The 72,089-nt window shown below is 42.7% G+C and overlaps 1 protein-coding gene across 1 annotated transcript; it reads left to right on the plus strand.

Annotated features, from left to right (window-relative positions):
* Positions 1-49,431: 49,431 nt before the first annotated feature.
* Positions 49,432-54,665, plus strand: sox4b (SRY-box transcription factor 4b). The gene has a single exon (XM_015949111.3). It carries the CDS (start codon positions 50,847-50,849, stop codon positions 52,074-52,076), a length of 1,230 nt encoding a protein of 409 aa, XP_015804597.3. The 5' UTR covers positions 49,432-50,846; the 3' UTR covers positions 52,077-54,665.
* Positions 54,666-72,089: the final 17,424 nt, after the last annotated feature.

The following is a 72,089-nucleotide window of genomic DNA, read 5'->3' on the forward strand; positions in this document are numbered from 1 at the left end:
GCTCCCTGTTCTTTCTGTCCTCTCTCCTCTTTATGTCGGTATCCTAAGTTCAACTGAACTGCCGCTGTGAGCTTCCGCTGCAGGCAGTGGACCTGACTGGGGTGCTGAAGTCCTAGCAACTCAAGGAATGAGGTGGTGGTATTGGTGAACTTTTGATTTTCCTGTATTTGGCTGGGGTTCATTGGAGTATGTTGCGCTGGAACAGTGGTTTCTAGAGTGACAGGACGATCCAGGTTAGGGTGGGTTCTGTGTTGTTACCTGTGGGGGTGGAAAACTAGGTCCCGCAGGGGAGTTTGATTAGCCCTGTTACTTTTTATGTCTTGGGCGATGGTCTGTTACACTCCTTGGGTGGCGATGTGGGGACGACGGGGCATTCTGGAAGCAGGGCAGAAACCTTTCGTCTCTGTTCTGTAGGATGCAGGACAGCTTGGACAGTGTGGTGGCCTGAACGAGGCATTGGGTTTTCAAGTTGTTCCCGACCAAGTCAAAGTTCATGGTTTTTTGTTTTAAGAGAAACATCCCAACGGAGTGTTTGCTATTGGGTGGGCTGAAGCTGGAGTGCACGTCTGCTTATGAGTACTTGGTCTTGTTTTTGGATGAACAAATTAACCGGGGTGTAAATGTTCGGTGCCTGGTGGCCTACTGTGGTAATGTCTTGAATGTGATGCGATGTCTGGCCGGCACCAACTGGGTGGGCGAGCCGATGCACCTTGCTGATGGTGTATAGGGGTGTGATCAGGTCAGCCCTGGATTATGGGTGTTTTCTTTATAGCTCAACTGCCCCAATACCCTGAAACAGTTGGATGTGTTACAGGCGGCAGCTTTAAAGGTGTGCAGTAGGGTGTTTCGTTAAAATGCTGTTGCTGCTCTTCTAATCAAAGTGGGTGAAATGCCTTTGAAGTTTCGTCAGGCCAAGCTGGGTCTCCATTACTTGATGAGGGTCAGGGGTATGGGTGCGTCTTCCCCTGTGTCGGGCTTGTTTAACCACCATTGGGAGTTTGAAGGACAGGTTCGGTCAGGGGAAAGTGGGTTTTCTGATCGGTTGAAGGACAGAGCTGATGCCTTGGGGTTTCTCGGTGGGCCTGTATGTTCAATCATGATCCGGCCTGATGTTCCACCCTGGCTTCTGCGCATACCTGAGGTGGATTTTACCGTTTTGGGACATGGCAGTGGTGATGGGAGTGGCTAGTGGTTTTCTGGATTTTATGGGGTTTGAGTGGGGTTCTTGTCTACAGCTGTATACGGATGGTTCTAAGGAACCTGACAGTTGTGGAGTGGCGATGTGTTTGGTGATCCCACGCCTGGGCTATACCTATGGGTGTAGGATTCGGGACCATAGCTGTGTGTTTTTGGCTGAATTGGTGACTATCATGTACGCCTTGCGTTGGGTGGAGAAGCATGTCCTGGTGCATGCCGTTATCTGCTCTGATCAGAAAAGTTATCTTTTCTTTAGCACCTCTCAAGATAAAAATCATGAAGCACATCTCAGAAACAAAAAATTCAAAATCCTAAAAATCTTGAAAAATTAATAAAAATATGGTTAAAATTAGAAAAAAAAAATTGGTCTGTTTTGTTTGGGTTCCTTCTCATGTGGGGGTGGTGAGTAATTAGAGGGTGGACTCTGTGCTCAAGGCAGCCCTGAGGAGCAGTACAGTGGCACTGGACAATGGGCTCCCCAGAGTATTGCTCTGAAATAGGCAGGGTGGCAATGGGGCTGTGGCAGGCTTCCTGGGATGGTGGTGTGGTGTTAGGGTATTTTATGGGCTGCGATGGCTGATGGGTAGTCGTGGGCTGGTCCTCGCTTTTGGGAGGAGAGACTCGGTGGTCCTGACTTGGCTGAGATTGGGCCATTATGGTCTTCGAGGCTGACTGCTTTTGGAGGAGAAGTATCAGGATAGGAAATGTGACTGCGAGGAACGTTAAACTGCGAGTCATGTTCTTCTGCACTGTGGGCACTATGCTCGTGAGAGGAGTGACTATTTTAGGAAGTTGGGGGCTACTGGTCTGTTGGTGTTCTGCTTACGGACCTCGTTGGAGGTGAAGGACCGGTGTAGACTGGGCTCTGTTGAGCTTCCTGCATGGAATTGGGGCTTATGTGATGATGTGACATCACGGTCTTTGGCTGTGTGTTGGTTTAGCTGTGGCAGCAATATGCCTCTTGGGCATCTAGCCTGCCTGCGCCAAAGAATAAGAAGAACCTCATGGAATGGAGCTGTTCTGGGTCCTAAACTGTTCCTTCTCCCAGGAACCAGAGCTTAACCATGTTACAGCCCCAAAGGCTGGTGGGCTAACAGTTGTACTTACCAGTACAATAGCATGGTTTGGTTGTTAGGTCTGCATCCATTTTGAATCCTTATTCATTTCTGAGCTCTCGTGATTCAAAAGCTCCCGATGTTGACTTTTGTTTGACTCCTATTGTGGTTGGACATTTTGGTTTTCTCAGACAGATGTTTTCTTTGTCTTTTCTGAGGCTCCGCTATGATAAACACATTACAATAAATGCTAACCAGGTATAACTCGTCTGTTCTGAGGCTGTTTATGGATTACCGTGAAGCATGACTTTGTGAGACTTCAGGGGTTCAGTCTGGGTACTCTGAAGTTGCAAGTGCGATATTCTGACCACAAGGGGAAGAAGGGGCAGTGACTTTTCATTTATACTGTTAAGGGTCATTTTAGCACATTTTGGTGAAATAGTTTTCAAAACACAAGTGCATAGTGAGGGGGGCGGAGAAAACAGTTTGTTTCCTTGAGAGTGGTTTAAAACGGACACTAGGGGGTGTCAAAGCAAGCCAAAACTGCAAAGTGTCCTTTTAATTCATTCACTGCCATTGACAACTAAAGTCGTCATTTTAAATCCAACCGCTCGCTGCCATTGCATTTTTTTTAACAGGAATGGCATGGGAACGAGCCACCACACCTTGAGAGTAGGCATCACAAGTCTAAAGCTGATCTTCACCCATGTGTTTCCCAAGTCACATAGTCTGAAAGCAGAAAATTCATGAATTAGGAGATCGTTTTGGGACGCTGCTGTCGAAAAAGTGAGGTGCTAACCAGAAAAGCTTTTGCAGCTCACCTTCGACAACGAATTATGAAAGAATGGAAAAAGCTAGAAACACACTGATTCTCCCAGATGAAATAACTGAGTCTATTCTTTATTTTGGTTGTTTTGGTGTTTACATGGTCAGAGAGCACAATATTCTGTGACTCTTCCAAAAACAGTAAAAAAAACTCAAAAACGCTTGCAGTCAGGGGCTTCCTTATCAGAAAACAGCTGGCAGTTAATGAGTTAAAGTTTTCAGTTTGCCAGTGTGATTGATTATGCATGTATGATGCTCAAAGGTTCTTAGTATCTCTATCAAGGGGAAAGTTGCATAGTGGCCCTGAGGCAGATACAAACAATGTTATGAGTACAGGAGACCATTTTAAAAAGCATCAGAAATGAAACTGATCAGGTTGTTCATCTAGTTGACAAACGATAGCAGAACGTTTAGCTGATCCAGGGTCTAACTGTGCATCTAGCATACATCTAGTGCCTTTACCAAGTGTGATTATCTCCTTATATCTCATGAAGAACTTAATTTTTGAGCTGGATTTCATTGAGTTTTCTGATTTGTGTAAAAGGGTGAAGCAAAGCTAACAAATAAAAGCAAGTTTTGGAAGACAACAAAGGAGAGAGAGAAAAGTTAGAAACGAGAGGTCTTTCACCTTGCTTCAACATGATGAAATATCCCGAGACACAAGTAGCCGATCCAGAATAAAGGTTAGGCTATTGTTGTGCTTTGTGCGTGCACGAGTGAACACACCACAGCGTGTATATGTGAAAGGTTAGGATTTGTACCTTGGCAGGGGTAGGATGGTACAACCCTGTGTAATACAGAAGGGAACAGTGTGGCTGTGACCCACTGTGATGAAGTATGAATGCTACGCCCCCTGAGAAGTGTAGAAACGTGGAGAAATGGCTCAAAGTAGAGCATGGCTTTGGCAGGTCATTAACAACATGGAGGTGTGTGTTCATGCTGCTAGGAAACTTGGTTGAAGGGTCATTTTATTCTGACTGGTTGTGTGCAGGAGTCTCTGGACAGTCCAGCAGGATCCTGTGTGTCTGTGAGTGGTGGAACGTCAATCACTTAAATCAGAGGCTACTGACAGAGAAGTATTTCTGATTTAAATTTGGATTTACAACTGGGAGAAATGCAGGCAAGTAAGAGGGCATGCGCTTGACAAAACAATAATATTGTCAAATAATTCAAGAAGGCTTGGTTTCCAGGTTTCCATTTACATTGAACAGGGACAACATTGCATTACATTAGGAACTTTTGAACGTTTTGTCTCTGGTTAAAGTAGTACTTTACTTACAATTTTAATACATTTGCAGTGGTCTCTTGTAGGAATGAATGCCTTGTAAGTCATACTGGGGAAATAAAAAAGATCTGGTGCGCCTATTTAACGAACTAGAAGTGAGCCAGATCAGAGTTGAGCTGAATATGACAGGATTTGGAGTCTTATTTCTTGATATTTGGACATCTCGCCTCTGACTGGGGGAATTGCTAATTTTAATGGTTAGCTTCTACTTGTCAAGACAGTATTTGCTGTTTTTTGGATGCTGAACCAACGACAGCTTTGTTGTGAGTCAAGATGAATGTTAAGTGACAGTGTGACGTAGGTCTGTCAGGCTTTTCAAATCCTAGAGTTTCACCCTCTTTTTTACAGAGATGGGGAATTGCTGCATCAACAAGTGCCATCTTAGTGTTTTCAGTAACATCCTTCCTACCAAGTGCTGCGATTGGCCCACCAAAACAATAAAGTTCTGTGATTGGACTGTTATGGATGTCAGTCAATGGGGCATTCTGCCACATTGTGGAAGAACTACATGAAACATAAAAAAAACATAAAACAATACATTGTTTTTCTAAATAAATGCGCTGTGATTGGTCAGCAGCAATATTGGCCGGGCTTATGGAAGTCCCAATGGAGCATGCCAAGTCGGACATGCAAAGCAAAAATGATTTTGCTTCGGCAAAGGGCGGTCTAGACTCTAGACTTCTAGTCTTCTTGGCTGGATGAACACTGAACAATGTGTTATGTCTCTTTCAAAGCATTCATTTTATCAATTTGATATTTTCCTCCAGGATTAGTGCGATGTCATGTCTGGGGGCAGCTTCTTTTCAGGGTCTTCAAAGTGCACCACTACCAGCCAACCATTGACCTACAAATGAAGTTACAACGATCACATTTACTGCTGGCAATAGCTGCACACCGGCATGCTAATTTGGTATTTGCCACACGTATAAACCTTTATTCAAACCAGTCACATCTGTGCAGAACCATCCCTTGATCACCAGGAGGACAGTACTGGGGCCTCACCTCAAAAACAACAGGGCCCAGTGCCTACTCCATAATGCAGGACAACTGTCAGAACAAATCAAACGAAAGAACCAATTTCTAGGTTGGTAAAGCTCTAAAAACATCAGAGTGAAGGGAGTTGTGAATGTAAAGAAATAAGACAGAAGGAAGGTGAGTTTTTTCCTCTTTTTTGAATTGAAGTCATGTTTTTTGGGAAATTGTATTTAGTCAAAAGTGTGAGAGGAGCTGTATTATTCTAAAGACAAACAAGGTGGGATAGCAGAATGCTCTGTCGCTTTACCAGAGACACCACAATGCACACGAATTGTCTTTGCCCATCTATCCTCTCTTTGTCTAAGAGACTACTGGTTAACGCTCCCAGAAAAGTAGACAAATCTAACATCGGTCGGTCTGACAAAGCCTTTGTCCATGCTACATTTTTCCTTAGCCAGAGCACAATGCACATTAAAATGAAATCCCCGTGGCATTTATGTATTTATTTGAACACATTCACCTCTTTTGAATCTAAAAGTGCTGCCTCATTGCTAAAAATGAACCACGATACTGAGGAAGCTATAAATAATAATTTAGCCTCATGAGGGAGGGGTTGTGTTGGTGGGAGTCACATGGATGCTGGTAAGTAAGCTGGTAACCATGCAGCTGGTGAGTGTCATTGAGTATTAAAAAGTCTGCCTGAATAAATTAAGTTTTTTAAACTTTAATTAAAGTAACGTCCTACAAAAAAGATGGTGGCAGCAGTAACGCTCAGATAAATGTGATGGTGTTACAGGAGCACTTAAAAGATAAAATACCAAGAGGGAAGATAGATGCTCTTTTTTCATCAATTTCAAGGTTAATGCGGAAATTTTGAGACAAAAGTTAACAAAGTATAAGAGAAGCCTGAAGAAGAGACCCCTGAAAATGACTTATTTTAAAGAATTATTGGAGTTAACAACAAGAGGTGAGCCTTTAACGCTTAAACCACAAAATAACAACAAATTAAGAGCCTCAAACTAAAGCAAAACTCATTATTCATTAAAGAAATGATGAAAGTAAATTTAGCATTTCCTATGGTTTGGGGTGCCATGTCATCTGCTGGTGTTGCTCGTGTTTCCAGAGGTCCAAGGTCAACACAGCCGTCAACCAGGAAGTTTTAGAGCACTGGTGGACCCTGGGTTGTGTTTGTATTCGAACTGATCCACTCTGATTAGTACCTACATGGTCTTGTGTATAGTTGCAGTTTCTCTAATTATTCTCACTTTATGCTATTATTTTATCATGATCATATTCATACTTCCTATATTTGCTTATCTCTTTTTTTTTTTTTTTTTTTTGCACCAAGTACAGCAGCAATTTCCTAATGTTGTGAGTTCTCGCACACATGGCTATAAAAATCTTGTGATTCTGATTCTAAGATACTGAATTTGGGATTTTTATTGGTTGTCAGTTATAATCATCAAAATTAAAGAAATAAACATTGGAAATATATCAGTCTGTGTGTAATGAATTAATCTAGTTACACTTTTTGAATGGAATTACTGAAATGAATCAACTTTGTCATGGTGTTCTAATTTCATGACCAGCACCTGTGGTTGTGTGTTCAGATATGAGTGTTTCAGCTGTAAATAGTAATTTGATGTTTAGAAACAAGCTGCATCATTAGGCAGGATCGTTAAATGAGATATTTCGGCTGAACAACAGATGTTCTACTTCTTACGTACACAATGTCTCCAGGTATCAGCCCCGTTTATGGAAGTCAAACCAGCCCACACAGAAGTCATTGTGTTGATGCGTAGCCATTGCATACTGTAAACTGAATATTCCATCTTGCCCCAGTCTTGAAAAGGCTTTCAGTTTGCCCACAGTCGCTGGTTAAATAGCAGTTTGAGAGCCAACCTTTCTAAAAGCGAGTAAACGGCCCAAAAGGGAATTATCTACAGAGGGATGTTTGTAAAGTCAGTGGGTGAGGTCTTGTTGTACCGTAAAGCCGGTGTACACCGAGCCCCCGAGCTGTCCCTGCCTGCTACTGACAATGGGTGTGTTCCTTTCCCTGAGCTGTGTATACACACTCCTGTGCATCCTAACACCCCGTGAGCACAACAGTCTGCACCTGTGTGTGTGTGTGTGTGTGTGTGTGTGTGTGTGTGTGTGTGTGTGTGTGTGTGTGTGTGTGTGTGTGTGTGTGTGTGTGTGTGTGTGTAATCCCCACATGGCTTCCTGTCCACTGTCGGAGTCAGAACTGGTCCACTGGGCCTTTTGGTGCACAGGTGGCGAAAGACCGGCCCCTAATGAGCCCATATGGGACCGTCTGGGAGCGGTGTGTGCTTATGTGTGTTTTACAGTCTTAGTGTGTGTCTTTGACTGGGTAGAGTCAGCGTGCAGTGTAAATATTGCTGCTCCTGTTGTGTCCATTTGTGTTGAAATCATAAAGCCCTGCTGTTTGCGAGAGAGGACGGACCAGAGTCGAGTTAAGATCAAACTCGCCTCGGAGAATGAACTTAACAACACGGCAGTCCACAATCAGGCCACGTTTTGTGTGTTTTTGTCAGGAAGAGCCAGGAAATTTGCTTCGCACCTCACCTGACATAATACAGTGTGTCTGCATTCTCACAGGAATACACCATGGCATGTTTACCGGTGTGCACGCCCTATTTATGTGTCTGTGCGCATGTTTGATGGGTGTGATGATAAATTTGTGTTGGTAATGTGCCAGCAGCTCCAGAATGTGTCATGTCGAGGTTTCCTGGTCGTCAGGATTATTAGGAAAGGGGATTTTTGAGTTCTTGTAACTAAAAATACACCATCAAAAATGTCATCCATAAAATTCAACAGCAGAATTTTACCTGCAAGATTCAACATCAGAAATTCAACAACAATGAGGAGACCTCCTGGTGAGCCAAGCCACCAGTGAGTCAACACCTCACCTGGTGTCACGTGATAAGTGTGAGTTGACTGGCTCACAGGCATCATAAACATAGACATGACTGGGGCTGCCTATTGGAGCTGGCGCAATAGCGAGACGTCATCTTGGATGGGTTCCCATTCGCCCCCAGTGCAATTATTTCTACTGAGAAAAGTGTTTACCAAGCTAAAAATAATACATTTATTATGCTTTTTCACAGACATATAGCATGGAATGATAATAAAAATATAATTGAATAAAATAAATTAAAAAGTGAAATCCCAACAGGTAGGCTACAAAAGTTAATAGTAATCCCACATGATCTGTTTTCAATAGAATAGATCTTTATTGTCACTGTTGCTAAAGCAATGAAAGGCATGGGCATCTCTCCGTGTGTGGTACGCAATAACAAAAAAATAAAATAACAAATGTTTACTAGTAAAGAGACAAGGACGCTGTGTATTGCACATTGAGTGAAGGTGGTATAGTACGCTGGTTGTTGCACCCGTAGGCTGCGCAAAAAACCGGGCACAGTTACACACCCTGTGTTGACTCCAGTTGGGTTTGGAGAGTATGGAACCCACCCAATATGGTGGCAATGCTGCTCCCCAGCGCCCAATGACGCGTCTATGTATTCATGTCTATGAACTGGCTAATTGCTTCTCAACTCAGTCAAGTGAGGATTACTTTGGCTTGGGTAACCAGGAGGCAGAATTTTTAAAGTAGAAGTTTTGCTGATGAAATTCTGCAGCTCTTTTTTAATGGATGACATTTTTTCTGGTGCATTTTAATTAAAACATTTTCAAGTACATAATTTCACATAATAAATAACCAATGTCAAAATTCGATGTTTAAAAAAAGCCCTGGTCTTTTTTGTGGGGCAGCAGTAGCTCAGGAGGTAGAACAAGTTCTCCAGTAATGGTTGCTGGATCTATTCCAGCTTCCAGCAGAGAATGCTGCTGTTGTGTACTTGTGCAAGTCACCTAACCCACCTTGCCTGTTGGTGGTCGGAGGGACCGGTGGCTCCAATGCTCGACAGCCTCGCCTCTGTCAGTGAGTCCCGGCACAGCTGTGGCTACATTGCAGCTCATCACCACCAGGGTGTGAATGGGTGAATTATTGTGTTGTAAAGCACCTTTGGGGGTTTAAGACTTTAGAAGGCGCTGTATCAAAAACAGGTCATTTACCATTCATTTGTTCCTAATTCTGTAATAAACGATTTGTTTTTGTTTACTTTTAGTTTAGGGATCCCCAGAAATAGTCATTTTTATTCTAGTGTTTCAAATGTGACCGCTCCTCCACTAATTCCTCGCTTTTAACAGCATGTGTCTTCGTGTGCTACAGAACAGCTTCTCAGAAGGACCAGGAAGACTCCAGTGTGTTTTTCCTTCATTTGCCATAAAACACACAGCAGCAGTTTAACTGAACTCCGGTGGATAAACAGATCTGCTGGTGATCTGTACACTCTTGTGAAAGCACGAGGTTTGCGTTTGATTTATTTTTCATTGGAGTTCACAAGAGTTACCTCCCTCTCTCTCGCTCTCTGTCTCTGTCTCTCTCTCTCTCTCTCTCTCTCTCTGTCTCTCTCTCTCTCTCTCTCTCTTTCTCTCTCTCTCTCTCTCTCTCTCTCTCTCTCTCTCTCTCTGTCTGTTGACACAACACGATGAGTGTGAGTCAACGAGTTGAGTCAGGGCTTTCAAGCTGGTCAGACCTGTCTGTTACGTGAAACCTGCCGCTTATCTCAGAGATGGGCGGAACGGCACCAGAGAAAGCGGCGCGCGAGGTGCTTTAGGGCGCCAATTTTTTCAACTGATATGTTTAAGTACAGATGGTTAGATGGTAGACAAGGAAAACGCTGTCATCTTTGCTCAGAGGACAAGGAAAGTTGTAAACATGTTCACTAGGTAAACAAGGTTTTAGGCGTTTTAAAATGACTTTTTAGGTGTAAATATGATACACGAGATTAATGTGCTGTGCTGTGAAAAAGAGTTTCCAGATTTCTTCCGTTGTTGATGTTTAAGATCAGCATCAATATCAGACACAGTTTACCTGGGTCAATACAACATTTATTTTACAAATGATAACTTAGTGCATGAAGGGACAAATGCTGGTTAGAGCAACCTGGCCCTAGGTGAAAATATAATTGTTCCTCGAACCAGACTGAAAACCAAAGGGGCAGGGCCTTTCAGACTATGGTCTACCTTCAAATCTCCGTCTCTCTGAGGTCTTTGAAAATCATCTAAAAACTCACCTTTTCATCCAGGCATTCCCTCCCTAAATGTTTCAAAAAGATGGCTTTGTTCGGGTTCACACCTTCACTTTGTTTATACTCATGATTTTATTTTCTATTTTATCACTGCTATTGTTTTTCTGATGTTTTTATTGGTTAGAGGTATTTGCCCTGATCTTTATCATGTTGTACAGCGCTTTGTGATTTATATCTGTGAAAGGCGCTCTATAAATAAACTTTTACTTACTTACTTACTTACTTATTAACCGCTGAGTTTAACCTCAATACCCACAACCAGACCCGGTCACTAGGGATGTGAGTCTCACAACAACTCACGATTCTGATGCTTGTGATGAAGATTCGACTGAGAATCGATTCATAGTCAATACGCTTCGTAAAAAAGAGTATCAATTCCAGGACGAACTACTTAGTATGAAATCTGCCAGGAGTCTGTGATGTCGTGAGTTGTGACTGTGATGAAGGAGTGCTTTCCTCTGGAACGCATCACTTGCTGGAATGATACAGTACGGAAGCTGTTGACTGACAAACAACACTAGCAGCGAGGAAATGTTTGGAAAATGCCTTCTCGATAACGAAACTTGGAAACTTTGGATCGACTGAGAATCTTTTTTAAATGACCCCGGCTTCACACTGGAGGGGTCAGCGGCGTGGAACGTTTACTCGTGTGATTCGCTGCACGCCAATCCACACCAGGAGAGTCTGAGCTGTGAAGCGGCTTTTCCACCGTTCTCCTTGCCAGACTCGCAACATCACAAAATCCCTCGAGACTTCAAAGGTCACGGTTTGTGTATGCAAATGTGAATGTAAAAGTCTGCACTATATCACTACATGTATAACTTAGTGCCTCTCCACTGAAAGGACTAAAGCCATGAAAAGCGCACTGTTGTACGTCTTGATAGATGCTGGGAGTAAATAAGCCATTCTGTCATGTACTGACAGAATCTACATAGATATGAAATCCCATCATTGCGATAGTCTTTTATTTTGAAACTTATCTGATGTTTGACACTGAAACCGTGTGTGATATCATGTCTAGCCCTGTGTTAACTGCGGAAATTGACGTGTCACAGAACTGGCTCACGGCACAAATAGAAACCAATTCAATCTTTAGCTGCACGATGCTTCTGGGACGCGCCTGAAATGTTCCATGCCGCAACCGGTTTGAACCCACCACATAGATTATAATGGATTCTACTTGAAGCAGCGACGTTCCGTGCTGCTGACGCCTCCAGTGTGAAGTCGGAGTGAGAATCTCGATTCGAACGTGAATCGATTTTTTCCGGCACCTCTAATTCCAGATCTGTGGAGTTCAATTAAACTTGCCAGATAATACAAAGTAGGCTAAAAGATCTCAAAAAGCAACAATTCCTGCCCCGTTTTGAGGAAAATCAAACACCAAACATGCAGAAAAACATCAAAGGCACCGCAGGCCTCACTTGGTTAAGGTTAGACTTGTGATTCAAGAAGAACGAGAGTCCAAATCCTTGTTTGGCTAAAGAAAACCACGAAGTACCTCGTCACAGTTGCTAAACAGAAAAAAGACTATTGTGAAAATATTTCCTACTGGAGAGAGAAAAGTGGAACTCTCTGGAACGTGTGCATGTGATGTAAAACAAAGGGAACTCTGACCTTTGACCTTAAACAGGCCGGTCATGCTGAAAAGCCCTCCAATGCGGCTGAGCGGGACACAATAAGAAAATAAAGTCTGTATGAGACTCATCACGAATTTAAACAAGTACTTTAATGTTGATCTGTGTGTACACACACACACATGTAGCTCCAGTATTAAGTCTGGTTGCTGATCTGAAACATTTGGGTGATAAATAAAAAGGAAAGCAGAAATCAAAAAGAAACGGTTCCATCGTGAGCACGTACTTTTCATTGGCACATGAATCTTTATTTTACACCATAAACACATTTGAATTGTCTGGTTTTCGTATGAATCAATAGAAGAAAAGTATCTCACAGTGAATCTGAACGTTGTAAAATCCTTTATTTGATGTTACAGGTCATGTTTACAACACTCGACATCTACGTTTATGTGGTTTTATCATTTTTACACAGTAGAAAAATGATGCCATGGCTGCATCTTTGAGACATCTTGTCTTGTTTTTGGTCTCAGAATCAAAAGTCAGAATTATTATTCTGAGCTACTACAGCAATCAATTTCCCTCTGGGATTAATAAAGTAGTTTTGAATTGAATTTGAATTGAACAAAACGAGAAAAGCCACGAATGAAAAAAGTTACTTTTGGATGCTGTAATCTGTTAGCCAGTGTGAATCATTCAATGTCATTTTGTGTCTGAAAACCAAAGTAGCAGCAATGTAATAACATTCCATCACAACTTTATCACACACCCCCTCCCTTCTTTCACACAGCAGATGTAAGTCTTTCACAGATAAAACTGGGATAGTTAGAAATCAGTGGGAGGTCTGTAAACAATTCCACTTCTATTCTACCAGTTTGTTTGTTTTTTTTTTAAATAAAAAAATTTTTTTCTTGTGCGGGGCTTTAGCGCTGTCAGATGTTTCACGTGGCACTATAAAAACTTCCTGAAGCACATTCGAGTCAGAGGAACGAACTGTTGAGGATGAAGCTCTTTTTAAAGCCTTTTTTGTTTTCCACCCACTGAGATCAGAGCTGCGTCACACAGGGAGGAAATGAAGCTTAATGGGAAAGACGGGACTCATGAAAGAGAAGAGCATTATTGCATGATTGGAACAATATTCAGTTTAATACCGATTCACGAGAATCACTGCTTCAGAATAAACCACGGAAATTACATTTTATGAATGACATTTACTTTTTTTTGAAGAAGCGTTTCGAAGCCTGTTATCTTAAGCTGCATGGACTGTCATGTATAAAAGCACTTCCTAAATGTTTTCACTTCTGATGTCGGACGATGCTTCTTCATATGGAGTCAACATTTTGGGTGTGAAATACGTCCTCCAGAATGTGACAGTTGAACTTTCCGTGTTTTTAATTGTGTTTAGGTTTTCATGCAAAGAGCTTTTAAAGTGTAGGAAGCTCTTCATTTGTGTGTGCTAACCAGGAAGTCCGGAAGTGATGAGTTAGTTCACATAAAGAGAGAAGTCACAACAGTTCAAAGGTTGGAAATTACACTTATTATTTTGAATAGAGAAAACCTTTTAACCCCCAGAAACCCAAATTTAGAAAACAACTGCAAAATATTTTTTTAACCTTTCACATGTTATTCTAGGAGGCCAGATAAACCCGCCTATTTACACATTTTAACAGCCAATAGTGTTGCAGAACTGAACAACAGGACCTATTAGCAATGTAAATGTGGTTTTAAAAAGAAGAAAAAATGGGGAAGGTTTATTTTTGTAGACAAAAATCTGATGTTGTAATATTACAACCGTGGGTCTCTGGGGGTTAAGATGAGAGGGAAAATGTACTCAGAGATAATAAAAAAACAAGTTCAGTCATCTTGGCCGATTGTCGCAAATACGCATCAAACGCGCTCCAAATGCAACCAAAACACTGCATGTACCTAAAAGAAAATCCACAAGTGAAGAACATTTTTATAATGCAAAATGAATGAATTTCCTCATATTTTTGATACATTTACAGTCACCTCTAGCAGGAATGAATGCCTTGTATGTTGTTCTCTGGGGAAAAAAACTCTTTTTGAGGACGTAGAAGTCAGCTGGAGGAGAAAGTCGCTTCAGACGGCGGGATTTCCTGATATTTGGACATCTCACGGACTCTTCTCTGCGACATTGATGTTTTACCTCCATAAATAACTCAAGCCTGAAAGAGTTCTGCTGTGTGGTGCAGTTTCTAATGCTAATGGTTAGCTTCTGCTAGCCGAAAAGTTTGCTGCTGTTTCGCAAACGCTAAACCAACAACAGCCTTCCCCGGTGTGACTCGAGATGGGCGAGTCCATGAATGTTAGTCACAGTGGGACGTAGATCTGTCAGGCTTTTCTAACCCTAGAGTTTCACCGTCTGTTTTCTATCAGAAGCTAATGCAGGAGATAGGTGTAGGAGACTATTTTCATGTTCAGCCTGCATGAAACACTATGAGTGATCGATTTTAATCAGAAATAATAATCAAAAAGGGTTTTTTTTTGGTAATCCACACCTTAAAACAAAAGGGCTTTTTAGGAGGAAATATTTCAAATGAAGGTTTAAAAAAATGTTTTACAGCCACATGATGAAAAGCTAACTTCACAAAAATTTTACTGAAGTCTTTCACATTTGTCTCATTTGTCTTTAGGTTTGGCTTTTTGCTGCTTCTCATGAAATATTCTAACATTTAAAACCACCACAAACTGTATAAAGTCTGTTTGAAAAGAAGCAGTGAAGGAAAAAATAAAGTAAAACACACGAATGCCTCGCTCACATCATTTCCCAAATTGGTGCTATTTACTTGTAAGATGTTCAGAGCAGAGTGCTGCTGCTGTTTTCTATGAAGAGCTGCAGAAAATCTCCAATTTCGGAGCACTTTCCGAACCATTATAGTCAGCTAGCATTGTATGCCATGCACTTCACTAATAATGCACTATATAATGTTAAGAGTAACATCGGTCCTTCCGAGTTCTTCTCCTTTTCTTCCTTTTTTTTTGTTTTTCAATTTCCCACAAATCTATAGACATTTAGAAACCAGGACTCAGCTAGTAGATGAATGAGGAGCACATATAATATAGAAGAGAGTAATTTTGACTCACAAAGACAGAAGAAGCTGCACAAATAGATGCGAGTGGCTATAAGTGGCTCAAAGCAAAGGATGTGCTGTCTAGCTGCCATTTACAAATAATGGACCTGTCATGGTGTGGGGAGGCGGCGGTATGGAAAATAGAGAAGACTTCTGCTTCATTTGAGGCATGTTTATGCAAAGGTCAGCTTTATTATGTTGAAATAGAAAGAGTGCAGTGGCCTAAACTACCTTGTCGTCCAAATAATGCAAGCGTCTGTCAAGGACGAGACACAGCTCATGACGGTTTAGCTTTTCCAAATGCAAAAAGGATCAGAAACAGCAATAAGTTTTAAAAAATTACATTTGTTCTTTGGAAAATGAAGAAAATAAATGAAAATGTATGCCAAATTATATGTGACTGAACTTCCCGTGGTCTTTTTTGGCTTTAAACTCCAAATAGGACTGGGGTTTCTCTCTTCAAAAGTCACAAAATCAAAGTTTGCGTAATCTTTTTGTGTTTTTTGGGGACATTATTGGGTGTTTTCTGGTGAATTTGGTCTAATCCATATGTTATAGCGCTATCAAATATTCTAGGTCACTATTTCCAAACTAGCTGTATGTTTAGACATCTTCTTTGTATTTTGGTGTTTAGGTAGTAATCTAACATGGTGACAGTAAGGATAATGGTGCAGTTAGCTAAATCTTGTTCCATCTTGGGTCTGAAGAGTATTTCTCAGTTCCATGGTGCATAAACATGCATCCTTGGGTTTCACCAAAACTGTGTCTTTGAAACAGGAAATGCATGGCTGATTTACTTCTTTGCAGACATGCCGTAAAGTAAATGAGCAATAGTGTGTCTCTCGTTTTTAAAGGACGTGTCACCACCGATTGCTCCTGGAGTCAGATATAAGTAGCACCGCTGATTCCCTTTCTTTAGGAGTTTGGAAAATAAATTGATTCTGATCAAGCTTATTCAAGAAGGTGAAAGCAATGTAATTTTGGTGAATGAATAATTTATTTCCTTCTCCTTCCCAACCTTAATTTTCCCTGACAGATGCCAGTGTGTCCTCCTCCATTACCCACGTCATTTATTCTCCTTGAACTGCATTCCCCGCTTGTGTCCTCAACGCCGATCCCCGAAGACTGACGAGCAAGTGGAGGGAAATGATGGCAGTGGGAAGAGGGCATAAAAACCTGGTGAAAACTCTGAAAATAGACAGTGATGAGGAATAATGGTTGTACTGGAAAATAATGAGCCCTTTTCGGGGGCTTGGATACATAGATAGACAAGGGGACTTAAAGACGAGACAGCTGGGAACTTAACTAAGCCGTGTCTGAGTCAAAAAGCCAGTCTGAAACCTTGTGCTATGACAGTATAAAACCACTACGGCCAGATGGGCCAATGCTCAGCCAGCCAGGCAGTCACACTTCCATTTATCACCTTACCAACTGCACACTCAGCTACCAAAGATGCTGCGAGAACCAACTCAAGAGCTGCCAGCTTCCAGACTGACAGCTTTCAATCCATAAGGCAGACAGACAGCAACGAATTCTGGCTCGTGAGGCCGCATCGTGGCTGGATAATCCCCTTCACACGCTTCCTCTTAATCTGATGGCAGCTCCACGTGTTGGTGTCATGTGTGATTTACCCTCCTCATGCTTTCCTGTCAAAAGTTTGAAACAGGGATCTGATTAGGCAGGACTTTGTAACAAATATCACTTTTTATTTGGCAGACTAGTGAACTGCTGCTGTCACTCAAACAGACATGCAAGGCGGTGGATTGGTAATCTGAGATATTAAGAAAAATTCAGAAAATCTATAATCAGTCTCTACACTTTTTCACTACTCAATTATTTTGTTATTATCATTACTGCTTCATTGTCATTTTTTTCTGCATAGTCTGATGCATTTAAACAGCAGCCTAGATTAGAAATCAATATATTCAAGCATGCCCACTGGTGTTTTCTTCCCAGAAATAAAATGGAAGGAAAAGTTTGTTGTTAAAGCAAAATGTGGAATTGTTGGGACAAAATCAAAATGGGTGAAAAGTTTGAGAGGAGAAAAGTAAAAATACCAAAATATTAAAGGAAAAATGTAAAAGTGTCAAGTGGAAAATGTAGAGGAAACTTTTCAAGGTTTTAAAGGTTTAGATTTCTCATCTAATTAATCCATTTACTGGGGTCTGAAGGAATGGATGCCTTGCAGGCAAAACTCAGGGCACAAAAAAGCCCCCAAAGCCGGTCTCAGCTGGCAAAGTCTGTGACATCACAGCTAAGCTTCAGGTGGCTGGATTTGGAGTCTTGATTCCTGATATTTGGACATCTCGCCCCGGATTGGATAACATCAACGCAACTCTTCGACTGACTTGAAGTGGATAATGCTAACTGTTAGCTTAAACTAGCCAAGATGTCCGCTGCTGATTCCTGGACGTTAACAAAACAACAGCCTTCCCCGTTGTGAGTCGAGATGGGTGAGTCCATGAATGTTAAAGTATGTAAGAATACAGTGAGAATTTAGCAGTGAGAAAATCCCAAAAGAGTTTCAGTCATTTTGGAATGAAGGTTATTTTATATCCAGCTGGCTGTGGGGACTGTCAAAGGAAAGAAAGTACGGACAAGGAAGGAAGGAAGGAGAAAGGAAGGAGGGACGTAACCATAAGTGAGTGTGGGGTCGCCGTGTCTCCTGCGAGCTAATGCTGCGGCGCTGACATATGTAGTTTGACGGCAGCCGACAAAAAGCTCCAGACTTGTTTAAAGTGGTTGCGGTAACCTAATTTTACCACAGGATGTCATTTTTACTTCATTTCTACAAATTACGCTTTTAAGTGACCGTGTGACACAGATCTGTCAGGCTTTTTTAATCCTAGCGTTTCATCGTCTATTTTCTATCAGAAGCTAACGCAGGCGATAGGTGTAGGAGACTATTTTCATATTCAACTTGTGTTAAAACCCAGAGTGGCCAATAAATCAGGAAAAAAACATTTTGAAAATGCTTTTTCAGTCAACCACACCTTTAACCCTCTGGAGGCAGGCGTTGAAGACTTGCAACATTAAACCTACCTACCTGGTTACTCCACATACGTATTTCATGAGCATTTTTTTAACTCAGAAGTACCCCTGAGGACTTAGTTGTTTGTCCTTTTATCGAAACTTATTTAGAGCCTGAGAGGGTTAACGGAACTAGATAAAATGTGTAAAAAAGTCAGTGGATGTCATGAATAGCCTGAGAAAAAGAACCCCATTTCATTCCTGGTCCTCTTCTGCGTTTTGCTTCTCATATCAGCCAAGGTCACTAGGTGGGGTGCTACTGAATAAATGATAAAATAACAAAGTTAAGCTGTTTTTTCTGGATCAGGCCAGAAACAATGACCCTGACATCACTCAATGGACTTCCTTCTAACCTTTACAGTAAAAGTTTTACTTAACAAATCTCACAAAACATCTCAAGTGTTAAAAATTGATAATTACCATTTTCCTTTAATAAGACCTTTGTTGCAAACTAAAGCGGCCTGTATTCTGTTTGCAGGTTGTGTCCAAATATAGAAATAAGTTACACTGAATGTGGTAAAAGTACAAAATCATCATGGTTCATCTACAAGGGTAATGTAGCAGTCAGAGCCTGATTAAATAAATGGACTACACTAGGCAGGCTGCATTTTTACCCCCCCCCCCCCCCCCCCCCTCAATGTTATTTAATGAATTGAAATCTGAAATTTACCAAATTTACTTATAAAAGTTCATTCACATTTTACGTAGCCTAGTCTTTGGTTACAAATTGGTTGTTTGTATGCCAAAATAAGTCATGTGTTGTATGTAAAACATTCTATCAGACAATTTTTTAATATTAATAATTTATACGTCATTACACAGCTGTATTAAATGCTAATAAATTATCCTCATCTTATCGATAGGAAGTGTCATTGTCAAGGCGGTACCAGTATATAACCACTAGGTGTCATTAAACTATGTAAACAGAGCAAATATGTGTCTCTTATTTGCTGTTTACATTTAATCACTACATTTAATTACAAATATTTTCTGCAAAATACAATAGCTTACAACATTTATAAATGATGACAAATTAATCACATGATGGTGGAAAGACATTCAAGAAGAAATAGATTAATTTGAATGGACTGAAGCATGTTTTAAAGGCTCGAAAACAAACTATAACCACACAGCTTAAATTATTACAGTATAAATTTTATACAATCTATAATCTTAAAAGAAAGTATTTTAATAAAATGAAAACATTATCTTAAGTTTTGATCTTGCTTTATGCTCATTCAGGCTGTTTTCGCCTCTGCTGAATCAGAAATTCTGTGTCAATTTTCTGAGTGGGAACTTATTGTTTTGCTATTTGAACATTAATAAAATTATTTGACAAATAATTAATAAAACCAGCAACACTTACCAAGGAAACCATTTAGCATTCTCCACTCCGGGATAATCTTCAGCCTTCCAGCATCACAGGCCTCAATCACAGCAGAAACACGTCTAAAGAAATGTTCCTTGGTTAAGCTTCAGTCTATGTCTCCAGATTTTCTCTGTGATGCCGAAGAATATCCAGTATTTTGAGAGGGATGGTTTAGTGCAAAGTACTCACGCATCCTGTTATCAGTTTGGTACCACTTTGCAGGATCAGATGGGTAGCTAGTTGTTAACACCCTTTCTGGGTCTAGAGGCTCCTGTAAGACTATATTGGGCTCACTTCTGGCTGGCTGCTGTTCTTCCAGTTCGTCCTTCTGTGAAGGCGTTGATGTTGACGGTGTTGGCGCTACAGCGTCTTCCGCCGCATCTTCCACCACATCTTCGGGTCGTGTCTCCTCCGGGTCTGACTTGGGCCTGGCCTCTGGCTCTACTGACTCGAGCAGGTTCACAGCTGTCGGACGGCTGCCCGAGCAGCCCGACAGAAACTTCTGTAAAGCCCCCCGCTGTCTCTTCTTTAGTTCTTCTTTTTTTTTCTTTTTTTTTTACGTTTTGCCACACCCGAAAGCATCGTGAAAGTTAGTCTACTCAAAAACACCTGCTAGCTTTGTTGTGTCCCGCTCTAACTCTGACCGCTTCTCTGACGTCCTTAATTGGGTGGCGCCTTAACCCTCTGGGGTCCAGGGTGTAATTTGCCGTGAGTTTCCCTTTGTATTTCCAAAATAAAAACCATAACCACTGCCTTATGTGGTATCAATCTTTTCAGCACAACCTGGACTTTATGAATCTATACTTATTTTGTATATTTGGACATAAAGGGGTTACATATTAGACCTTAAATCACTCAAAAACATAAAATTTGAATTGGAAAAAAGTTGTTTATTTTACTGTGAAGCCAACAAACATTTATGACGAATGTTTTTTATCGTTTAGAATGGTAATCTAGACTGTACATTTATAAAAAATATGACTAAATATAGCAAATAACTAATTTAAAAAAATTATTAGCCCTCTGGGATCCAGAGTGTATATCACCGTTTTTGACTCATTTTGGTTTTTCTTTTGTATTTTCTAATAAAAACAATAAATATTGCCTTATGGGGTATCATTATTTTCAGGACAACCTGGACTATCTGAATTTATACTTATTTTATTAATTTGGCAATAATGTACATGGATTTTGGAGTGGGGAGTGGCTCTGTCTCACGCCGAGATCTGACAGCTGCGCGGCACCGCCCACTCCTCTTGTTGGATCTCCGAGGAGCTGCATTTCTGCCTTCATCCCTACCTCATCCCAACTCTTCTATGAGGAAGGATGGATCTGCCACATCATTAACATCCTCACTATCTGCCTCAGACTCCGGCTGTGAGTCTCTGCCCACTTCCTCTGTTTCCAGTTCAAAAAACAGCCGCACTATCTGAACTGCCTGGTGGACATTTATCCTTCTCATCATCCTTTATATAAGCCTAATAAAAGCCTACTAAACTGCAGAGACAATATATCTGTCCGGATCGCTACAAAATATGAAGTTTACCATCAATATCTGTCTAATTGTATGTTGTTACTCCGTTCGCGCCACTCCTTTCCCCGCGAAGCGGCTCCTTTTTGCACACATCTCGTTACTCGTGCAGCCTTCCTCTCTCTCTCAGCTACATAATGATACTTTTTATCAACTGAATATGTGAGACTTCCACCAACAGCAAAAGGATCTCATGTTTTTGTGGGTTTTTTATGTTCACAAGCACATTCCCGCTCACGGATTACTAAACTGCTATTTTGACAAGTTATCAGATTGTCTAAAAATAGGTCGTTTTTTAGTTTAGTATAACTCCGCTTTTACGTTGCCTATTAACAAAATTTAAAAACTGGGGTGTAGTTTATAATCTCCTTTTTAAAGCCGAATTGAAACCGAAACTCAGGGAGGCGGAGTCTTGCTGCCACAACGTCCCAAATAAGACCTGTTCAAAAGACGCGTATACTCGTCCATGGACCCCAGAGGTTTAATGTGACGTAGCCAATGAAACGGTCTATGGTTAAGATAAACATTGTCACTATTTTTAGTTAATTAATAAATATTGAAACAAATTGTAGATAGGAGTCCTAGCTACAAATTCTATCATATTACATTTGTACATTTAATTTTTTATTTATTTATTTTTAATTTTGTTCCTCTGTCTGGGCCCCATCCAGCCAATCAGGCCCTAGGCACGTGCCTACTTTGCCTTTGCGTTAATCCGGCTCTGGTAGCAGTGATGCCTTGTCTCATTAGCTTTCATCTCAAAAGTGCACATTCATTATCCCGGTGTTATTTCTGACTTATTTTCTAAACATTTTCTCTAGTAAGCAGGTTGTTGTAGCATCTAGCTAACCCTGATCTCAGGGGGAGTTCTACAGCACTTTATACACAACTTTGACCAAAGTGCTGTACAGATAAACACAAACAAACACACCAGCAAAGGTAGGACACTAAAAACAAACACAAAACACCAAAAGCATACTAAAAAAACAAATAAAACACAACACAGCTTAAAACAAACAACAATCAACAACCAGGCAGTGTTAAACGCAAGCAAATAAAAGTACGTCTTGAGAAGAGATATTGAAAGCACAAGCGAGGAGGCCTGCTAACACCGACAGGTAGCTGGTTCCATGGTCTAGACGCAGCAACAGCAAAGCAGCCGTCACCTATCGCATATGCTACCGGAGTTCAAACACCAACTCTTGAATAAACGTAAACATGGTGGAAAGTGAAATTTCCTGCTTACATTTAGCCATCGCCAAAACGTTTCACACAAACACTTAGCATTTAGCATGCTAACATGAATGAGGTTGTTTATTCCTGGTTTCCTAATTCATGCTGTGGTAAAAGCACATAAGGGGAGGCTGTGGCTCGAGAGGACAGGGTTGGTGAGTGGTTTGATCCCACTCCCAACTGGCCACATGTCAAAGATGAGCAAGGTATGGAAGCCTGTAAGTTCTGCAGGCTCTTGTTAAATGGTGGCCCACTTTTCCCCAGGGATGCATCAAATGCAGAAATCCTCTAGGGGATCAATAAAGGATTAGTTCATGGGAGTACATGGGTTTAAAATGACGATTCAGATTTCTTTTCAAGTGGAACTGAAACATTAATGTACGGTCAGTGTCTTAAATTCACTTGTTGCTTCTCCACAAATAACACAAGCCTGAAGGAGTTCTGCTGTGTGGAGGAGTTGCTAATGCTAATGTTTAGCTTCTACTAGCTGAAACAAGCTCTGCTCCCTTAAAGACACTGAACCAACAACAGCCTTCCCCGTCGCAAGCCAAGATGGTTGAGTCCATCAATGCTAATTGGACAATATGACATGCAAATGCAATTCTCACCGGCATTTCGAATCCGAACATTTCCACGTCTAAATGAGGTAGAAGACTATTTTCACTTTGGCTCCATCTTTAACTCAGAGTGTCTGATCATATTTCAGAACTAGGTATAGAAACTGCTTCTTGGTCTTTAAAGTGGTAACTTCATCAGAGGGATTTCTGTCTGGAGAAGCAGGGGGAATAGGGAGCAAATGTACAACATCACCATAGCGGTAAACATTGTGGGACACTTTCATTAGAAGCTTACTCACACTAAAGAATGGGGCAGGCTCCACATAAAATGAAAGGGAAACTGTTTCAGCTGACAGTTAAAACCCAATGTTAGGCAGTATAACTGTTCGCATTATGGCTGGAAGGGTTCTGAAGGTTATTCTCTATGATGAGATGTTGTTCTTTGACTCCCGATTCCTCAAGAGGAAACTGATTTGGCTGACGTACTGCAAATAAGACTAATTACATATGCACAGGTAAAAAGACATGGATGAACAAAATCAAGCAGTATAGAAACAGAAAAAAAGGGAAGGCTTGAGAAAATGAATGCTCTCGGGTGAGAATCAGCTTTGTTCCATTCCTCTGTCATGCTTCTGTTTCTGCCACTTCATTCTCCAACACCTCTGCTCTCCTCCTCCCTCTTGCTGTTCCATCAACTCCAGACAGTGTTCAATCTAGGTCTCTCTCTCTCTCTCTCTCTCTCTCTCTCTCTCTCTCTCTCTCTCTCTCTCTCTCTCTCTCTCTCTCTCTCTCTCTCTTCCCCATTCACTCATTTAGTCCATCATTCTCCGTTTCTTCTTCCTCTCCAGAGGGGCTCCAATTCTCCAGGCTGGGTGCAGGTTCTCGGATAGCTTTTCCTGGCCAGATGCTGCTGCTCTGGATATAATTTATGTCACATCTGGATAATGCAGGAGCTGCACATTCACAAGGCCTGCCTGCATCTACGTCTTGGGATAAACTGCAGTCACAACAAGCAGGTGGTGACTGAACGTAGCCTGAGCTCGAGGGTCAGTATCTGCGAGAGCGTTTTCAAACGAGAACAGGGAAAAATGTTGGCATTGCCACTTTCTTCTCACCTCCCTCCAAAGCAGATCATTGGACGACTGAACATTCATTGGCTTCCAAAATCCTCCACATGGGTCCAAATTTCCTTCTCTGTCCTCTCACTTCTTGTGTGCGTCTTACTTGGCAGGCAGGTCGAGTAGAGGATCCCTTTTACAAACGCAGACACTCCGAAGCTCTTCGGAACAACTTTGATCAGAACGAAAGCAGAAATCCACGAGATGTTTGCATGGTCTGACAGCGTTCCACAGCGTCAATAATACGCTGGCACTGGCTAGGTTTTGCTCTCGCCTTGTCTCTTTCTACAAAAATATGGGAGTGGAGCAGAAAAAAAACAGAGAGAGAGTGTGTGTGTGTGTGTGTGTGTGTGTGTGTGTGTGTGTGTGTGTGTGTGTGTGTGTGTGTGTGTGTGTGTGAGTCTGCTTCTTTCCCTGCCTGCCACAGTGCAGAGCGACTGGCTTGGAGAAATGAAAGACGGAAAGCACAGAGCTAACTCTGTGGTGGGAGACTGGCAGAAAGTGTGTGTGTGTGTATTTGTGTCTCTGTAGCCCTCTTCATAGACCATCAGTCAGCAGTTATAGCCACCAGTCTGTTATAATTTAAAGTTGTGTGGATTCGAGTTTATAGGTTTTTATGTGTGTGTGTGTGTGTGTGCGCACACACACACACACACACGCACACGCACGCGCACACGCACACGCACGCACACACACACACACACACACACACACACACACCTCACATCTACATAAAAACCCATACCTTATCTGTACAAAAGACATCCTGTAAATGAGTCAGCATTCAGATGTTTTACAATTCTTACAGCTTTAAATTGTTTTACATTGAATTCAGAACTTATCTGCTCTTTTTCGTATTTTAAGTCTTTTAGATCTTCTGTTCTTAGCTGTTTCTCTTCAGATGCACCAGTAAGGGGTTAAATGTCTGCTTCAGCAGCACAAATGCTTCACATCCTGTTCTTTAAACAAACAAACCTCAGGACTAATTTCAATAGCCCAGGAGGATTTTAGCATTTTATTTCATTTTTAAAATGTTGTTTATTTTGTTGATTGCTTTTATTTGCTTTATTTTTTTGAGGGCCGTGTGCTGAGAACTGTGTCCGGATTCCCAAAACTGGTCCTTAGAAATAAAATGTAGTAAAATGTGAAATTTCTTTAAACCTGTGTCTATTTGGACGAGAGCTAACAAACACAAACACATTCCACGCTGCTCCCGTCTTCGTGATGTGAAGTGAGTTGACATGTTTGGGTGAGCTGAGGAGAAGAGGTCTGCTACAGTCAAGTTACACATTTATCAGTAAACACAAACTTCTTTACTTGGTTCATTTTTTAAAGCAGTTAGGAGAAACACAAAATGAATGCACAAAAAAAAACATGAAGTGTTTACAATTTGGGAGAAAAACTCTTGATCAAGTTTGAATCCGTCTCACACGGAGAGGGAGTGAGCTAGCTCACCTCCATGTGAAAACAGCAACAGACAGATGTGATTCAGTCTTTGAACATTCAAGTGCAGAATGGCACGTTCTGGTGTAATAAACTAAAATAAAAACAGCTAAAGTGTTTCCAAAAATAGAAACATCAAACTGAAGGCAGAGGGGAAAAAAGGTCAAAACAACAATGACTACAACATATAACGTATATGACATTGACTATAACACATTTTAAATATAAAACAACAAATTTTCACCATATATTTTAAAATAAATTAAAAGAGGTGGTTGACTCGTTTATTCTACACATTAGCAGTGAGCTCCAGTAGGAATGTAAGTCGTTTTCGGGAGAGGAAATTATACCTGTGCACCATTTCTGTCCCACAAAAGTTCCCACATCCCTGCTGAGCTTCAGACGGCAGGTGTTGGAGGCTTTTTCTTGATGTTTGGACATCTCTCCTCTAATTGGGCAACAAAGCGACTCTACCACTGACTTGTAACACACATTTTTTTAATCTCACAAACAACAAAAGCCTAGAGGAGCTTCTGCTGTGAGGTGGAGTTGCTAATGCTAACGGTTAGCTTCTACTAGCGGGGATGTTTTCTGCTGTTTCCTGGATGCTAAACCATCAACAGCCTTCCCAGTTGTGAGTCAAGATGGGGGCGTTTATGAATGTTAGGTGACAGTGTGACGTAGATCTGTCAGGATATTCAAATCTAGACCAAAAGCTAATGCAGGAGGTAGGTGTAGGAGGCTGTTTTCATGTTCAGCCTGCATGAAAAACTGAGAGTGACACACACCTTCTAACATTTGGATGGATATTTCCAGAGATCAATGATAAAAACTACACATTGTCTCTTTTTCATAGGGGCTTATGTTTCAAACATTTCACTCTCTATTTTCTTGCTTTTAAATGGTAAAAGGCCTGTATTTATGTAGCACCTTCTTAGGGTTCTACAGCCCTCCAAGGTGCTTCACAACGCAGTCAATCATTCACCCATTCACACGCTGGTAGGGATGAGCTACGTTGTAGCTACAGCTGCACTGACGAAGGCAAGACCTGCCATACGCTGATGCAACCGGCCCCCTCCAGCCACCACCAGCAGGCAAGGCGAGTTAAGTGTCTTGCCCAAGGACACAACAGCAGCGTTCTCTCGAACCAAGGTCAAACCTGCAACCTTCTAATTACTGAACACACACACACACACACACACACACACGCACGCGCGTGCGCGCACACACACACACACACACACACACACACACACACACACACACACAGGTTTCCATTTCATCACCTTCCTGCTCTTCTACTCTTGGTGTCTCCGCTGTCTCACAGGGAAGAGCTCCGACATGTTTACGTGTCAAACACATTCAATTCAAATTCAAAGATACTTTATTAATCCCAGAGGGAGATTAGAGTTTCAGTACACACAATTCTGAGATCAGACATGCATACATAGACATAGACACATGACAAGAATTGGTGACAGTGGTCATTTGCAATCCGAGTCGCGTTACTTTAACAGAGAACAGAGGGTTTATATTCGAGGATTGAGTCAGGTGGATGAAAAAAAGCACTTCAGAGTTACCCTCCACAGGGAGGGCAGCTTTGCTATGCAAAAAACACCTCAGACAACAATGCAACAGGCTTCAGACATAATATAACATAAGTGTCCACTAGGTGGTGTGGTAGGGTTTGGGGACTCTCCACACATCAGTGCATGCAGCCATGATAAGCAGCGCTCGTCACCTCCATTTGGACAGGGGAGGGAGGTAGTTGGGTTTAGAGAGCACAGTGACTCCTGGAAACAATTCAACGGCCTTCACCGGTCACAGTCCCGCCCAGGCTGGGATAGGGAGACAGAGTTGCCATGGCGACGGCAGCATTCCACATTTCTTTTGAGGGGGAGTAATCACTTCAGCCTCACAGGCTCAAGGGCACCAGATTCAGATAATAACTTGTTTTGGGGCCAGACAGAGATAATTTCCTCTCTGTCTTAAAGTTCTGTTGATCTTCAACCCCTCTGAATCCAATAATGGCGTAATTAATCTGTCCTAATCCATGCAGATCCGTCAACTCTATCCTTGATGGCATCAACCCTCTGTGCCAGAGTCTGAATCTCAGCCAGAGTTCCAAGCTTACGTCTCATCTCGACAATTATATGAGTCTGTGCGTGGTGTAGTCCATCCCTGAGCGCCGGGATTGAGCCAATATTCCTCGAAAACTCGTTAATTTTCCGGTAAGCCAGGTAACCGCTAAGGCCAAAAAGCAGGAAACCTGACACCAACACCACGAATATTCAGACATCTTCAGAATCCTCTACAGACAGTTGAGAGAGGCAGGTCAGGTTCCACTGTTTCCAGGAGTCCATGATATGCCCAGCTGGCTCTGTCCCAGAGGGGCATCCGGGAACCCCTTCTCCCGTTCTCATCGTTGAAAAAATTTTGTCAATCGCGTTGAGAGACCAACTGACCAGGTCCATTTTAATTATTTCCAATTTCCAGAAAACATGCAGACGCGCCGTACACCCAAAAGCAGACAAAGAGCCATGGGAGGAGATAGGGAGGAGAGGAGGAAAAAAGCTTCTGTACTCTCCAAGAGCCGGAAGAAGATCCTAATGTGGGATAATTAGACACACTTGGATGTTGTTTCTTTAGGATCTGTTTCTGGTTAATAATTAGACTCCTGCTCAGAGCAGATGAGCAGTATGCTGAAACTCTCACCCTCACATCTGCATGTCAAATACATATTTATATATTTCACAGTTACTCTCTAATCTCTCATGCAGCATTCTTTCAATAATTTAAGTTCCCTTTTCAAAGCGCTCTGTTGTTTTTTAAGAACTACAATTTGGCATGCAGAGTTAGACTTGTGTACTTGGGAGAGGAAAGGCTGTTTTCAGTCTTGGAAGACGCTCATTGATTGACTCCAGCATGAGTCCGTTTTAGTAGTTTGCATCTGTTTGAATAATTCAATAGCCAGCCAAAAGGGCACTTGGAAAGGCCAATAATTGATCCATATCCAGGCTATTTCCACAAAAATATGAAATTAGCATGACTTTGTAACACCACATTGTGTAGTAGAGGGAAAAATTACATGTTGTCAACACAGAAAGCTGCAGTTTTCACCTCCATTGACCCGAAGCTCGGTGGCGTTGGTCATTTCATCAGAACCCCTGGTGTCACAAACCAAAGCGGAGGATAGAATTAAATCTCATTCCCCGTGAATCTGTGTGTTTTCAGACCAAAACACATTTATTTCCCAAACATAGTCAAACAGTTTTAGAACTTAATCTGGTCCCACTTTACCACAAGGCCGCCTTTATTAAAGATTCATAACCGTTACATAATTGGGGTAATTAATAGGCTGTAAACACTTCATGAAATATTTAAGAAACGCTTTAAAAAATGTATAAGATGTTTTTCATAAACCAATGCATGCTCAGGATTTGACAAGATCAAGTTTTTATTCATCAGCAAGGTTCAAATTGAGCTGTCTGACAAACATTTGATGTGGAAAATTTAGCCGATCAAGAAAAAATTCTGTGTTGACTGTGAGTTTGAAAAGATCAGATGAATGCGGGCTCACAGCTGCCCTTTTTAACTACGCCTGCATCCGTCAATGGAACAGTTTGTAATGAGTGTGTATTTCCTAAGTGTACCTCTAGTCTGGATCAAGTATGAGGAACCAGGATGAATTGGGTGTGTGTTACATCAGTCATCTAAGAATCTAACCGGGGTTTCTGTGTTTGAACTCTTGACAGCTTACTTTGAGCACAGATGCAAGCAGCTATTTTAATTTTCACTATTGCTGCTGAAGCTGTCTCACGTTATCACAAAACATCGTGCCTCACATCAACACTTATAATGCAAAGTAAGCAGGTTTCTCAAAGTTTTAAACCCAACCTGTGTTTTCTGCGTCCTTGTTGTCTCTCCTTTGGCTCCAATAACGTCAAGAAATTCATTCACTTGTTAACAAATGAACTGACAGGAAATTAAAGAAAGAAACAAACCCTCACAATTCAAGCACACCATCCCTCAAAAGTGAAACTGTCAGGTTGGATTGGCTGAGCTGAAGTGTAGCGGAGGTTGCTTGTAGCGTGGCTGTGTGACCCAGATGCGGAGTGGCTAGCGTTAGGTTGAACGGAGTACGCAGCTTTGATCTAGGAACGGCGACGCAGCGCTCAGATAGAGCCGAGGCTGAGCGGCGGTTCCGAATAATTAAGGAAGCTGTCTTACCGGTGGTAGGCAGCGAGGAAAGATCTCTTCCCTGGTTTGATGGTGGATGATACTGAGAACTAGGTTCGACGTATGTCTAGTACGATGACTGAGTGACAACTCAGCGGTGGCACTTCCCTAAATAGAGTTGACGTGATGACGTTGCCGAGCTGCGCCGGCGATGGGAATGCTGGGATGTGTAGTGCTCCGCCCTCGAGGTACGTAGAGATGGTCAGGAGGAGGAGTTTGTGACAGAAACTGGCAGGTGTGTCAGGCCAAAATGTCCCTCAATGAGCCCCGTCCCTTAAAGCTGCAATCCATCAACGAGTGAAAGTACTTTGAAGTTCTCTGACTCTGAAATCACGATCCAAGTGCGGGTCATTTATCTTTTGTCATGCATAGTGTGTTACGAGATCTCTGGTCCACTTGGAAGTCTGGGCTTTGAATCGTGTTCGATTGTCTTGGTCTGATTTTCAGGGACAAACATGCTGCCCTTTGACTGTGATGTGTAGCCAATCAGAAAGTGAGGTGATGGAAGCGTGCAGCATGCTCCTCCTCCGCCATGTTGGTTTACCTCAAAGTTTCGCATTATCTTACAAGATCTCCCATCTGAGAGGGGAATGTCCGTGAGTGGAGGCGGGGCACACGCACGCATGCCGCAGCACCAAAACTGGTATCATCACCATCATTGTGGCTTTATCACCATGTGTGGGATCTCTTTGACAGTTTAATCCTTCCACGTGAAATGAGCTTTAGAGCGATGTGGTGTTCATCTGCAGTGGTTGCCAACAAGTTGAGGAGAACACTTACTAGTGTAGCGGAATATAGTTGGTATATTCTTACACTTTTATTAAGGTTCAAAGATATCACTGATCCAAACCTGAGCTGGATCATTAATCTTTGGACCAGGCCCTTAGAATCAAAAGAGGTTGTTTTTACCACAGGGAATTTTATTCAAACACCTTGTATTGGATTAGAGACAAGAAGAGAGAGAGAGATGGGACGTTTAAGAATATTTATTTTATAATTATTCAAAACAATCACCAGGACCAACTCTCTAATGATGGATGCAGATGGATGTAATGCTGAAGTGTTGGTGTGTGTGTGTCAGTTCAGAACCTCCTTCTGGTGGAGGCGAGTCTGAGTGCGAGGTGTTGTTGCCCTAACTGACCGACGATGGATTTCAGGAGGAAGACATGAGACGCAATCTATGCCGATCTACGTACCGTGCGGAGACTTCCGTGTTAGATCCGGATGCCAGGTCCTCGACCCTCCTTGGTGCTGGAACTGGTGAAACAGCGTCGGCAGCACGGCAAACCAGTCTATGGATAGTCTCCCGGTACAACGGCAGATTTCAGCGTCAGGTAGAGACCCCCCTTTATTGGGTCATAGAGTTCAGCTTTTATTCTGAAGGAACCGTCGTCTTGTTGATAAAACGACAGAGTTTTCCAGCTTGACAGTTCTCAGGTTAAAAGTAGAAAATACAGCTGGCCAGTCTGTACTTCACTTAGCGATGATGGACATCAGATGGATTTGAGAGCTGGTTGAACTACGTTGGAACTTGCGGTGGAACTTACGGTGGAACTGAATTAAAATGGCGTTGTTCTGTTTTATTAAGCTTAGTTGTTTATGAATCTTAACCAATTGGAGTGGACAGATTAACTAAACACCACAGAGCTCTGTCACGCATCAGAAAGGAAGTTCTGATTGGACGAGTGAACAATGTGTCATGTGTTTACCTTATGTGGATCAGAATGTCTAGTTCAGTTAGCCCAAGTCCTGTTATTCATTAAACACATAAATCATAACATTGTGATTTCACAGATCAGTCACCTGATTATTATTGACCAACAGTTGTTTTGATTAGCTTTATTAGCATTAAAGTTCTTTGATTAACTAATGAAAAGCGTTCTTCGTCCTTCTTCTGTCTTCTTTGCTGGAATGTAAACATCACAAGCAAGCACACAACCTTGGCAATTTACGCACACTGTCACTGTGTCAAAGGGCAGCTGTTGAGGGCAGAAATGGCATATTCATAACGCTACACTAGAGACTTTCCAAAATGTTCAAAAGGTTTCTCAGAATTGTCATACTGGTTGCAGGTCCCTCTTAAAGCATTATTAGAATTTGCAATAAAAAAATCCATCCATTGTCTTTTGATTATCCCCTGTCAGGTCGGGTGGTAGCAGCACTTTTTCACTTTTTGAGCCGATTTCCTCCTCGTGCGAGGATCTATGAGATGGGGGCGTGTTTCGCTCTGAGCGTCGCGTAGTACACAGGGGCTTACGAGAGGACATCAACACCACTAGACCAGCTACCGATCAGCAATCACAAGCTCACACGAACTGCTGCTGTGTTTGATATTTTGCTCGTCCCTCATGAGTGTGTCGCACTGTTGAAGCGGCTGCGTCCCAAAAAGTACCAGAACCGCTCACGGCGCATGCATAAACATGCGTCATCACAGCTCGCCAACTATTTCCCTATCAACACGTTATTCATTTTTATTTGTACACTTTATTTCACACACAATGACAAGGGTTGTCAAGAAAGTGTGTTTTCAGAGTTTATGCCAAATTAAACTGATAAAACATTGAAGTACTTTGTTTCTTAAGTCTTCCTCATCCAACCCCCATAAATCCTCATCCAGTGTCCTCCTACAGCAATCTTGAAGGACACCAATTACAACACGATAAAAAGTCCGACGTGTTGTGTAAAAAATGCTATTTTTAGCTCTTCCGGTGAATCCCAAGACATTCCCTGAGCAACGGAGAAGCATATTCCCCCCAGCGTCTTCCAATAGGTCTCCTCCTGGTTGGCCGTGCCTAGAAAACCTCGTCTTAGTCAGATGTCCAAGCCATTTCAACTGGCTCTTCTCGATTTGGAGAAGCAGCAGATCTACTCCGAGCCCCTCCCAGATGATCAAGCTTCTCACCCTATGGGACATTTTCCAGATCAGGGAGGAAGTCATGCCTCACGTGGAGGGGTGTAAATGTTTTAAGGTCTTGTTTATGAGTGAGGGAAAGATGGAGTGCGACGTCAATAGGCAGACTGATGCTGCGTCTGCTGTGATGCTGGCGTTGTATCAGTTTGATGTGGTGAAGAGATATCGGTTGATCTATGTTCCAACCCTCACCTATGGTCACGAGCTTTGGGTAGTGACCACGGCTACACGTGGCCAAAATGAGTTTTCTGCGCAGGCTGTTGGAATTGTTTTATTTTAAAAAATGACAAGTTACTTAAAATAGTAGTTTTAGGGGTTTTCATGGTTCAACAAAGTTGACACGCCTGTTCAGCAGGCTCTGTAGAAGCCAGTTAATCACCTGCTGTTTAAAATCAGGTGTGTCGAAGCAGGGAAACCTCTAAAACGTGCTGGACAGCGACTTTCCAGGACCAGGGTTCTCTACCCTGATCCATACGAATAAAGCCTCTTCCAAATGTGGGCGTTACATACTGATTCAGTGTGATTGCACATGAAAAATAGGAATTTGTTTGAAAATTTGTTTCTCCAACTAATCCAAAGAGGTTCCAATGAAGGCAACTGGACTTGAACTCCTTTGGATAACCATGACCTGGACGACTGGGGACCTAGTGTTTCCGGCTAGTTACAACAGCCCTGTGTGGGGGGAATAACGATGTTAGAAAAGATTTCTAGTTGTCTTTTAATCAACAGATTCTACTATCTCATGCTGCTTTCTCAGAATTTCTTCTACACTCGAAAGCTCTGAAACTGGTTTACTTGTGAAGGGCAGACCACTAGTTGCTGTTTCTCTTCTTCTTGTTTATTCAGTAACATTTAGAGACTTCTTGAGCATTTTTCACAACACCATCAGTGTCTAATAAATCATTTTTAAGGGTACAGAAGTCAAAAATGAGACATGATGAGGTCAGTCTGCTGTCCGGTCAAGACTTTGATGACAATCATAGACTTGTTTGTCTTATTTCCCAAACAGCTGTCTTGTGAGCGACGTCTTCTTTCTGTTCTCCTGTTCACGAACCCCTCTCCACCAGCTGTTCTGATCGGTTTTTATTTAACGTTTTCCCCAGACAGCACCGGTTGTTTTTCAGCTTCTTCTCGTGGTTTGCCTTTTCCCTTTCATGCTCAGCAATGCAGAGGTCTTTGAGATCTGCGTCACCAGTGACCTGACTGATCTCTGTTTCCCTTTCTTGTTTCTGCCTTCTCTGGCTTCTTCCTGCCAGTTAATCTTTTGTTGCTCATTCTCCAGTTTCATTTCACCTGACTCTGGTCTGAAAGATGAAAAATGTACTTTATTTGTTTTCCTGAAGTATGCAACGTGTTGTCATAGGGGTCTTCGTGTGCCACAAGTAGCATAATGGAAATTAGCTTTTTTGTGTTTTCTTCTAGAAGGGATGCAGTTGTTTTAACTTCCTCTTTTCTATAAACGTGAGACTTGGTTAATTAACGAGATGCAACAGGAAAGGTGTAACAAATCCTGTCTGTGCATGGGTCTTTCTAGATGAAAGAAAAAGGATTTTCAGTGTGCCTTACATTTGCCCTGCATTTAGACAACAGTAAGACAGTTTGGGTTTGTTCCCCTCTCAGGCATAAGATGAACAGCTTATTTATTTCAGTGAGACATTTTGTATGTTAGCCAGAGGTCGTTCCAGACATTTTTGTTGTAAAAAACCCAATCGTGAAAAATTATCTTGTCTATTAATAATCAATAAACCTTCAGTATCGTAACATTTTTATTTAATTTACTATTTTGAGTGCCTCCGTAACATCAAAATAATGCAATTAAACAATTTCTTCTGCAAGTAGGAACCTGTTCATGCTTCCCTTCTGCTCCACGTGAACCTGAGCTGTGCACCTGCCTGCACGTAATCTCATGTCTGCAGGGGGCTTGAAGTCACAACGTTCTGGAGTTTTCTCAGACAGACTCGTGGCTATTTAAATGCTTTTCTGGATGAATCCACGCTCCGCTGCCACACTGGAGCTACTTTGGAATTTCTCCAAACGAAAATAAGTCGCCAAGATTCTCTAAGACGGATTTCTAGACCTGCAAAGCATGTGCTGTTATGCTCCCGTGCTTCAGCTGCACTGACTACTGTTCGCAGACGCGCTCCGAGCTAAAGTCCAAAGATTTTCAGCGAGCTGTCGACAGTGAGACGTGCTGAGAATGGTGTCCAAGTGTGAGATAATGCTCTGATGGTTTTGTTACCTCCACGACAAACTGTGTGTAACATTAAAAATGTCCGGGTGTATGCATGACTCAGGGTGTTAATTGCAATCTGTCAAAGTGACGGACAAACTTCAGATTTTTCCATTACAAAAACGATCAAATACAGGATATATCCTGTTAACGCGACCCCTGGTTCTACAGAAATCACAGGAGGAAACGAACAGCAAAAAGGTTTCTGCTACTCAGAGATGGAGATGGAATGATTCCATGCCACATAGACGACTACTGATAGAGGCATCCTCTCATGGAAGCCATCACTCACAAAGCATGTCTTTCATTTAATTTTTTTTTCCTTTTTTAGGTGAATATTTAACAATCTAGTGGTGTGATGTCACGTTTTTATAGAAAAATAAACAAAACTACAGTCGTTTATACATAAACACTAAAAACTTGACCAATTTATTTGCAAAAAGAAGCAAACATCAGAGGAAGCCCTAACATCAGCACTGGAGCGGAAAAGATTCACCTGATGACAGCTGAGGACATGTAAACACAAGTGACAACCTCTCTAAAAACCCTCTGACTCAATCGGTCTCATGCTCCATTTTTTTCATCTTCTCCTCATCATCTCATTGAAACACACACGTATACGTGTGCTCATGCACACACACATGCACTGTCAAGCACATCCTCTTCCTGCCAGGTGTGAAGAGGCAAACGGCAGTCAGTAATTGGTGAGAAAGCACTCTGTCACTTTGCTGGAGGATAGATTACATCCTATATGTTCCTAAAATGACAGAACATGTAAAAGAGAAATCATTTTCTCTGCTGCAGAAACTGAAAAGTGACTTTGTGAAGGGAACATGGAGGTGCAGTGTTACCTTTCTGTAAGAGATTCGAATTAAAAATGCAACAAAATTTTAAAAACTGTTCATTAATTTACTGTGAAACTAACTTGGAGTTGTTTTTCTCATGCAAACATGCTAATTCAGTTCAGTTCAGTTTGTTTTTGAAAGCAATGAAGAAGCGCCTTCACATAGCGCCACGAAAAAGTAACAAAACGTGTTTGTATTTAAAAAAAAGTCTGGAAAGCCTCCCTCAGCAGGCCCACCCACATCCGCCCCTCGCGATAGCCAGCCGGCCAGGTAGCCTCCGTGTTTCCTGCAGCAGGCTAAATATCAAACAGCTGCAGGAAGCTGAGCCATCCGTAGAAAAGCCAGAAAAGAAAATGAAGAGGTGGTGATCATTTACACTGGATTCATTAACTTGGTTCAGCTTCTTTAACTCATTAACTGCCATTGACGACTAATGGGCTCGACACACGGGGGGCAAAATTGCCTCTCCTCATTCATTTTCAATGAGACATGCTTGACAAAGCGATAATCGCGGGCCTCCCTCCAACTAAGCGAAATGCAAAAAACGTGCGTGTTAAATTTTGCGCTTGTGCACGTATCGTGCACAGGCGACCCAGCGACGCGATCCCAGAAAGTTTAAATATTTTCAACTTTTCATCGCTGTCACTCGGACGAGGACCAATCAACGGAGGTTTCATTCACTGACAATGAGCGGACAGGATGCTCCGTACATCTCCGAGCAAACATGGAGGAGAAGTTGATACTTGCTTGGTTTTTTTTATATAGTAAAATCAGAAGTAAGATTTCTCATAACTCTAGCAGCACCTTGTGAAACATCATATCTACCGCTTTTTTAACTCTGAACCGCTTAAATAACCTTAATTCCCTCCAACCTGACACAGCCAATCAAAACAACTGAAGATTCGATTTCGCCATGGAACAGAACGCGTTGACGACTTTGCCGCTGGCCACTGCCGCGGGTCGCCTCCCGTGTGTCAGGTAATAAAAGCGATGAATTTCGCTGATCGCGGTTGTTTGTCGCCTCCCGTGTATCGAGCCCATGAAGTTGTCATTTTAAATCCAACTGTTCACTGCCAGCCGTTATTCACATTTTTTTAACTGTGTGGGCGTCGGACGAGCCCCCGCACCGTGAGAACAAACATCTCAGCTCTAAAGCCGATCTTCATCCGCATACGTCACACATCACGTGATCAGGAAGCAGAAAATCCATGTGTTGGGAGATCGTTTTGGGCCGCTGCTGTAAAAGAAGTGAGCCAAGAACCGGAAAAGCTGCCGATCACAATTCAACAACGGATTATGAAAAAAGGGATAACGCTCGAAACGCGCAGATTCTTCCTGATGTAAGAGGTGAGTCTTCGCTTTGTTTTGGTTGTTTTGGCGTCAACATCATCCTAGCGCAACATTCTGTGACTTTTAAAAAAACAGTAAAAAGGGTGAGAAACGCTGGTGGTGAATGAGTTAAAGAGGCTGATAACATGACAGCAAACAGCATAAGGAAAAAACACGGAACTGTTCCAGATTCACTTTTACCGTATTCATGGAAATGTTATGGCCTAACTTTCAGTTTTCTGAGGCTCTCTGCTATGCTAGCATGCTAACAACAGGTTGTATTTGACCATGTGGGGTGGGGTGGGGGGGCCTCCAGGTCTACTTGGTTTTTGGCCCCCAATTACTTTATACGGCCCTGTCCTTCAGTATGTACACAATCACAACACCTCAAGGCTTTTATAACTCACACAAGAAAAATCCCTGCAGTGTTCTCCGTCAGGCTTGCAAGGACGAACAGAGTCGAGCTCTCTTTTCTAAACATCCGTCTGTGGAGATGGAGAACGCAAGCTTGTGATTGGTCAGGACGCCACTGTCCTCTACAGTGCTGCCATTGTGTCCTCAAAAGCATAAAGAGAGCTGAGGATATCTAGCAGCAGACACAAAACCCTCTACAAAGCTTGAAGAATACCTCACAGGAAAACTCTAAAAATGTGAGCATTTTATTCCCCGTGACTGAATGAGTGAAAAGATATGAAGCTAGCGTTTTATTTGTGGACAGAAATAATGGGAAACGCGGGTTTAGAGGTGGCGAGCACATGAAGAGGTAGAGGAGGATGAGTGACAAATTTGTCCGTGTTAAAAAGTCTCTTAAATACAAAAAAACACAATATAAACACACAATCTTGGACCGGAAACGTGACAGGAAACCACAGAACAGTGCTACGCCCTCTGTCGTCATGGCGGGGAATTGCTCCCCAGGAGACGGGGCAAATTGTCTCCGTCCGTGCGTGTCTCACCCGTGTGGAGCTGATGGGCAAGTATAATTTCCCTCTGGGATTAAAAAAGTATATTTGAATAAATTAGGCTTTACTCCTCCTTCAGAGTCTCGACGAACAAGCCACACCAGCTAGTTCTGTTTTCTTCTCATGAGTAAATGTCCAAAAACAGAAAATGTCATGAATCATTGTGTGTGTGTGTGTGTGTGTGTGTGTGTGTGTGTGTGTGTGTGTGTGTGTGTGTGTGTGTGTGTGTGTGTGTGTGTGTGTGTGTGTGTGTGTGTGTGTGTGTGTGTGTGTCATCCACTGTCTGAAGGCAGTAGTTAATCTCAAGAGATGTAAGCCACACACACAAGCTGCTGCCTTATCACCTGGGGTTCACTCATGGGACCTTTCTGTGTGTCATTTGTGCAGTCTGCCTGGGGCAGGTTAGCAGGGATCTCAGGAGAGATGTGCCACACACACACACATACACACACACACACACACACACACACACACACAAGGTTGGAGGTGACACTATGACACTGTCTCCCCGATACCGGCTTTATGTCAAATGTCAATGACAACTGGTCACCTATGATGCACACATGCACATGTGAAAACACACACACACACACACACACACACACACACACACACACACACACACACACACACACACACACATGAATGTGCATACTCCCAGAGACACATATGCTCATTTCTATGCCTTCACTCTTTTACGTGTCTTCCTAAATATCAGATGAATTAAAAGAGCCACGCTTCAGATTTCACATCTGATTTTATTAAATAAACGTCTTCCACTCTGTCACAGCTACCAGAGTGTCAGAATGTTGATTCACGTTTCAACAAACATAGATGTGTTCTAACGAGATCGACAGGCTAACAGCTAGTTACAGTGAATGAGTTACACTTTATGGTGGCAGCACCTCCACCTCCACTCGGTGTGACTCGGTCTGACCAGAGGGTTAAAACATTTTCTCATGCCTCTTAACAATTGTTTAAAGTAGTGTATCTATGAATATATTGTGAAGGTAAAAATAAATAAAATAAAATAAAATAAAATAAAGTGGTTCTCTCTCATTTGTTTAAAAACCTTCACCAATAACACAGCTTGAAGCAACTTTTGGACCATGGCCGAACCGCCATACTTCCCCGGGTCCTCCATTCATTGTGCACTCACGTGTTTAGCATCAGAACTGGTTTGAGAGGTTCTCTGCTCAATATTATCATTGGAGAAACAGCTGGCTTCAAATTTAGGACAAACTACCAGAGTCCCCAGAAGAAAAACACCATTTGAAGTCATGGACAACAAAAGACGTGTGGACCTTTCCTCTGGCATCTGGTTCCAGCAGAAGAAGATATCAGGGAAGATACCCGAGGGGAGCGGGAGTGCTTGTTTGCAGATTTGTTATAACAGCTCTAATGAAAAAGTGTTGCAACAAACTGCTAAGGATGTTTTGGGGATTAGAAATGTTCCATAATGGCATCATTCCTATTTGGTTTTGGCTCTGCTAGCTGCTATCTTGTCAGTTTGGTCATTTATGATCTCTGTTTCTCCAAACTGAGGTCATTTAGAGAAATGTCTACAGCAGTTGGGATTAACAAAGTTTTTTCTAAGTATTTAAAGAAACAAATGTGCTTTTGCAGGGGGCAGTGTTGCTATGCTGTTTGGGACAAGAGTAAAGCAGACTACTTCGATTATTGTGCCGTCCAGAAATGGTCAGTTTTCACCTACAGATTGACCTACATGCCACCGGTCATCTGCAGACATAAATTCCATCCTCTAAGGTAGATTTTACATTCTATCTTCCAACAAGCCCAGAAGATTCTGCAGCTCTGAACACATGAAAACATATTGTCAACAAACTGTTCCCGTTTCAAGGCCTTAAAGCTTCCTTTATCGCTTCTACAGGATTCCTCATGCCTCTGAATAAAGTGAAGGTTTTCAGCTCATATGAGTAAATTACTGTAATCATGAAATGAAATGAACAATATGGTTAAATGAAATGTTTTGATTAATCTGTGCCTAAGTTAATAAGGTTGAAATGAGTTATGATCAGTAATGCTTGGTTTAACAAATGAATCATTATCTGCACTCATACATAATGTTCATAAGATAAAGTAAAATTTCTGCACATATATTTTTTTCTTACCCACAAATCAGAGCATCCTGTATCTGAAAGAAGGCGTGATGTTCTGAGGTTTGTTTGATAACACCCCTTAACATGACACGTCCCGATTGGCCAAGTAAATCATAATATGAGAATATTAAAACAGAATCACTGACGGAGTGATTCAGCATTGTGTGAGATTTGTTATATTGTTGACAATATGTTATCATGTGTTCAGAGCTGCAGAATATTCTGGGCTTGTTGGAAGAAAGAATGTAAAATCCACCTTAGAGGATGGAATTTATGTCTGCAGACGACCAGTGGCATGAAGGTCAATCTGTGGGTGAAAACTGACCATTTCTGGATGTTACATTATGACTATTGCAGAAACTGTGGAAATGTTTAATATTCTTCAACAACTGGTCCAGCCTCATAACTTTACATAATAACAATGAAGGAAATACATGGAATTTTACATTTTTACCTTAACTTTGTCCCACATTCGCATGCTGAGAGTGTGAGTTAATGTATGTGTGTGTGCATGCGTCCGCACATTTGTGTTTGTGTCTTTGTGTGTTTGTGTGCATGTGTGTGTTTGTGCACACGTGTGTGTGTGTGTGTGTGTGTGTGTGTGTGTGTGCGTGCGTGCGTGCGTGCATGTCTGTGTGTGTGCGTGTGTGTGTGTGTGTGTGTGTGTTCCACTGATTCACTGCCCCGTTAGTTTAACTCTGGCTGTGTTTGCTTTCTCTGACAGAAACAACCTTGAAATGCGACAGATGTTCAAACTCAACCTGCTGAACTTCAGAAATCAAAGCTGGACCCGTTGTAATGAGCTCCTGTCAGTTAAGGAAAGTAGAGATTGTGGTGGTAAAATACACACACACACACACACACGAAAAGGGACACCCTCTCAATTGCACATAGCAAATAATTAACAGCTAAGCTTGGGTCAGACTTTGCAGCTGCTCTTTCTGGATAAGATAACACACGACTGTGTGTGTGTGTGTGTGTGTGTGTGTGTGTGTGTGTGTGTGTGTGTGTGTGTGTGTGTGTGTGTGTGTGTGTGAAAACACCTGTTCAAACAACTCTTTAGAAATATGACTGAATAAATACATTTCATATATACAGTGACCAGCCATCTGTCTGTTAGGAGGTTGTAAAGAACTCCACCAACATCACGGACACTGTTGACAGCACTAATATAATAAATCAAAGGGACTCATATTGATGGTGTCATGGCGAAACATGCTGTGGGTCTCGGAACATTTTCGGTTCTTCAGATCAGATGAAGAAAGGTAAAAGATTTGCTATTTTAGGCCGGCAAACAAATGTCAGTCAGAAAAGTTAAACTGACTAAATACAAAGAATAGTTTTCAAATTATGGTTAAACTTGTTAGAGGAACAAAAAACGACCTTCTCTTGGCAAACGTGCATTTGCAATGTTAGCACTGAACCTGTGGAATCAACTTCCACTCGAGATTCGAAGCTCAAGCACCGTATGGAGCTAGGGTTGCTCGCTGTCTTAGGGCAACAGCGTTTGATTTATATATATATCTTTATTTTTTATTTTTTTTGTCTTGTTGGACACACTGTCACGATGTTTAGGACCCAAATATGCAGAAACCCAGGATGACACGAGGCTGGGGAAGATGTAAAGTAAAATCCTTTATTATAGGGGTAAACAAAAGTAATCCAAAAGGCTGGGAGCCAACAGTCCAAAAATCCAGATAGAGATCTGGAGATCCAAAAATACAAGAGGCACGAGAAGACTAGATCCAAGCACTAGAGGCACGAGAAGACTTGACAGAATTACAACAAACAATGGACCGACACCAAACAGAGACAAGACAGGGCTTAAATACACAGGGAGAACAATTAAGGAAACAGGAAGCAGGTGTGTGGAGTGAGGGCTGGAGGGAAGGCAGGTGACACAAACGATCTAAATGGGGGAAACAGAACCAATAGAGGGCAGATAAACCTAAACATAAAACTAAACCTAAGACTGAGGGAAGGACTCACACAAACACATACACATACTGACACACACAAACTCATACACACATACAATGAACTGCGGCAGGACATGCACACACACACACACACACACACTGACACAAATAAACTCACACACACTAACACACACATACACTAAGCTGGGGAACAAGAGGCTGGAACTACAACTGGAGGGGCAGAGGATAACTAAATGAACACCGGTCCTGAGGGAATGATAAGAAGGCCTACAAACACGCATAATAGAGACGCAGACAAAGGACACATGAGGGCGCTATGAGACACAGAAGGGAATCTAGAGAGAGATGGAGAACACCAGGAGGCACATGAAGGAAGGGGCAGACGCAGACCATGACACCCACAGGCATTTACCTGGTCCACTTTCTAGAGCATTATGTGGACTAGCTGACATGCCACTGTATCCTAGCTCATTTTTTATGTTTTATGAATTTTCATTTTTACCTGGTCTGTTCTATCATCTATCTTATTTATTGAGAGTTTTTATCTATGTTTTAATATTTGGTTGTTTCTTGCCTGTGTCCAGCATTTTCAACCATTTTGATCAGTGATGGTAAAGCGCTTTATAAATTAAATTAATGAAATTAACTTTCCCTTATTTACATTTTTTTAGTCAGCCACATTGAAGTTGTTTCCAGCATGACTGGCCTGTTTAAGGTCAAAGGTCAGACTCCCTCCTTCTAGTAGAAAGCAGAATCCATGGCTCTATCAGTTACAGCAGATTGCCAAAGTCCAGACACGGCAAAGCAGCCCATACCATCATAGTACCACCACCATGTTTGGCGGTTGCTGTTGTGTTTTACTCTATTATGCAATGTTTGTTTTAGACCTGGTTTAATGGGATGCACACCTTCCAGATTGATCCACCTTTATTCCTCTCATTAGTTACCAAAACTTTTTTCCCAAAAGGTTTGTGTTCTGATTTTTACCAAAGTGAGATGACCTTTTATCCTGTATACATTTTTTTTTTGCCATCTAAGGTCTTGGATTAGAGCTTTACCCATGCCACTTTCGCCCCAGTTCTATCCGTGACAGCTTCACAAAGTGAGGCCAGCAGTGCTTTCAATGCCGTCCATGGTTATTTAATTTTTTCATTTGTTCAAAACAGGAGATGCGCAGCCATTTGAGACATTGTTGGAGAACAAAATAGCATTTTGGATTTACTTAGGCAGAAACATTAAAGGTCATATTTACTTATAGTTTTAATTCATTTGCAGTGGTCTCCAATAGGAATGAATGCCTTGTTATTCGTACTCTGGGCCAAAAAAAACGCCCTGGTGCACCTGCTTGAGGACTTAGAAGTCAGCCGGAGAAAGTAGCTTCAAATTAAAGGATTTGGAGTTATTTCCTGATATTTGGACATCTCTCCTAACAGAAACACAACTCCACTGACTGTGTGATCTGCAAAGTTGATGTTTTATCTCCACAAATAACACAAGCCTGGAGGAGATCTGCTGTGTTCTGGCCTCCCTACACTGGCTTCCGGTTTGCTATCGCTCACAATTCAAAATCCTCATCTTTGTTTATCCTTTCTTCCAGGGTGGTAGTCCCCCCTATCTAGCCACTCTCCTGAACAGACACTCCCCATCACGCGCTCTGCGCTCCTCTGACCAAGGCCTGCTCGCTGTCCCTCGTTCTAGGTGTCGTACTCGCGGGGACCGGGCTTTCTCAGTCCTAGCACCGTCACTCTGGAACCAGTTGCCACCCTCAGTTAGGCTGTCCCCATCTCTGCCAGTCTTTAAGAGTCACCTAAAAACCCACCTCCTCCGCTTGGCGTTTCCTGAACATGTTTGATTTTTGCCCTCTTTTATGTTGAATTTATTTCACAGTTTTCAATGGTTCACTCAATCCATTGTTTTACACATTTGTCCTGTACCAGGATGATTCACCTATTTTGTAATTTGTATTTTGTAATTTTAATTGCTTTTATTTTTGATTTATTCAATATATTTACCTTCAACTGAACCATGTTCAGCGCTTTGGGCTTCCTGACAGGGTTGCGGAAGGCGCTTTATAAATAAAGCTTTGATTGATTGATTGTGTGGTGGAGTTGCTAATGCTAACGGTTAGCTTCTGCTAGCTGAGATGTTCTCTGCTGTTTTCTGGACTCTAAACCAACAACAGCCTTCCCCGTCGTGAGTCAAGATGGGTGAGTCCATGAATGTTAAGTGGCAGTGTGACGTAGAACTGTCAGGATTTCCGAACCCTACAGTCTCACATCTAATTTCTATCAACAGCTAATGCAGAAGATATGTGTAGGAGACGCTTTTCATGTTCAGCCTGCATGTTAAACTTGATCGATTAAAATCAGAAATAAAGAATAAATACATTTTTAGTGAAGCTGACCTTTAAGTGGAACTGAAAAAATGAAGAAGAAATGGGGGAAGACGTTTACATTTGTAAACTGTTATTGGTTTGGTCATATATGGCAAAAGTATCTTAATGTATAAAATAAGAATAATAAAAATAAAGTTTGTCAGCGTTACCTCTGACCCATAAAGACCAGCTGTTACAATATATTTTTATTCCCAGTCAAACCATTTCCAGTTGTTGGCGGAGCAGCGTATCCAGACAACATGTAAAAGTGGGCCCCATAATACTGTTTACTGGCAAACTGTATGGGTGCCAAGAGGGTTTGTCCGTGGTTTCCATGATGGCCCCACAGGGATTTGCCCACATAGATTTTACCAAGCCCATGTATGAGTCAAACCATCTGGGTCCCTCTGAAAACCCACGTATAGGGCCTGTAAACATCTCTGTGGGCAAACCCCTATGGGACCATGATGAAAACTACAGACAAACCCTGTTGGCACCCACACGGTTTGCCCACATGTACCCATATGGAGCCCACCTCTGCATGCTGGCTGGGGTAATTAAATTGTACAGATGACATCAGAAAAATGAAATTCTGGTGCAAAAGTCCATTTCTGTCAGTGATCCAGCTTAGACTGAGAAACCATCTAAAGGCTCGGGAATCCTTTGCAGGTGTTTTAGATTAGCTGATTAGAGTGTGACACTTTGAGTCTAGAATATTGAACCTTTTCACAATATTCTAACTGGTTTTGAATGTTGAGTTTTCATAAGCAGTAAGACACATTCTTCACAAACATAACACAACAGGCCTGGGTTATGGCTTTGCATGTAATGAGTCCATCTAATAAATTAGTTTAATCTTTTAAACTGAATTACTGACATAAATGAACTTTTATGTTTATGTTTATTCATTTAGCAGACGCTTTTATCCAAAGCGACTTACAATTTATAACCTGTAGGGCATGTTGTGCTCTGTGGGGGAAACCGGAGTACCCGGAGGAAACCCACGCGTGCATGGGGAGAACACGCAACTCCACGGAGAAAGGCCGCAGCCAAGCCGGATTTCGAACCTGCAACCTTCGTGCTGTGAGGCAACAGTGCTAACCACTGTGCCACCATTGCACCATATTCTAATTTTTCCAGTTTCACCTGTATGTCCAGTCGGTCTCACATACTCAGTATCAGATCTACTGTTTAGCCTTCATAGCCAGCATCAAGCTGCTGCAAAACAACCACACAGACTTCCATCTTCATGCATTCTATTTAGTGCGAAGACGGTGTTTGGTATTCCACGTGTTTACCTGAAAGTAATTACAGATGTTAAAAATAAACTTCGCAAATCAATGAATGCATCTGCATTGTTAAAAGTCGTGAAAATGAAAGAGTTCCTCGCCCGTTTTCATGGCTGGAAAGCAACAGCCTCTTCCCTGACTCCTCGGTGCATCGGCTCGCTCTTATTTAAAGGGTCTGACCAAGCAACCGCCTGAAGGTAAATGTGTTTTATTTGCAATGCCGTCGAACCTGTGGCAAAGGCTGTTTGCTGCTCATCAACTTTTATGCTTAAAATATCACTTTATTAGTTATTTCTACTTTTACGCCAGCTGCATAATTACTCCTTTATATGCAAACCAAAATCTCTCGTAACAAGCTGCCTCACTCACGTATTAAAGATCAGCATGTCGGTAATGAATCGACTACTGTTAGGAGTCAAAGTTTGCACAGGCTAAACTCTAAGTAGTGTATGTGACAGCTGGTCAGCATACACCTCCATTAATATTTAAATATGGGAAGATTTTAAGTTTTCATGAAACTGACTGGATGTACTCTGAGTGGGTGGCGGACCATATGGTGTCAGTGTTCTGAATAACAGATGACCTCAGATCGGATTTATCGGAGATGGGGAGAGAAAAGAAAAGGGAGATCGGGGGGGGGGGGGATTTGGCAGCATTCCTCATCCAGTGTTCATGCCAATAAAGCAAACAGATCTAAACGGAGCGGAAAGGAGGAGAAAGCAGAGAAGGAGAGGTAGTACACATTTGAGCAGAGATGTGGAGAGAGTTGCTAAAGTACTTCAGTCTGTAGGAGGACTTGGGTCGTTTAGACACGACCGTAGTGAGATGATACTGGTTTGTCATCGTGGAGAACGACACGAGGCCCGTGTGCACTGGAGGAACTTGGTCGTTGAGTATGTAGAACATGTCGGGTCACACAGCACCTAACCCCGGCTTTCCACCGGATGCGTAAGCGGCTCGTAACGTAATAGACGCGTTTTGCCCAAGCGCCCTCCCCCCTGGGAGCGTTTCAGGTGTGAAACAGCAGCTGGTTCTGCAAGGTCACCAAATCACAGGTGATTTGCAGCACCACGTGTGATTTGATCATTTCACACGATAGCAAAGACAAAGATGGCAGCATGTGTCCAAAAAGCTGTGTGGTGTATTTTCTGTTCAGTTTACCTCAGCTATGGAGATTTCACAGGTACTGACGCACTTTTGGTACTAGTTAAGCAAATCTGAATATGACTTTTACTTTGAAAGTTTCTGGATGTTTTACATTGCTTTTGAGTTTGACTTCCTGTCTGGACCAATCTGAACCGCTGAGCTGGAACCGTAGCACATCAAAAGAGATGACTGAAAGCATAAGCTTCCTGTCTGGTGAAAACACGCAATCCACTAGAACGGCGACTAACTGCGTGCTGGACTACATTTACGCTACGCTTACATGTCCTGTGGAAAGGCCCAGTCACATTCAGAGAAAATAGCATAACAAACCTACACCACAGCAACGTGAAGTCCACACCTCCTGTTTACAGGTGCTGCTGTGTCATCTTCTCAAAGCATTAAATAACCAATTACAGGTAAATGTGAAATAAAAATAAATACATGTGAAGACTGAAGAAATGCACACCCTATCTGAATCAATATGAGTAAAACAAACATATTTTTTTCATAGTAAATGATTAGTTTTTAATATGTGGATGTTAAAAACCTGAGTGTGGCGGTTGGTCCTCTCATGGACAACAGTATCCAGACAAGTTGTGACAGTTTGAAAGATGCCTTATCAAAATAAAAGCCTCTGCAGTTCTACAGACTGCATTTTACTGGAGGAAATGTTGCCTTTGCTCCAGGTGATTTTATCTGCAGAAATGTGATTTTTTTTTATTGAAGCAAAACACAAAGTAGAACTTTAACTTTAACTTTACTGTAATTTTTCTTGCACTCACGCGCTTTATGTTGAAACCTAAATGACTGAACCTATAAGAGCTGCAGAAATCCTAGATGATTTTTTTTTCTCAACTCAAAAAAAAAGTGGGAACATAAAGGCGGGGGGGGGGGTTAACTAAAAGAGAGAAGTGAAAGATAAAGACTAAAGATAGACAAAGAAAAGTTAGGGGCAAGTGGGAGGAGGCGTTGGGGGAGAGAAGGGTGAGGGGTGGGGGTGGCACAAAAAGAACACCTGTTGAGATTAGGGTTGGCACGCGACCCACTCCGACTCGCGTGGCAGCTGCACCTCCCTGGAACAATGGCAGTAAAAGAATGAGATGGAGAAAGTGAGAGGAAAGTTTGAATGCGCTTCTTACCCTTTCAGGGTGTGTGTGTGTGTGTGTGTGTGTGTGTGTGTGTTTTAGGCTAATTCAAACAGTGAGAAAGAGAAAAAAGAGGGAGAGAAAAAAAAATAAAGAGAAATCTGCCAAGCAACAGACGTGTGTGTTCAAGTTATCCGTGTAGGCAAAAGTAGGTGAAAGGTTATATTTATTTAGGATTTGTAATAGAATCGAACAGACCTACATGTAGGTCTACCACCTGTCTTTCCAGGTGCTTAGAGCAGGTGTTTTCTAACTTTCCACCCATGTGGGTGTGATTTCCTTTTAAACTGCAGAATCTCGTCTCTAAAGGACGCCATCTTTAGGTCCATTACCAACGCGTAGCCCCTTCTCTATAGGATCGACTCATAATCCACGTTTTCCTGCATTTCCTTATTAATTGGCGTTGCAGAGCAGTGTGAGCTTTTGAGTTAACACTCTTATTTCCACTGCAGTTCTGCTCCATGAACACACAAATTGGAGCCCAATTACCCGCTGCTTTCCTTGGATGCACAGCAGATATGAGGCTCTATTGAATATAATTGTGGCTAGAGAAATGCATCCAGAGATGCTGGCAACTGGAGTTTATCCCAACTCCTCCTTTTGTGGCCCATTTCAACTTCTCTCAGGAACATCTCACCATCTACTTTGCTGAATCCCATCTTCCGGGCCTTTATTCAATTTCATTCATGTTTTGCCGGCTCCTTTATAACCAGATGTCATTAAAGTGGTGAATGATTTCAGTCTGAGCTGATTCTGCAGTCACCAAATTGCTATAATTTTCCTGTTAATTTCACAGCTTGCCGTACCTTGTTCTACCTTCACACACACACACACACACACACACACACACACACACACACACGCACGCACGCACGCACACACACACACTTGGATGCCACTCTGTCGTTATGTAATTCACTGCTGCTAACTGCTCTCGCTGCTCTGGCTGAACTTTGCTACCCTCCTTAACTCCTCTGCAGCCCAGCCAGGCTGCTTTCTGGCTCTGCGACGCCATCTAGCGGTGCGGATTCAACCGTGTCTGCTTTTATCGTTCCTCCTCCTCCTCCTCCTCTCTCTCTCTCTCTCTCTCTCTCTCTCTCTCTCTCTCTCTCTCTCTCTCTCTCTCTCTCTCTCTCTCTCTCTCTCTCTCTCTCTCTCTCTCTCTCTCTCTCTCTCTCTCTCTCTCTCTCGCTCTGTCCTTTGCTGGCTTGCTGCACATTTATACTAGATCATGGAGATGTGTCTCAGAAATTGGGAACTTTAAACGCTCTATTCTGTCATAGTTTTTGAGTAACGGTGATGAATTAATTTAGCAACTTTAAAACAATTATTTAGTGAACACAACTTTGATCCTAATTGCTTAAGCGCATTCCCCCCCCCCCCCCCCCCCCGCGTAAAGATGGTCCTGTCTTTCCCCCGTGCGTAAAGACGGCTCCGTGTGCATTTCTCCACCTGCTCTTGTTTGTTTCTTCACGGAAAGCTGCTCTCCGTGCCAGTTTAGAGGTGTGCGGATGTTTGTGCTCTCTGCTGAGGCAGCTTTACGCACGCTGCTCCCACTGCCCTCACTTTTCTCTGCTGTGCTAGAGAGAGGGGTTGGTTATGTGACAAAAAGAACCGCCCAGTCCCGCCTCAGAGAGGAGGAGGAGGAGGAGGATGGAGGGTTAAAGGAGCTCGGCTGGCAGGCAGGCTCCTCTCACACCAGCTCAACCATCCTGATGTGTCCAGGAGATATTTCCCTGTTTGTGCGCCAGAGAGGCGCAACTGTTGAACATTGTAACAGCACGTGGATCATTTATGAGTGTGGTAATGGCCACCTGTAGATAAGCAACTACCAAATATGTTTTAGATAATTAAAAAAATATATATCAGGATAATAAAAACAATAAGAAGATAATTAAAATGTGTTTATTTATCATGAATGAAACTGCGCTGGTTTATTCACCATTCACAACCTTCCTGTCTTTAAGTGTGATAAAAGCTCCTACATTTCTTTAAATGTGTCTATTTGACTTGCCATATATCGAGCTGGGGCTCTGATTGACTCCCCTCATAGGCAGCTTGTGTGTTAATGGCAGCCACATGGGCAGGAGAGTGTTCATAACATTATCCAGCGTCTCTTTAAAAAAATTCAAGTTTCTTGTTGTATTCTGGAATGAGGTCAGACACGAGGCTTCTCATTGCACGCGCTGATTATTATTAGATTCCATTTTTAACCAATAGGCTGCGAGTGGGCGTGGTCTACGAGCAGAGGCAGGGTAGCGACAGCAAGTGATTGGTGGATTTTTATCACCGTTGTATCAGGAAGGGATAAATGCAGGCTAGGGGGGCCAGAGTCTGAAGGGGTGCTTGAAACGCGACTTGCAGATGGAAGGCGGGCAGTGTGACTCGCTTTAGCTTCATCTATTTTTCCTCTCTCCCCTGTTCTTACCCCAGCACAGGAGAGGAGACAGAGCCCTGACTTTAACTTGTGTGGAGGTGCCTGAGAGCGCAGCGTGGCACCCAGGCGCTCTGAAGCCGCAGAGGCTATGTTCTGTCATCACACGACTCTGCTGGGTTTCTAACACTAGGGAAACAGACTGAGAACGCGATTACCGAGTAGCAGACGAGATCTGCTGCTTTTACCACCAATCCAACCTGGGAGTAAAACTTTTCTATGCATCTAGCCTTTTTTCAGGCTGAAGTTGTTTCCTGCGCATCTCGGGAGTACATATTTCTGTTTGCGTTCAGCTCCATGCGTCAGCGTGGGAGAAAAGAGCTGAGTTTGCTTTAAAGTCAACCAGAGGACCAAAGGAGAGAGGGAGATACAGTGCAACTAACCCCGCTCTCCCTCTGTGTGTGCGTGCGTAAAAGTGGACAGCATGGTGCAGAAAATGAGCCACACAGAGAGCACCGCCGAGGCGCTGTCCTTCTTCGCCGGGGATTCCAGTTCTGACTCCGGGGCGTGCATGGATCTGGACCCGGCCGCATCGCCTCTCTCCCCGGGCTCCACAGCCTCCTCCACAGCCGGCGAGAAGTTGGGAGACAACCCGGCATGGTGTAAAACTCCCAGCGGTCACATCAAGAGACCTATGAACGCGTTCATGGTGTGGTCCCAGATAGAGAGGAGGAAGATTATGGAGCAGTCTCCGGACATGCACAACGCGGAGATCTCCAAGCGGCTGGGGAAGCGCTGGAAGCTGCTCCGAGACAGCGACAAGATCCCCTTCATCCGAGAGGCGGAGCGGCTCCGGCTCAAGCACATGGCGGACTATCCCGACTACAAGTACCGGCCCAGAAAGAAGGTCAAATCGAGCGCATCCAAGCCCGGCAGCAGCAGCAGCGACAGGGGGGAGAAAGTTAGCAGCAGCACCAGCACCAAGACGTCCTCATCTTCGAGGAAGAGTGGATCCAAATCACCCAGCAGCAGCAGCAAACCCCAAAAATCACTCTTCGGCAGCAGCAGCAGCACCAAAGCATCCCTGTTCGCCTCGGACCCGTCTGAACCCCACCACAACTCCCTCTACAAGTCCAAGTCCGCCTCTTCAGCAGCGAGGCAGATACCGGAGGGCAAGAAGCCCAAGCGGGTGTACATGTTCGGCAGCAGCGCGGCCAGCCTGAGCGTCAGCCCCATGTCCTCCGTGGTAGTCCCAGCCAGCCCGACACTCAGCAGCTCGGCCGAGTCTAACGAGCCGCTCAGCCTCTACGAGGACGCGGCCAGCGGCAGGGAGGAGGGCGCAGACTCTCCCGGCAGCAGCGGCAGCTTCGGCGGCCACGCATACACCAGCAGCCGGCGGGCTTCCTCCCCCACTCCCTCCGGCTCTCACTCCTGCGTGTCCTCCCGCTCCTGCTCCTCTTCCTCCTCTTCTTCGGAGGATGAGGAGTTCGAGGACGAGCTGCTCGACATCAACCCGAGCCCCAGCGCCGCGAGCAGCATGCCGCTGGGGGGATTCGGCTCCTCGGTGCTGGACAGGGACTGGGACTTGAACGGCGAGTCCATCTCCGGGGGGTCGCACTTCGAGTTCCCCGACTACTGCACGCCTGAAGTCAGCGAAATGATTTCCGGGGACTGGCTGGAGTCCACCATCTCCAACTTGGTTTTCACGTACTGAGAAGTTAACCTGAGACCGAACATGACGGCCAAAAGAAATAGGGGTTCCTGCGACGCGGCGGGGGCAGACGGTTCGAGTTTGCCCCCCAGTTGCCCCCCCCCCCTAAGAGCTGCAGGTCTCTGGAAGCTCAAGCTATCAAGAAAACCACTTGGTCTTCACTTTCTGTGCACGGAGGGATTCGGTACAACCACAAGTTGAAGCAGTGCAAAAATAAAAAAAATAAAAACAAAGGAGGCCAGAGACGCAGACAGCCAGGTCCTGGACTGGTTCCAAGTCAAAAGAACTAAACTGTGATTGATTTGCACGTTACCGCACTTCTCTTAATCAATGTTGTTGCTGATTTTTGAAAGAAAAAAGACAAAAGGGACATTTCACAACTTTCTACCAGTCGCCAAGTGAACTTCACCTCCGAAAAGGTACAGAAATGGGACTGACGCGCGTCATTTTTTATTGTGGTGCCATCAGGAGGCTTTTCTAAAAAATACACAAAAAATAGAAACCGAGGTGGGTTTATGTTTTTTAAGTCTGTTATTTTCTCAAAAGCAAAAAAAAAAAAAAATAAAATAAAAAAAGTAAACCTGTTAAAAGCATGATAGCCTACTTTGTTCCTGTGCTGAGACTTTCTGTGAGGCTGTTATTACTAGTATTAGGGTTATTTAAATGGATCGGTGCCACTCGCTTTGGTTCTCCTTTTTCTGTTTTTGTCGACGGAAGAAAAGGACTTTGAAATAATCACCAGCTGTTGTAATTTTTCAGGATTCAGCTGCAAGTCTTTGCTGAACTGTACAGATTTTCTCTCTGTGTGTTTATCAGGACCAAAACTCTCCAATAGCTATAGAGAACCCACCGGTGACTTCCCCTTCTCCACCCTCAGAGCTTTGTTTTCTACATGATGCCATTTTCTATGGGATGTTGTATTTATATACTGGGACGTTTTTTTATTTCTCGTACGCCAGATCTAGTCCTGATTTTGATTTCTGACGCCGGTTGTTTGTCAGTATGTCTGTGTCTGTCACATTTCCTTCTCAGGCGAAGGGCTAGAGTTTAAAAACACAACTTTTTCATTTCTTTTTTATATTTAAATGTACACACTTTTGGACACTTGAAACAGAGGAATCGGTTTGATTATTTTCTCAGTGTATTTTTGTACAAATCTATATAAAAAAGGGGGGAGTCAAGAATCGGTGTGTAGCCTACTAATACAGCTGTATTGGATTTCCTTGTTTTTAATACCCTGGCAGGCTGGTTGTCATGCTGCCTTCAAGTGCTCATGGTAAGCTCGTATTAACAAGCTCTGTTGCCTGTTTTTTGAGGACAAGCAGCAGAACAGACCTTTTAACACTGTGGTGCCTATTGTTTGATGTTTTTCCTTCTTTCTTTTTTAAATCAAAGGCACCTTGCCACTTTTTTGACAGTTAAAAAGAGCTAATATGAATCAGGTGTGTAATTTGTGTTTAACTTCACAAAAAGAGAGAAAACTTTCTGCAAATGTTACCAGCAATTACTCTCAAGACTTCTTTGATGTCCAGTCCCTGAACATCTGCAGCACAGACGTGTCATACTTGAGGTTATTAGGATGCAATTACGTTTTTTTCCGACAGCACTTGAAAGCAGCAGCGGTTCTTTTTCCTATCAGCCCCCTCAGCGTTTACAGCTCCAGACTGCAGGTTTCTTAAAGACACAGGAACAGCTCGTTTTCAGAGGCTGCTCCTGTGCACCATGTGGGGCTTTACTGTTGCAGAACAGCCACCTGCTTTTTTCTTTTTTTTTTTGCATTTCACGTCTAATCGTCTTTGCCTGTGACAACAATTAGAAGATTTAAATTTGACTCGCTGGTGTTTTCGTTCACTGATATCACGTTTTCGCCTCCTGCAGCCTCCGCGCTCCAGGGGCTGCTGCAAACAACAAAGATGACAACATGATTCAAATTTCTGACCTGAGTTGCGCAACGCCTACTTAGTACTGCGTTTCTCATTGTATTTGAATATATAATCTTTTCTACTTGTCAGCTAACTACTAGCTAATTGTTTTAGTATCTTTATGGCATGGTGAATAGCATTTGTATTTCAGATTCAGGTTATTAGCTGTTGTGTTTTTTCAACAAAAGGAGAAAAAAAAGGAGAAAAATGTGGAAACATGAACTTGATCTTTGTATATTTGACTGTACCATAAAGCAAAAAGATTGTGTGTTTATGTACGTCGTTGCTACCGAGGACAGGCACTGTTTAGAACTGCTATCTTCTACACATCCTTACTTACATTTAAGGTGGTCAGTTCTGACTGTTGTTTTATATATAGATATATGAAAGCATTTTTAAATATATTAACTTTATTTTTCATCCATCCTGTGCAATATGCTGTGTAGAATTATCATTTATTGTCTCTAATCATGCCATTAACAAAGTTACCATCCTTTCTTTGGTTCTTTTCTGTTTTTATTTGAGACTCAGAGGAGGGTAGGGGGGGCGACAACGACTCATGCCAGCTAAATTGTGTCCATTCACTGCCTGTCAGATTGTTGATACAAACTTGTGTACAGAACTTTTTTCAAGGAAGGAAATAAATATCAGCTGGAACTGAAACCTTTTACTTCATTTGTGCTGATTATTATTATTAAAAGTAATAATATTAGTGGTACCAGCCTTATTTAACTGTGTAAAGAAGTCGGTGATAAATCACATGCAATATAAAAGATGAATTGAAAGGTCAACAAAACTTCCAGGAAATCATCAATATGCATTAAAAGTGTCATTAATTTTGTTTTATTAATCTTAGTTCTGCAGAATTTATTCAGTTTTATTTGGGAAACAATACCAGCTGACAGAAAACTCCGGTGTGTGGAAGAGTCACAGCAGCCAGTAACAAGTCCTGATTTTGAGAAATCAGCCTCTGATATCTAATATGTGAAATTGACTGAAACACTTATTGTTGAAATGAAACATAAAATAGAGGAGATTTCATCTTATTCATCCTGACAGGTTATTACAGGCTTTACAACATCCTTATAACATATTTTTCATCTGTTCTTACATAGAGTATAAGCAAAAAAAACTAAACACACACACACACACACACACACACACACACACACACACACACACACACACACACAAGCAGTAGGTCTGTGTCACGGGGCAGATTGTTGACCTGAGACTTGTCACCATGCGGCCTGGCCCAGCTGTACAAGATAACATCTCTGGAGCTTTTATATGTGTGTCATCATTTCTTTTAGCATCAAATAGAAACAAACTGAACAGTCGTCAGCGTAAATAACTAATCTGTGGCATAGAGTGATGCAAATTTGGACAGCATAGCTGGAACCCATTAAAGAGAAGTAGGTTCGTGTCCTTTGCAGAAAGAAAGGAGGTGAAGACCAGGTTATTATGTGTGAGCTCGACAAGAAATGTTTAATTGGTGTGTTATTTAACGTTAAATAAAACAAAAACAGGAATGGGTGGACAGTTATTATTTAAGAGGATTAAGATTCCTGCTCAAAATCTTAAAAACACAAAAATCGTGTTTCTGACAATCAGTGTGTGTCTAATTGCTTGAAAGGTTCTATTATTCCATTTTCTATTCTATTCTATTCTATTCTATGCCATCATGTTGTGCTCCTTGCTGGGGTGCAGACGTTATGATTCCCCTTCCCCCTCTCTCAGACAGACCTCAGAGGGGGATGGGCTTTTTTAGTAGCAGGCAGCCAAAAGCCCTCCAGCAAAGCTGACAAGCAAGTCTGTCTGTCTGTCTGTCTGTCTGTCTGTCTGTCTGCCCGTCTGTGCATGCATGTTTTTCACATGACGTGTTTGTGGCTAGACAAGGTGCTGCAGATGAATCTACTGTAGACACATGCATATTAAATGTTGATCTGTGTTTTTTTTATCGGTAAACGACTAAAACAAAAATATCAACAGTGAAACCTATTTATGTCATTTTATTGACTTCCATCATGTTGATTTTTTAGAGGAGTCAAAGCAGCACATTATTAACATTTTTGCTTGAATTAGCTAAATACAACAGTTTTGTATTCAAATAAAATCATTATTGAATTTCAGATGTCCTTAAAGTGGGGGTAGAATGTTTTGAAGTGGATTTCCGAGACAAGGTCATGAAAACTGAATATCTTACCTCAGCTTGGAGAAACAAAAATAATTTTTGTCATCCTGAAACGACATTAATCTAAAAAGTGTGAAGAACTTCATGAAAACAGCTACAGCATATTTAATTTTGGTAGATCATTTATGACTTTCTGCTTGCAGAATAACTCGCTGAACCAGGAGGGCCACAGAAGCTCTGCTGCTAGTTTCTTCTACAATTACCCAAAGAGCTCCATGGAACTAGAATATGTAAAACACGTCTGGAGATGTCTTGAGCAAGCACAATAACCACTATGAAGGTTTCTGCTTTGTAACCTAACCGCTCATTTGGCCAGAACTAACCTGTTTCTCCAGAGGTGGTTGTAGTTTGTTTTACGTCGATATTCAAGCGTTAAATTGCACTCATGCAGGCAGATAGGTGGTGTGTAATCTTACGGGTATCTGAACAGATTCAGCTCTTCTCTGTTTATGTCGAGTTTCCTCTGGTTGTGCGTAGCTCAGCTGACTCCTCAGTGGGAGGTGTGCGGCAGCAGCAGCCGGGGCCGAGCAGAGCGCAGAAAAACAGGCAGAGTGACGGAGTCAGTGGCTCGGTAAAACCACAGCAGCAGGGGTAAGAGCTCTGCCAGAGGGGGTTCAGAGAGGTAGGACTGCATATCTGTGTGTCAGGGTATACAGCCACTCACAGCTGAACTCAGACAGGGTGGATGGTGTAGGGGAGGGGGTTGAGACAGTCTCCTCTCTCCCTCCGGTTTGTGTCGTGCAAATTGTGGGTTTGATTTGTTCTTTGGACCATCACCAGACGTAGCATTCCCTCTTCATTATTAATCCATGTCTGGGACACGGCTCTGGATCTTCAGCGTGCTTCTGTCTGATGTTTTCACCAGCTTGCCTTCCAACAGAAACATCATGGATGCTAGATGAGTTCCTGTTTATTTGTTGCAGGTGTTCTGGGGCTCGAATGAGCCAACACCTATCACTGCACTTATCTGCATAAGTATCATATGTCATGGGTTCCTCAGTTATGTGACTTTCTCTGGAGTGTGGAATAGAAGAGCCAAGGCAAAGCTGCAGACACAACTGGGAAATCAGAGACAAAGGTGTGACTCGTTCCTGTTCCTCTGCCTTACTTCTCAATTTCCCTGCTTCCTTGGTTCCCCTTCCCAAGTCACTTTCCAAACAAAGGCGCTAACACCATCGCCACTTCTGCCTCTAGTTTGCATCGTGGTTCTGAACCTGTGCTTTTGAAAAGACCTTAAAACAAAACTGTCTGGCTTAAACTTCACTGTTATTTTCAGTCACTATTTAGTGTTGTTGAGACAGCTGAAAAACATGGTTGGGCATTCAAAACCATTGGGTTAGACTCGGTGTCTAAATCAGACCCCGTCACCATTTTCAAGATGTTTCTTTTCCTCTCTTTGTTACCAAAAAAAAAAACCTTACCTTGCTTGTAAAAGAAACACAGCAGGGTTGGACAGGGAACCTACCCAATGGAAGAATGACATGATATTGTGGAAAAATAGAAAATAATACTGAAATCAATATCTATGTTGCATAATGTTGAGTCGGAAAAGGGTAGAAGGCCTTCTTCAGGTCAGGGATGAGGTCCTGCCCCCAGTGGGGTAAGCAGTGATGCGGGCGTTGTACCGATCTGACGTGGTGAAGAGACAGCTGAGCCGGAAGATCTATGTTCCTACCCTCACCTATGGTGAGCGAGATCGTGAATACTAACGGCCGAAATGCGTTTTCTCCGCAGGGTGACTTAGAGATCGGGTGAGAAGCTCTGCCATCTGGGAGGGGCTCGGAGTAGACCCGTTGCTCCTCCACATTGAGGGGAGCCAGTTGAGGTGGCTCGGGCATTTAGCTAGGATGCCTCTGGGATTCCTCAGAGGTGAGGGTTTCCAGGCACGTCCAACCGGTAGAAGACCTAAAGGTAGACCCAGGACACGGTGGAGGGACTACGTCTCTCGCCTGGCCAGGGAACGCCTTGGGATTCACCCGGAGGCGTTGGCCCAAGTGGCTGGAGAGAGGGAAGTCTGGGCCTCCCTGGTTAGGCTGCTGCTCCGTGACACGACCCTGGATAAGCGGCTGAATATGGATGGACGGACAATGTTGAGTCCATTTCAAAGCCCCCTTAAGACATCCTTAGGAAATTAAAATTCCAGACACTGATAGTGAGTGGGCTTCCATTATTCACGCTTGTGGGGTGATGGTGGCACAGGAGTTAAGTGCTCGGCCCATAGTCAGAAGGTTGCAGGTTCGAGCCTCGCTCAGTCTGTCGCTGTTGTTGTGTCCTTGGGCAAGACACTTAACCCACCTTGCCGGCAAGTGGTGTTTGGAGGGACCGGTGTCTGTGCACGGCAGCCTCGCCTCTGTCAGTGTGTCCCAGGGCAGCTGTGGTTACAATGCAGCTCATCACCACCAGGGTCTGAATGTGTGTGTGTGAATGGGTGAATGACTGTGTTGTAAAGTGCCTTGGGGGGTTTAGGACTCAAAAACAGGCCATTTACCATTTTTATGCTGAAGCGCGTTGAGACGATGATGGTTTTGACCACAGTCTACATCCAGGTAAGATTTGATTATGAAGGATTAGATGCAGGACTCGTGCCAGGTCTATGGGATCTTCTAGAACACAGCTGCACCCTGATACAGTCGCACCAGGACATGGACTTGTGGTTTAGTGAGGTCATCGGCCAACATGGCTGATATGTGATCAGGGTGTAGCACAGCATCTCTGTGGTGCAGGAAATAGAAAGAAAACCATATTTGGTGATTACTGACAGCTTAGCACTGATTCCAGATAATGGCTGAATTGATCCTCCTCCATGTGGTGGTTGCACTGAGCGTTTATGGAATGGTGAGGAGTTCCGTCATCCCAAGGAGCTCAGAATAGAGTAGACCCATAACTCCCTGGAGGGATACATAAGAATAGCCTCTTTGGTCTGGGGATATCTTGGGATTCCCCTGGAGGAGTGTAACAATGGAGAGGAAGGTCTGGGTTTTCATTCTGGACCAGTTACCTCCATGACTCAACCTTAGGAAAACCAGTGGGAGTAGAGGGTGGATCATAGCACACCATCATGATATATGCATATATTTTTTTTAAAACTGGTCAGATTACCTTTGTGAACTCAACCCAGCAATAATTAGAATACCAGTAAAATATAAACAATAATTAGGAGGGAGTTATAAATTGTCTTTGTTTGTAGAGAGATGCTGAGTGGTCTTAGCACCAGAGCTGCCATAGTAAAAACTACAAAGATGGTGGCAGCTCAGGAACGGTGCTTGTTTGAAATGCCTTGTGCATTTACTTTTGGTTGTTTTGACTTGGGTTTTTCTCTGAGACATGAGCAGACAGAAATACTTAAAGATCGACTTTACTCATCATTTGCAATGATCTCTAGGACTGAGTGATGCTCCTGTCCAAGGACGTAGAAGTCAGCCTGAAGAGAAAGTAGCTTCAGACAACGAGATTTGGAGTCTTATTTGCTGATATTTGGACATCTCGTCTCTGGTTGGCTAACAACAACTTGCTCTTTAGGCCATTTATTCAGAAAAGGACATATAGTTGTTTCTTTTCCTTTTTCTTCATCTGTGTATGTTGGACCGCCCTTTGGACTGATTTCCCTTGTGATGAAAACGTTGTGTTGTCCATTGCTGTGATTGGTCCTTGCACTGTCCAGTTGCATTCAGACACAGTTTGAAAGACAACTGCAGAGTTCCCCCACAACTGAGTTCTTTGTATCGGCCGGGCTTACCAGGCTAGCGGAACCAAGCTCACCAGTAAAACGTGTTCTAGCCCTCACTTCAGCCAGACACTCGGAAATGACCAAAGTAGAGTAATAATAATAATAATAATACATTTTATTTAAAAGCGCCTTTCAGAACACCCAAGGTCACTTGACAGAAAACACTTAATAAAATACAATAAAACAATAATAAAACCCAAACAAGAAAAAAAAAACAAAGATAGAAACAGTTCAATAAAATGAGAGGTTGTAGGCAGATTTAAACATGTGTGTTTTGAGTTTTGTTTTGAAAAGGGTAAAACTGTCGATGTTGCTGATGTCTGGGGGAGGTGAGTTCCAGAGACGAGGAGCAGAGCGGCTGAAAGCTCTGCTCCCCATGGTAGCGAGACGGGCAGAAGGAACCGCAAGATGGATGGAAGAAGATCTGAGAGAACGGGATGGGGTGTGAATACTTATAAGGTCTGAGATATATGGAGGAGAGAGGTTGTGGATTGCTTTGAAGGTATGGAGGAGAATTTTGAAGATGGACCTGAATTTAACTGGGAGCCAGTGAAGCTGCTGGAGAACCGGTGTGATGTGGTGAAAGGAAGGGGTTCTGGTGATAATACGGGCTGCTGAATTCTGGACCAGTTGCAGTTTATGAAGGAGTTTTTTGGGGAGACCAACAAAGAGTGGACATTTAACACTCCTCCTTCCCACTGCTCAGATTATGTTAGAGTAGTCTGATCACAATTTCTGATCTTTAAAGTTAAAATAAATAAATATAAATAAAATTTTAAGTAAAGAAATAAAAAGCAAAAAATAAAGTTTTCCTTATTGGAAGTGAACCTAAATGATGTTTTGAATGTTTTAAAACTAATATACAAGCTGTCACCTAAACCAGCTTTTTATGCTGGAAAAACAAACAAAAAAAATTCCTTGAGTTGGACAAAACGTCTCCTCAGGAAATTCACTGCCAGGTCAAAATTAAAAGGCCACAAAAAAAAGGTCACACTAGTTTTGTGTTGGCCGCTTTGATGGGGATGACTTAATACGTGTTGGACAGTTCTCAACCCAGTTTTGTCATTTCTGCACCTCCTTAGATGTTTTCTCTTGATGCATGCTGATGATCTGATCCTTCTCACACAGACTAACATCTCTTCCACGACCACCAGATGTGTCTTTCCACCTGCATGTTTAGGAAACGAGAAGCAGCTCATTGCACCAGTTGGGGTTAAATAACTTGTAGCCAGCTTAAAAATAATCACCCATGCAGTAATTATCCAATAGGAGCTCCCTCCTATTGGTTTAGTTAAAGGTGCATTATGTAGAAATGAAGTAAAAATGACTTCCTGTGGTAAACTTGGGTTACTGTAACCACTTTAAACAGTTCTGGAGCTTTTCGCCGGCCATCGTCAAATTGCAGTTGTTGGCGCTGTGGCATTAGCTCGCAGGAGGCACCCCCACACTCCTGCACCTCTGGAAAGTTCTTTTTGGCCAGGCAGTGTGTAAGACTCTTCTCTTTTTATCTGGACAGTTGTTAAAACAATTATAGGTTTAGGGTTCGGTAATTTTTTCCCACCTTTTGGATGTTTTTTTTTTGTTAAAAACACAAGTAAGGGTGGAATGGCACAGTTTTGATCTAAGAGCTCTTTTGTTTTATCCTTTGTTCACCATTGGTATATAGGCTCTCACATTCAATTGTTCTTCTTGTGAACCTGAAGGAAAAGAAAACTGATGGTGTCAGACAACTGCTTTGTGTAAAGTGAGAAGCCTAAAGGTAAAAAATCGCCTGAGCCAAAAATGAGTCTTCCTGCTTATTGTGCCAAAAAAAAAAACAAAAAACCGAGAGTGATGTTACTGTGTGCGGAGATGATTGACTTTGAGAGGGCGGGACTGTTTGGGGAGCGACATGACCAAGGCGCGGCCAAGGGGAGCCCCATCCATCCATCACACGTGTAGACAAAGGGGGACTCCACAACACAAAGCTTGACGCGCCCTCCCAAACTTTTTCCTGCGCGGCGTGCGGGGACGCGCAGCCCGGCGACCCGGCCCAGGTGAGCTGCCTCCGAGCGGGATGCTGTGCTCACTTTTAGCGAATTCCGATCGCGTTTCCAGTAAAAAGTTGCGAGTGTAGTTGGTGCGTCAGCGCTCAAAACTTGAGCACAAAGCGGGAGGGAGAGGGAGAGAGGAGCGGTCCCTCTTTCCTTTGTCTGATGCGGGGCGCTTTGAGGAGACAACTTGCGGGGATGCAACGTATCTTCATCACAGCAAACTGGTGCTTGTTAAGAGTAACTGTTTGTTTGTTGGTTGAGTCGAGGTGGATTTTGCGCTGCTGTTTTTGTCTCATGGGGATGTTGCGACACAGAAGACAAAGCAACTGCCTGTCAGAAGTTTGTGGACCAAAGGGAGGGTTTTACGCACGCCCGAAAGAGACAAAATGATGAGTTTAGTTGGATTAAAGCCGTTCCTCCTGCGTGGTTATTCCCCTAAAACTTCACTTCGCTCTTCTGCGAAGTTGCCAGTGCACCAAGGGAATTCAGCAGAACGTAATCAGGTGTAAACTCCTGGAGAGACAAAGACTTGACGCAGAAGGAATGAAACTTTTCCAACAAGACGGCATCAGAGGAGAAAAGCAAAGAGATGCGACGAGTTCAACCTGAAGTAGGTGCGTCTTTTAAAGCTTTAAGAAAGTTGTGAGGAGTGTTCTGGAAACAGATCAACAGGTACAAGTCGCTGCTGCGTCTTTGTTACTGTATGGCTCCTTTGTTCTCGGTCCATACAAAGAGCAGCGTCAGAAAGGAGCGCAAATCCACCAGGAAGTGTCTTCTCTTTACTTTTCTTTCTTTTTTATTTTGTTTATATTACTTTTACAACACACCTCCTCCTTTTAAATAGTCAAAGTGTTGACTTAGTGTTGATTTGACTTTATTTTCTAATCAGGAGCATCACAGACTCACAGCTCAAGTTTTAGTTGACCTAAACAAACAAACCAAGTTTAAAGCATTATTTTCTTTATCTTTCATAAATCGTGTAAATGTTTGATTTTAAAAACTTTAATGCATGTGTTGCATTCCTCTGTGAACTCTAAACTTTTTAGATCAGCATAAAGAAAAAAAAAACATTTCCAGTTTCTAGAGTTTATTCAACTACACATTTGAATTAATGCTTACTTTTTATATTTTTGTTGAAACTTTGTAAACTTACTCACCCTAACCTCTTTACCTCACAGAAAATGTAGGATTTCTTTATTTTAATTTGAACATTTCAGAAGAATCTGCTGCCTCAGATACATTTTACACAGCCCTAAGTCTGGCTTTTCTCTATGTCTATGTCCTTAAGGGGGAGTTTAATACAGATTATAAAGCAACACCTCTCCTCTCGTGGAAAGTGAAGCACATTCAAGAGAACCGACGTGCAGAAATCACATGCAGAAGTCACTGAATCATCTATCCAGCAGCTTTTAAGATGAAGAGGAGGATTAGGAGGCTGTGCAGCTTCTTTCAGAGGAGAAGGTAAAGATTTACCGCATACAGATTAGTGACCAGCAACAGCAGTGCCACTTGGATTTTAGGCACACTCGGAAATATGAACTCACTGAGACATAAGGATTAAAACAAACTGCAGCAAATCTGTTTGAGACGCGTTCCAGTCCACAATCATAGGAACCTGAGGGCGTTTGGTTCTCCTCAGCCTTCCAAACAGGTAGGTCAGAGCGCCACCAAACACACACACACACACACACACACACACACACACACACACACACACACACACACACACACACACACACACACACACACACACACACACACACACACACACACACACACACACACACACACACACTGTAGGTGATACCCTACACATTAAAGTTATGGTAAATACGTTTTTCACATCAAGTCTTGAGAATCATCAACATTTTAGTGGTTAAGATTAATCTTGTCATGTCGGCCATGTTGCCTTAAAAGTTAAACACGTTTAAAGAAAGATGAAACAAAAAATATTTCTGGTCGGCCACTCATCGTTGTGATCAGCCTAATTTGTTCTGAAATGCAAAAGTCACTTTTTTCTTATATTCTGTGAATGCACCACAGCAACAGCAACTAATTTAACTTTGTTGACCCAAAATCCACAAAGTCACCATCTTTGAGTGCTACTTTATACAAACAAGTGATGGTCCAAGTTTTTATTCACAAATACATAATTATATACGAAAGTCAGTAATTAAAAGAAACAGTGATTCATTCATTCATCCATTCATCAAAATCAAAATTGACCAAAGAAGACTGTGAATGTGTCACATGATCAATTTTGTATCGAGAATAAATTTAAAGGCTTGTTTAGATAAAAATAATCGACGGATTTGGGTTTTTCTTTTTCTGATACCGATACGTAGAAGTCACGACCAGCTGGCGGACGATATGTGCTGCTGCTGATTGCTTGAGCTGATTTTCATGGCTCATATCTGCAGGTGAAACTGGAAAAATTAGAATATGGTGCAAAAGTGTGTTTATGTCTGTAATTCAACTCAGAAGGTGAAACTAATAAATGAGATTGACTTCCAAGCAAAGCCAGATATTGTTATAATTGTGGTCATTATGGCTGACAGCTGATGAAAACTCCACCTTCAAATTATCAGACAATTAAAATATTGTAAGAAGGTTCAATATTCTAGACTCAAAGTGTCACACTCTAATCAGCTTATGAACCCAGAACACCTGCAAAGGGTCCCTGAGCCTTTAGATGGTCTCTCAGTCTAAGTTCAATGACTTAGCTGGATATTCTCATTTTTGAGTTTCACTTGTAGACGTGTTCTTCCTTGTTTGCGCGCAGAAATGTCGCTAACAACATTTCTGAACACTAATCACTTTATGAACGCTGAATCTAACCAGCTGTTGAATCCTATTTTTGTGCACTGCAGTGAAATTAATCATTTAACCAAAGTTAATCAAACAAACCAATAAAAGGACCAATTATTGAATATAAAGTAACAGTAAATGTGTACAAACGTCGGCGAACGATAATGCTTTAGAGCATTTATGAGGCAGATGTTATTCACGAATGTAAATATGCTTTCAAATAAAACCCTGCTGCATCACTGGGCTGCCGGCAGATGTGCCTGACTTTAAATCAGCTCCACTGAAGCGTTATAACCGACATGTAACAGAATGGTAAATATCGGTGTATCACAATAGTTACGTCTTCAGATAAAATACACGTTTCAGGACACCTACCTTCATCAAATTCGTAAGAGTTAACTTCACACGTGCGTCTGACGCTGATGAGTGAGCGACTCAGCAGGGTAACAGAGAATAGCTCAGCAAGAGTAACACGTGTTCGTCGTTGGCAAATCAATCGATAAATGGATTGTATCTTAAAAAAAGATGTCCTTGGATCTGTCATTCATGAGTGATGCTTGTGTCTAAGCTGGACTTTAAAATTTTGTGATACATATCACGAAGAAGCCCTCAAAATGTTGTGATGTTGACTTTATTTTCATCAGAGCCCCGCAGCAGGCTGATGTTCTGTTCTACAACTCAGTTCATTCACAGGACCGCTCAAGCTGAGAGAGAGAGAGGGATTCACTTTCCTTACTGCTTTCCACTAGTGATGTCACTGAGAGCCAATCAGGACTTACTATGGTACTTGTCAGCATCCAGGCTCCGCCCCCTCAGTCTTCTTTGTGCATGGCAGCCCACATGGTCCTGCATTTTCACCACGCATCACTCTGCTGCAGAGGCAGAGACGTGACTCACAGCTAAGATGTTACTGAGTTAGCTCGAGACGGCTTCCTCTTCGCTGAGCGGTGCTAGCTCAAAGTGCTCGATGTGTTAGGAGCCGTGACATCTTTTTCTAACTGTCTATGCCATTCACCTTCCTCCTCCTGCGCACACCTAACCGTCTGGAGATGAGAGAGGAATCCAGGTCAGGAGACGCGGAGACACACAGATGGGACAGTTTTGGGTCAGTGGAAGAGTATGTCTGCTGATGAGTCATGGACACTCCATCGCAGAAACGAGCAGATACACAGAGAGAGTAGTTTTGTTTCCTTTCTCAAACCTGTTTCCCATCATTCATGCAAAAATTCACAGATACAAACAATTCTTCCTCAGAAACACATGAATTTAACGTTTTTAACTTCCACATTTCAAGCAAATGATGCATGCAAAACCTTACGTTTGACATTTCTCATATAAAAATAATAAATCTTAGCAAATTAAAAACATGCATCACAAGCATGCAGAAGAATCTAACTAATCCTCATTAAAACCTTATTACGGAGCTCCGGATAACTGTAGCTGCGACATCCTGCTGTTTCACTGTCTCCACTTTGTGCAGCTTAATTATGTCTGTCAGCAGCGGTGCCATTCTCAAGAGCAGCACCGTTCTCCTGACATTTGTCATGGGGTGATGGCGTTAGGTGCGTCTGCATCCAGATCAAATCCACAGACAGTATGCCGATCCGTTTGATCTTTCCCTTCCGATGTCCTAGTACCCACTTTTTTATTTATTTATTTTTTATGTATTTATTTATTTTTTACCGTGTCCTGTCTGGCTGTGAAGCAAACAGAATTAATGTCTGAATGCTGGTGACAAGCCTTACAGATTTACTCTCAGGTGGAGCATCAAAGCGTCTGCTTTTAATGTCACACCTGATACTTAAAACTTCATTGTTGTTGTTTTTGAATGCTTTGTAATTCCGACCAAACACGGAGTCAGAGGTGAAAGAGAAAGGAAAAGACAATAGGTGGGGAGAATGGGGGAAGGGGGTGGGGGAGGGGGTTCCACAAAAATAAACAATAATGAACAAGAGTCTGCTTCTAGACCTGCAGAAAGAGAAAGAATAGAAGAAGAAAAAAGGGACACACAGCAATACATCAGGAGCAAGCTATCACCACGTCAACCTGATGGTGAAATATAAAATCAACATTGTTTAACTGAACAATCACACGATAATAAATCATAGTGCATTTAGTGGCAACGACAGCCTTAAGACCTGTGTTGAACGTGCCCAAGCCCATACTTTTGAGAGCACCATGTGAGCACCTGTGTGTATTAGGGTTGTCACGGTATGAAAATGTAACCTCACGGTTATTGTGACCAAAATTATCACGGTTTTCGGTATTATCGCGGTATTTTTTAAACGGTGTTGCATATGTTCAGAAAGCATTGATAGTCCTGTTCTACACAAACTGAAATAGTTCTGAAAAGGTTTAACAGTGTTTATTAAACCTAAAATAACACAAAGCCTTAGCAAAAGTGCAACTTTTCACAAGTAAAGGAACAAATAGCTTATTTTTCTGGAACATGTTACAGTAGTCAGTGCAGGTTTAAATTATACAAATCCAAACATTCGAAACATAAACAATATGTAAACAAATCAAAGAAACACCACTTGTTTTCTCATATACTTGTTTTCTTCATTATCAAAATGAAAATCTAAAACTCCAGTCCACACTTGACTTGAAGTCAACCTTAAAAAAATATGTATTTAAAATAAATAGCCACTTTAAACAAATTACTAAAATAACTACTACACTATGTAATCAAATCCAAATGTTCAAGTATAAATGGCATTGAATAAGTAAACAAATCAATGACAAGGAACTAATTGTATATTTCTCTTCATCATCAACAAATAAGATGCTTCATCCAGCAACAGGGTGTCCGTGACACGGTTTAAATGCTGGCAGAGGACGCTGCGGCTGCAGTATATAGTGACTCGTTGCATTCTCCCTCAACCAAAAGTCCTCACGTCATGCATTTAAGCTAAAATGCTAATGTTAACTTACCTTGCACTGGCTGTAGAGACGCGGGTGATGGTCACGCAGATGTGCCATTAGATTCGAAGTGTTGCTGCCTTTTGCAGACACTTGTTTCCTGCATGTTCTGCAAACGGGATAGCCGTCTTCTATTAACTGTCCCTCAGCATTTTTCAGAAATCCAAAATATGCCCATACTTCCGATTTAGTCTTCTTTGAGGGCGGATGGATGTCCTGGGCGCAGCCGTCTCCTCCTTCGGCCATTATTTCAGCTTCAAAGTTTTGGTGCCGTTGCAAACTAAACAGTGCGTGTGCGCGCCGCGGGAACTTCAGCTGAAGCGACGGTGGCTGGTAAGGGTCATCGCGCCGAAACCGCGGCCACGGTAAACCCACCGAGATAATATAGTTTTTTAAAAACTGGACGGTTATTTTTATTGTCAACTTTTTTACCGGGGTTTACCGCTATACCGGTTACCGTGACAACCCTAGTGTGTGTACACGCGCTTGTTTATGTAAGGTTTCTCTATAGGAGCGTCCAATAGAGAGTGTGAGGGACCACAGATCTGCCTCCCAAAGATGCGTAGGAGACGGGGGGAGCTCCGAGTCCCAGAGATCCAGGAGCTGCCCCAGAACACAGGTACCCCAAGGAGACTGCAACCTGAAAGGCCCCCGCCCCCCTCGAGAGAAACAGAGGGCCGCCCAGAGGGGCCACAACCAGCAGCCGGCAGAGTCCCGGGAGATATCAGCGGCAAGCCCTCAGGCCCGCCCGCAGCCTCCCACCCCCTAGCCGGCCGAGCCCGGGACCCAGCGACCCGGGACCCAGGGGTGACCACCCCCGCCGGGGACCCAGCAGAGCCCAGAGACCCAGACCCCACCAGGCAGCCACCGGGATTGACCAGGCAGGCGCCAACGATCTTAAACCCCCTGACCCGGGAGCCACGAACACTCAGGCAGACCAAGGCACCACACCCCACACCAGGTGTGGCAGAGGGAGGGGAGACGAAGATGTATAGCATCAAAAGAAGTTCCAGAAGGGAGGAGGCAAAGGCCCCACCTGACATATACAGTCATACACAAACACAGTCACACACTCCCTCCCTCATGCTCACACATGCACATACAACCAAAGACTTACAAAAATGCACGCCAGACGCCCACTCATGCTCCCCATACACACCCTATTAACTCTGGTCCCGGTACTGCTGCACATGGGGTACAACCATCACCGGTAACCAGAGTTTGACCCTTTCTGCTGGGGGTGCTGATGAGCAGGCTCCCCCGCCCAACGCTGAGCACAGCAACCCACCACCCCAGACCCCAACCAGACGGCCAGATCTCCCTCCTAGCCTCCAGCCCCAGGAAGCCAAGCGACAACAGAGGTGTGCTAAGACCCCCTAGTCTCCCTCCACCTGCTCCAATATAGTGTTGTTTATGAGGTGTATTCCATGGCTGTGGTGAGCGGGCAGTGCGGGCATTGTCTGGCCTATGCCAGCTGATGCCACCACACCACCCCACTTAAACTATTGATTCATGCTATGTCTGTATCATGATACGTTAATATTAATCTATAGCACTTGTTGGTGTGGTCGGAGGTCCATTTCAGATTTGATGAAGATGTCTCTACAATGTTAGGAGAACAGCCAGAATGTGAATGGTCAAGGGATGATCTTCAGGCATGTCTTAAGAACTCAACCATCATCCATGGAAGGGTTGTAGTGGTTATTGTTTGTGGTGGAAGCATATCCATCATCATGACATCAAGAGCTTGAAGCAAGACTGGACAGACTGATCTCATGCCTAAAACAGCCCCGTACTCCACTAGCATCATGCTAACATGGTGTGATCTTCTGTAGCATGTAGCTGCATCCTGACTCTGTCTGAGAAAGACAGGGAAGGGCCTGATCGTGTGGTTGTGTGTTGGAGGATCTTTTTTGGAATTTGATGTGGACATATAGAGCTCGGTGAAAGCAAAGGAGGGAGGTGGAAAATAGGGCATACTAAGATCCGTGTCGGATGCTTTTTCCTCATTTATTGGGATCCAGCCATGATCTAAGAATGGTCATCACCATGTGTGACTGAGAACTAGCACTTCTCATTAGGGGTGTGTTTTGGCAAGAATCCGGTGATACTATATATATATATATATATATATATATATATATATATATATATATATATATATATATATATATATATATATGTATATATATATATATATATATATATATATATATATATATATATATATATATATACATTCCCCTGGAACTGTCTGGCGGTCTGAGCTTCAGAGAAGCTCCCGGAGCTCTGCATCGCTCCAGTTTACCATCTCAGTTGATTCTCTTTACAAAAGCAAATCTCACCGCTCTTGTTTACTTTCATTTTTAGTATAGGTGCCAGCCGGAGTTTGGTAGACATTCCACACGTGATCGTGACACCACCCTGTTTCACCAGCGTGTACTCTTCATTCACAGGTCCGGTGGCGCAGTAATATTACTACCAAGCTTGGTGTGGCATGGATGGTGCAAAATTCCCGCATCGCCATGCCGCCCCGGCACTTTCATGAGACACTTTGTAGCTGCAGTAGTACGCTGATTTGCCAACATAGTGTCTTGTGAAAACGGCTAGAACAATGGCAGTAAAAACTGCTGCCATCTAGCAGTCAGAGTTTGAATTGCACCACACAAAAGAAACAGAGAAAATGTTTGCACGTTTATTCTCAATAAAAAATTCATACTCACCTTTTAAATATTGATTCAGTAGCACAACCTGAAATATTGTGATATTTCACATTTCTTTCCAAAAAGTCCCAGATTCCTCAGGGGCATCTGCTGATTTAGCCAGCAGGAATTTGTGACCGCAGAAGCCAAGTTATGACTGAGTGGAGAAAAATAGATTTCTACATGTTTAATGCAACAAAATACAGAAAAAAATTCTAACTAATTCAGACACGCTGTGCTTACCCTTCTGCTTGTCTTGCTGACAAAATTGTCAGAAGTACCAATTCAGTGGGACTCTGTCTGAAAATGTTCACACAGTCGCTGTGAGAAACTGGCTTCAGGATAAGTTTATCAGACTGAAGTACAACATTCAGCTTGGAGTAACCAGCCACCACCAGGAGCTCAATCCTCCCAGACGCCCTGTGGTGATCCTCAGGAGAGCTATCAGGTTAACTTTAACTGCTGGTTACTGCTGTAGCTTGTGGGCACAGCAGCATGGAACATTTATACATACAAGCATGTTATTTGCAGCTGGTTGAGCAAGATGTCAGAACACACCAGCTAGGTCCATCTGATTCCTTTATTTAAGATCCGCTCTTTCCGTTATCGCGTTGTGCACGTTGGATTGTTTGATGCATGGTCAAAGACACTTTGAGTTGAGAATTTCACCTTTACAAAAAATGCCTTGGCAAAGATGACAAGTAGTCAAAACCCGCAGCAGTAATAATCTCACTTCATTTTCCCCACCAGCTGAAATGAGGCTAATCATCCTTTTGTGCTGAGATTGAGTCATTCAGGACTCCACAGAGTGGAATCAGTGAATTACAGTGCAGTAAAACATTAGGCCCACCATTACTAATCATGACGACAGGCCTAATTCTCTAAAGCTGAAGGCATTCTGTGGTCATCCCGCTGCAAACTATCAAAGCTCGGTTTTACCACTCAGCGCCTGTAGCCACGAGATAAGTTAACATGCTCTGCTGGCATGCTAATGCGCAGCAGCACCGGGGGGACGGGAATACATTACTTCTTTATGACTGCACACAAGTTGGAGTATTTAAGTAAAGGCAGGCATAAAAACAAAGGAGAAAACTGAGACATACAGAGCAAAAGTCAAAGAGCAGCCAGACCTTTGCTTCTCACCTTCACAAGGATGAGAGGAAACCACGAGTGGAGTCTGCTTTTTAATCACTCAGGGAGAACTGGTGGGCTTTTCCCAAAACATTTGGAGCTATGAGCTCAGGGACATCATGTGGTAATATCAGAAAATAATAGCCGTAGCGATGTGTTTTAGCTTCGGAATGAAGTCAGTCTGCATCTATCAGACGTGACCTTTCGAGAGGTTTTGGCCTAGTTTCACCAAACCATGAATGGGGAAGACACGGGCAGATGGTGTTTAAAAAAAGGAGTAAAATCATAATAAAACGCGGCTTTTAAAGGAAATGATTTCCTTTTTAGTTTTTTGAGGACAAAATAGGTCAGAAGTGGAGTTAGGTCGCGTGGCGGTTTCCTGTTGGGTTTATGTATTCTTGTTTTGAATTGTGCCCCATTTCTTGCACCCTGTGGGATTTTAGCGATGGCAAAACCAAATTGCTCACAAGTGCGTGACAAATCAGTGGGAAAACACATAAAGGTGAGCGCCAAATCAAAACTCACAGGATGAGATTCACCCAGCGTGTGACACAGCAGGCCTGCCCGTCTGAAGATA

The sequence above is a fragment of the Nothobranchius furzeri genome, chromosome 5, assembly GCF_043380555.1.
Source record: "Nothobranchius furzeri strain GRZ-AD chromosome 5, NfurGRZ-RIMD1, whole genome shotgun sequence".
In the NCBI taxonomy this organism is placed as follows: domain Eukaryota; kingdom Metazoa; phylum Chordata; class Actinopteri; order Cyprinodontiformes; family Nothobranchiidae; genus Nothobranchius; species Nothobranchius furzeri.

Bases quoted from the DNA above. Each gene is read 5' to 3' on its own strand.
- sox4b (XM_015949111.3), top strand. From the start codon at position 50,847: ATGGTGCAGAAAATGAGCCACACAGAGAGCACCGCCGAGGCGCTGTCC.